The 72,089-nt window shown below is 39.5% G+C and overlaps 2 pseudogenes across 1 annotated transcript; both read right to left on the reverse strand.

Moving 5' to 3' along the window:
* Nucleotides 1–18,736: 18,736 nt before the first annotated feature.
* On the reverse strand, nucleotides 18,737–30,505 carry LOC143270164 (uncharacterized; annotated as a pseudogene). The gene is made up of 4 exons (XR_013047143.1): nucleotides 30,273–30,505; nucleotides 27,962–28,088; nucleotides 27,698–27,758; nucleotides 18,737–23,132 (listed from the first exon to the last, which is right to left on the reverse strand). The product of XR_013047143.1 is annotated as an uncharacterized LOC143270164 (transcript).
* A 31,486-nt stretch (nucleotides 30,506–61,991) lies between these two features.
* LOC121826043 (uncharacterized) lies at nucleotides 61,992–63,287 on the reverse strand (annotated as a pseudogene).
* Between the last annotated feature and the right edge of the window lie 8,802 nt (nucleotides 63,288–72,089).

The raw sequence follows: 72,089 nt of genomic DNA on the forward strand, positions 1-72,089 counted from the left end.
CTTAGAGCCTGGACCTCTCCTTGGCCTGGAATTCTTCATGCCCTGAAGCTCCAGAGAGTCACCTGAAGAAATGCCTACTGCCTGTGCTCACTCTGCCACCAGTCAAAACATTCAACAGGACCTGCTTTGGAGCTATACCAATGCCTCCTGCTGGCTGAAAAGTGCTACTTAACACCCCCCAAAACCACTGTAAGTTAGATAGGCAAACCAGCATCTTATTTCAAGTTAAAGTACTTAATAATTTTACACCTTAAGACTGACTAACAAATTTTGAGTAATTCTTGTAATATGGCCAACAACATTACCTCACAAGAACCTAAAAACCTTTTTGCCTATATGATGAATGACATTTTCCTGGAATTATATGACCTTCCTAAGGCATATCTGGCCTCTACCATTTTGGCCTTCATCATAATAATTCACACAGTGTTCAAACACTGGTTTAAAAATAAGAACAATGATGAGTCATTATTGGGACTGATACAGGCTTTAAAAGATAGCAATGAAGTCTTACAAATAAAATTCTCTCTCTGAAATCTGCTAATCAGAATTTACAGGCTTTCAAAGATAGCAATGAAGGCTTACAGAAAAGCATTCTTTCTCTGGAATCTGCTAACCAGGATTTACAGGCTTTAAAAGATAGCAATGAAGTCTTACAAATAAAATTCTCTCTCTGGAATCTGCTAATCAGAATTTACAGGCTTTCAAAGACAGCAATGAAGGCTCACCTAAAAAGATTCTCTCTCTGGAATCTGAAAACCAGGTTTTAAAAAAAACAGGCTTGTACCTAAAATTGATTTTATTGATAATAAATATGAGTATTTAATGGTTAGAACACTAACTGTCAGAGTGAAATTGTGGGTACTTACAGACTGTATAAGGAAGAAAGATTATCATTAATTGATAAGATAAGGTCCATGGAATCATGTGTTTCTGAAGAACATAAAAAATTCCATGATTCCATGAGAAATCTAGAATCCCTTGCAAGAGAGGAGGTTCACTCCCTACAACAGAACCTAGGTACTCGACTGCAAGCCCTGGAAGAAACGCTCAGTAAACATGACAAGGGACCTAATAAGCAGAAGGGTAAGACCATACAGGTTGTAACATCTCCAAATAGCTCTCAAACAATGGGTTATCCTGTCATCATCCATGAAAGCCAGCAGATGATACACACTCTGACCCATATATGACATATACATTACAACCAATTTCAACAAGGGACTATGAAAATATATAGGAAGCAGTAGTTACGAATGGGATACAATCCACATATGTAAAACACATGTTAAATTTGTGGTCTACCTCACATAGAATCATTCCAGATGACTGGCATCAGGTAATTTCAGCTGTTTTAGAATATAGCCAGCAGTTACAGTGGAAAACCTGGTTGAGAGAAGAGTCAAGAAATTTAGAACAAGGTAAACTCAGAGGTTTTATGATCTCCCAAGATCAAATACTTGGCAAGGCATGTTTCGCTGACAGGAATGTAGAAACCAGCTATGATGAGCATACAATATCCCTATGCAATACAGCAGCTCTAAACGCTTCGGAAAAAATTACATAACCTGGAAAACCAACTGAGGTATACACAAAGATATTTCAAGGAGAGCAGGAAACCTTCACTAATTTTCTATAAAGGCTGAACGCAACTATAACAAAAGCTGTGTAAGATAAAAAATTAAGAAAAGTATTAACTGAGTCCCTGGCGTTCAACAATGCTAATGCACAATTCAAAAGAATACTTACACCATTAAAGTACAGATCAGCTCCTTTGGAAGTATGGATTCAGTATACTAATGGTGTTGAGTCTCTTAACTACAGTAATGAGGCTTGGATAGGAGAGACAAATCCCAGAGGTGAAAGAAGGCCCTGTGGTACCAAATGTTTTAAATGTGGTACACCAGGTCATATAAGTAAAAACTGTACATGGGGTGCTCCTAGAGGTAATACTACTTCTAGAAATACCCCAAACAGGAGACCCCAACCTCCTGGATCATGTAGAAGATGTGGCAAAGGCCAACATTGGACCAGTGAGTTCACATCAAAAATAGATATACAAGGCAACCCTTTCCCCATCCCCCCAGGGTCCTCTTGCAGGCCCCCAAATCAAACGTGGTATAAACGTCCAGCTACTGTGGAAGAAATTCCTCTCCAGGACAACTGAATAAACCAAGGCCTAATGTAAAAACTGATACTGCAATGGATGATAAAACAGCTCTGATAGATGAATCACAATTTCCAAAGAACACAATAAAACAAACTTTTGTCAGACTTCCATAAATGATCCAAGGCCAAAGCTTAGAATTTGAATTAATGGCCTGGTTCTGGAGGGCCGGGTAGACACAGGTGCAGATGTGATTATAGTTACACCAAAACCCTGGCATCCCAATTGGCCTCTTCAAGAGGTAGATGTCCAACTTCTAGGGATTGGAACCCTACCTCAGATAAAACAGAGTTTGAGATGGGTTGAATGCATAGGGCCAGAAGAACAGAGAGGAAGGCTAAAGTCATATGTAGCAAATGTAGCAGTAAATCTTCAGGGCCGACATCTGTTACAACAGTGGAATACCCAGTTTAAAATTCCTACACTCTCAGAAAAGGAATACACATCAATGCATGTTTCTAGGAATAATATCATAACATGCTATAAAAAACAGTCATCAACCATTCAGGGTGTACACAAACAAAGCACAACTGCTGTTGAACTCTCACAAGTACCAACTGCCTTACCTTTAAAATGGCTAACTAATAAACCCTTCTGGGTTGGACAATGACCTTTGACAAAAGAGAAGCTACAAGCTTTAGAACAGCTGGTTCAAGAGCAGTTAAATGCTCAAAACATTGAAGAATCTACCAGCCCTTGGAATTCTTCTGTATTTGTTATATAAAAGAGTCTACTAATTGGAGAATGCTGAGATATCTGAAAGCTATTCACAAAGTAATTCAGCCAATGGGCTCCCTACAGACTGGGATGCCCTTGCCCTCTTTGCTACCCAAAGAATGGCCTGTAATAGTTATTGACTTAAAAGACTGTTTCTTGACCATACCCTTATAAGAAAATGAAAGAGAAAAATTTGCGTTCACAGTACCTAATTATACTGTGATATCAATGGAAGGTCCTCCCACAGGGAATGTTAAACAGCCCTACCTTGTGCCAGTACTCTGTGCAAAAAACATTTGAGATGATTCGTGTAAAGTTTCCACAATCCATAATTTATCACTACATGGATGATATCCTATTAGCCAATCCAAAGTTAGTCACATTAGAAAGCATGTTTGAAGAAGTTAAAAAAGTTTTGTCTCAATGGGGACTGCAAATTGCTCCTGAAAAAAATACAAATGGGAGATTCTATTAATTACTTAGGATATAAGATAGAGCTACAAAAAATTATGCCCCAAAAGGTACAACAAAGCAGAGATTGATTGAAGACTCTTAATGATTTTCTAAAGTTGTTAGGAAGCATTTCCCACTTACTGGATATCATGGGAATACCCAAAGATGGACTAAAAAATTTGGTTAATACTCTAGAAGGAGACAAAGAATTAAATAGTCCAAGAGAATTATCAGCTGAAGCTGAGAAGTAATTGGGTCTAGACAATTCCAGAAGCACATGTAGATCATATTGGATCCAGAAGTTAAATGCATTCTTGTCATATTCTCCTCCAGATATTTCCCCACAGGTATTTTGATGGAGAGGGAAGATATTATTGTAGCTAGAGTTTTCCTGCCTTGCGCACAGTCAGGACAAATCTTTGTCACCCACCAGTCCCACAGCCGCTCAGACCAAACCAAGTAAACACAGAGACTTATATTGCTTACAAACTGTATGGCCGTGGCAGGCTTCTTGCTATCTGTTCTTATAGCTTAAATTAATCCACCTCCATAAATCTATACCTTGCCACGTGGCTGGTGGCTTACCGGTGTCTTTACATGTTGCTGGTCATGGTGGCAGCTGGCAGTGTCTCTCTGCCTCAGCCTTCTGCTTCCCAGAATTCTCCTCTCTCCTTGTCCCACCAACTTCCTGCCTGGCCACTGGCCAATTAGTGTTTTATTTATTGACCAATCAGAACAATTTGACATACAGACCATCCCACAGCATATTATATTGGAATGGATATTCTTACCACATAAACCAAATAAGAAATTAAAGACTTATATAGAAAAGATCTCTGATTTCATTCAAAGAGGTAAATTAAAACTTTGCCAGTTGACAGGAATGCATCTTGCAGAAGTTGGTGTACCTTTAACTAATGAGGAAATTTCATCACTATGGAAACATAATGAATACTGGCAGAGAGACTGCAGTAACTTTTCGGGAGAGATTAATAACCATCATCCCAAAAGCAAGAGAATAGAATTCATAAAGAAGACTGAATGGGTCCTTGTTCACATTGTATGACAAAAGTCAATTTTTGGAGTCCTCACATTCTATACTGACCCAAATAAATTGGGGAAAGCAGGATACTAATCGGAGACTTAGGTAAAGTGGTACAAAGTCCATACAACTCTGTATAAAAGGCAGAACTATATGCCATTCTTATGGTACTGAAGGACTTCACAGAACCCCTCAATATAGTCACTGACTCTCAATATGCAGAGACAGTTTTACATATTGAAACTGTTGAATTTATTACTGATAATGCAGAATTAACTTCATTATTCATACAATTGCAGGAAATCATCAGAAAAAGGGAACATTCTATATATATATAACACATATCAGATCCCATACAGGTCTGCCAGGACCTCTAGCACAAGGTAATGATGAGATTGATCAGTTACTAATAGGTAATGTGCTAGAAGCCTCAGAATTTCATAAGAAACACCATATAAATAGCGAAGGTTTAATGAAGGATTTCTCCATCACTTGACAACAAGCTAAGGATATTGTGGGAAAAAAAATGTCCTACCTGTTCCTTCAATAACCAGGCTCCATTACCTGCAGGGAGCAATCCAAAAGGTATACAAAGAAATAAAATTTGGCAGATGGATGTGTTTCATTTTGCAGAATTTGGAACATTAAAGTATGTACACCATACCATTGATACCTATTCAGGATTGCAGTGGGCAACTCCTATGAGTTCTGAAAAGTTTGTGATTACACACCTATTAGAAGTTATGGCCATCATGGGAATACCTGTACAAATTAAGACAGACAATGCCCCAGCCAATGTCTCCAATAAAATGAGACAGTTCTTTGCTTATCACAATATAAAGCATGTTACAGGTATATCACACAATCCCACAGGCCAAGCAGTCATAGAAAGATCCAATCAAACTTTAAAGGATATGATAAATAAACAGCAACTGGTAGCAATGACTTCTAGAAATAGATTGCATAGTGCTTTATTAACCTTGAATTTTCTCAATGCTGATGAGAAAGGAACAACTGTGGTGGTATTGTGTTCCCTAAAATATTGTGTACCTTAATAAACTTATCTGGAGTCAGAGAACAGAAAAGCCACTAGTTAGGCAGTGATAGCACATGCCTTTAATCCTAGCATTCCATAGGCAGAAATCCATCTGGGATCTCTGAGTTCAAGGCCACATTGGAAACAGCCAGGCATGGTGACTCACGCCTTTAATCCCAGGAAGCAAGCCTTTAGTCCTAGGGAGTGATGGTAGAAAGCAGAAAGGTATATAAGGCATGAGGACCAGAAACTAGAAGCATTTGGCTGGTTAAGCATTTGGCTGGTTAAGCATTCAAGCTTTGAAGCAGCAGTTCAACTGAGAGCCATTGGGATGAGGACACAGAAGCTTCCAGTGTGAGGAAACAGGACCAGCTGAGGAACTGGCAAGGTGAGATAGCTGTGGCTTGTTCTGTCTCTCTGATCTACCAGCATTGACCCCAATAACCGGCCTCGGGTTTGATTTTATTAATAAGAACCTTTAAGATTCACGCTACATCTGGCGCCCAACGTTCGTGTTACGAATTCATGAAAAAGCTGTTTGCCTGTGGCCTTGTGAGCCCCAGCTCAGGCCCAAGCTACACTTGGCTGGTTGTGGTGGCACAGGCTGGTAGGATTTGCTGAAGGAGACAGAGGCAGTAGGATTCTGAGTTTGAGGCCAGCCTAGGAGGCTTGGGAGAAGCTTTGGCCCGTACTGAGCCACAAACAGTGGTGGGACCATGGAAGCAGTGGCTACTGCTTCATGTTGCCAGCTCCTCCTCATCGTGTTGGTGACTGCGGTGATGCTACTACCTGGGATGAAGGGTTTAGTGCTGCTGGTTCAGAGAAGAATTGCCAGGACCATCGTGTTACAAGACAGCATCGGCAAAGGTCACTTTGGAAAAGTTTGGCAAGACAAATGGTGAGGAGAAATTGTTGTGAAGATTTTCTGTTCTAGGGAAGAATGTTCATGGTTCCGAGAGATAGACATTTATCAGACTGTGATTGCTCCAAACCACAGAGGAGGCAAAAAAAAAAAAGTCTGCATGGAACCATGACCACACCTAACAGCAACTTTGAAATCTTCAAAAGGACTATGGTAAAGCCATTAAGCTGATTAACACAGAAAGATCTGCTTTGGACTACAAACTGCTTAGGACAATTTTGAGATGGCTAGCTGAGATGATCCAGCCTGACATACTACTTGAACAAAGACTTGAAACAAGCCCTGAACTTTCCTTTTATGCAAAGATTGGATAAATGATACAGGAATTGACAATTAACCCAAAAATTTTCTTTTCAAGATTCCCTAAAGATATCTTCACCCCTAGAAACAAAAAGAAAAAGAGAAAATAGGTATGAGATAGATCATCGAATCTACTCTGAGAAAAAAGATAAAGAAATAATAGGATAAATAGGTGGATCATTGAATCTACACTGAAGAAAAAGGGGAAGATATAAAAATGACAAAAGGTAGACTACTGAATCTATTATGAAAAGAAAAAAGAGAGAATATGGACATGATAAGATAAAAAGGGAGATTATGGAATCTACTTTTAAAAAGGAACTACTTGTTTTAAATAAGATAAGTAATGAAAATTTTTTGGTCTGAGTTTATCAGACGTTACTGGACTGGACATTGTTAATATATATAATGGAGTTTTTATCTGAATCTGTCAAATGTTAATGGACTAGACATCATTAATGTTATTTTTGGCTGTATATATTGTATATACTTATTGGATAGTTTTTCTTGTATTCGTTATAAGCTTTCTTTAATTTTAGACAAAAAGAGAGGAAATGTAGTGGTATTGTGTTCCCTAAAATATTGTGTACCTTAATAAACTTATCTGGAGTCAGAGAACAGAAAAGTCACTCGTTAGGCAGTGATAGCACATGCCTTTAATCCTAGCATTCCAGAGGCAGAAATCCATCTGGGATCTCTGAGTTCAAGGCCACATTGGAAACAGCCAGGCATGGTGACTCACGCCTTTAACCCCAGGAAGCAAGCCTTTAGTCCTAGGGAGTGATGGTAGAAAGCAGAAATGTATATAAGGCATGAGGACCAGAAACTAGAAGCATTTGGCTGGTTAAGCATTCAAGCTTTGAAGCAGCAGTTCAGCTGAGAGCCATTGGGATGAGGACACAGAAGCTTCCAGTGTGAGGAAACAGGACCAGCTGAGGAACTGGCAAGGTGAGATAGCTGTGGCTTGTTCTGTCTCTCTGATCTACCAGCATTGACCCCAATAACTGGCCTCGGGTTTGATTTTATTAATAAGAACTTTTAAGATTCCTGCTACAAACGACTGCTGTGGAGAGACATTGGATGACAGACAAAACTCCTGAGTTAAACCAACCGGTTTATTTTAAAGATGTGTTGACATCAGAATGGAAACTTGGATATGTTCAATGTTCGGGAAGGGGTTTTGCTTTTTCTGCAGGAGAAGAAAAGCTATGGATACCAACAAAATTAATAAAAATTTGATTTGAACAGGAGAAACCCCTTGATGAGGAGAAGTAAAAGCTCATCCACCAATGTGACATCTCTACAAGTTATAAGAAAAATTTAAGAATCAAAGATTGGGGTTGGATTCTGTTTTTGTCTTTCCAGGATATTGGAAATACCCATCTTCCAGAAATCATAAGGCCTTGGATATCTGGATGTTTACAGCAGAAAGAAATAATCTATTGGTATGAATCTAAACAAGGTAAAATCTCACTGTCTAACATCTATATCTCTATCAATAAAGAAAAGTTGTGGTTTCAATTCAATTATAAACCAAGCTGGCTTTGGAGATGGAATTGGCTCACTCCTTCTCTAAACCCAAGAATATTGCTAAAAGAAAAGGTTGACAGATTCTCAGTCCCATCTCAGAAGAGCCCTCTGGTGTGGGTCAGAAGTAAACCAATAAAAAGGGACCATTGTCTTCACAATTCTAATTCTTTTACTCTTGATTTCTCAGAATCCTTTCTTCCATGTCATCTCATCTTTAAATACAAACTTTCCATTTTGATAAAAAATGTTTTTCCAGTAGCAATCTCTGAAGTCTCCAGAAGGAAGATGGGACCCCAACAACAACAACTCTACCCAATCTAGATGATGCCATGGTGATCATCATCATACTATATTTCTTGCCAAAATTTCACACAATCTTATCGATTGCACTGAGACTTGCTGTGGCATCCACAGTTAGTCTAACTGAGATTTAACTATCCAAGCTTTCTCACAGTACCCAACAGAGATATCATCACCCCCTAAACAGCAGGAAGCAATTCTAGGAAAATGACGCCCCTTCTCCCTAAGGTTTCATATTTCTCAGGGTTATGGATGATGGTTATAGGGTTGGGGGTGAAAAAAAATAGTATCCTCAGTATTCTCCTTAAGAAAAAAAAGTCTCAAAAAAGGGAAAAGAAGAAATTGAATGGATAGTTATAAGATATTATGGTAGATTAATGTATATACTAGTAAACAAATTTAGTAAAATAGCAGCCTTAGATAATTTGCACTGTAATTTTTACTGTAATGAATTCTTATATGTTCATAAAAATGTAGAATATTTTTATATTCCTGTTTAAGATAATTTGTATATTGATACAAATGCAGAACTATATGTTATAATGTACATATATTTCTACTCTGATTTGAAATATTTGTATATTGATACAAATGTAAATTTATATCTGTCATCCTGTATGTATGTTCCTCTTCTGTTTATGATATTCTGTATATTGATATATATTTAAGATTATTGTCATATAGCATATTGCACTATACATTCCTCCCTCTGTTATACATATCTTGTGCATTGTCACAATTTTTAAGTCATTGTCCTTTACTGTATATTTGCTTATAAACCATTTACCTTGTTTACATGAAGCCTTAGTCCTTAGGTTATTTAGATAGATAAGACTTATAGATTTATAGTCACCTATGCTTGTCATCTCTATAGTTATGTTAGTTAAGTTATCCAGATTTACGATACTTAGGTCAGATGGACAGGTAATCTTCAAACACTTCATAGACCTAGAGAAGATGGCACTTAAATAACTTAGAATTCTGTTGATGTGAGACACAATTGCTCCTGGCAGCACCAATCTGATCCCGAGAGAACAATGGGCTTCTAAGACATTTCTGTAGCTAGAATTATCCTGCCTTGCCCACAGTCAGGACAAATCTTTGTCACCCACCAGTCCCACAGCTGCTCAGACCCAACTAAGTAAACACAGAGACTTATATTGCTTACAAACTGTATGGCCGTGGCAGGCTTCTTGCTAACTGTTCTTATAGCTTAAATTAATCCATTTCCACAAATCTATACCTTGCCACATGGCTTGTGGCTTACCGGCATCTTCACATGCTGCTTGTTCTGGTGGGTGGCTGGCAGACTCCTTCTGCCTTCCTGTTATTTTATTTCTCCTCTCTGTTAGTCCCACCTATACTTCCTGCCTAGCCAAGGGCCAATCAGTGTTTTATTTATTGACCAATCAGAGCAACTTGACATACATACCATCCCCCAGCACAGGCAAGTGCAGATCATCTCAGACACCTGCACTCAGGCCCATGGACCTAATCATCCTCTATGTGGACCTGCTGGGTAAAGCCACGAGGAACCCAAGAACAGGCTCCTACATGACACACAGAACATTTCCATTTGGACGTTTGTCTTCTTGGCACAAAATGGCCTATTGGGCAAAGAACTGCTCTTGCCTCAACTGCCCATAATATGAGTGCTGTCCTTCTGAACAAGCAGGATACAAAAAAGAGTGATGTCTGAACTCTGCCAATACAGGGTAAGATGGTCTTTCAGATTACCTGCTTCTGAAAATTGTCTGTCAGATACTCTAGGCCTGTTGCCAATTTGATTATGCCAACAAGGCTGAGAAACATTAGGTGACTGTCCAGGCTGCCAGCTGTCTCTGTCTACTCTTGCAAGATTCCCGAAAGTTGCTCGCATTCATCTTCCATTTCTCATGTACCATTATATTCCTTCTCAGGTCTTTGATGACAATGAAGACTAGCAATTATAGTGACAACTTAGTATATATATAATATCTTAGATAGAATATATTAAGTATTATATTTGGGTTCTTTAGGATAGGACACCTTTGGAATGATCTTTGTAACACGCCATTTACCTATGCTCTAGACTTCTCTGGATTTTAGTATGTGTTTCTTGCTTGATATTGTTCACATTGGTTGTAGTTCCATCTTATTTAAGACATTATCCCTCATTACTCCTTGACAATATTTGATAATTATTCCTTTGTATATAGTCTTGTATTAAGTTAGAACTTTCTTATTTAGACAAAAGAAGGATATGTAGGGGGTAGCCATTCCAGCTTTGATCTGGAAGTTCCAACCCCCACTGAGGCTTTGGTAGATGTCACACCTACAAAGCAGGGCTGAGAGATGACCCTGAAGACCTGAGATCCAGATGGGCCAGCTATCTTAGATCCTGAACCCTGGTCACTTGAGGTAGACCAAGCAGAGTTCTCCAGAGAACACCTCTGTACTGTGCCACACCTTTCCCAGACCCTGTTACCAATCCCTTCACTTGTAAGTTATCCCACAAAATAAAACTGCCTTTTAACTATGTGGAGTGGCCTTAATAATTTCACCAATAGATTATTTGGCAGTTTTTCATCAAAAATTAATTTTCTTGACTCTACCAACTTGCAAGCAGACAATAGACTCTGATTCTTACACAGGTCCCTATGCATTTACAACACCACAACAACAGCAAGGGCTGTAAGAGGACATTCATTCCCTTGTCTCATTCTCCTTCCCACTGACCTGCATTCTTGTGTTCTCAGCACTGAGGGTCACAGGCAGTTTTAGGTGTTCAACGCAACTCTCAATGACAAGGCATGTCTGGCCTAATGGACTGGGTTGTTTGGTGTCAACTTGATACAGGCTGAAATCACCTGGGAACCAGGAACCTATATTGAAAAAGAATCCCTCTGCATGAACAGGTATTAAGCTGGATTGTAAGGCATTTTCTTAATTAGTGATTGATAGGGAAGAGCCAGTTCATTCAGTGGGGCTATTTCAAATCTAGTGTTACTGGGTTCTACATGAAAGTATCCTGTGCAGGTCATGGAGAGCAATAGAATTAGGAGCACACTTTCTTGGCCTCTGTATCAGTCTCTGCCCTGTTAAGCCAGATAAACCGTTTCCTCCCCAATATGTATTTTTTTCATGGTGTCTCATCACAGCAAATAAACCAAAACTAAGACACCTACCTGACAACTTGCTCCCCCATCTTTTTTCATCTATGGTTTCCCCTCAGTGGAACCAAGGACATTTGTCCATCATATGATCAAAAAAGACTTTAAGATCTTTTTTCTTCACCCTAGTTCCTTGTGTCTTGAGTGCCTCTTTTAGGCCAGAAAGGAATAAATCTTGTGATAAAGTTGCCTGTCCCATGGCTCGTCACTTTCTTACCTGTGTTGCCTATGCTCTCCTCCAGGATCGCATCCTGAAATGGGCGATTTCAGGGGGATCCAACAACTTCAGCAAGGTCTTGGTCTTTCCTCCAGGAGATGAGGATTCTGGACCCTCAAGAGGTGGTTTCATTCATGTTGGGTGCCAGTTGCCCTGGCCAGCAGTGCTTCAATGGGAATTCAACCACCCTAAGGATGGAATGATAGGGGCAGGACACACAAAGGAATACACCAAGACAAGATTCTGATCAAGGTGCAACTTTATTTTTCTCCAGGAGGGTTTGTGTAGTTCCTGCAGTGTCGGGGGAGAAACAAGCAATTATCAGCATAGGGTGGGACAAGCTAACAGGATGTTTGTGTAGGATGTTTATGCAGGATGTTGACAGGGTGAAAAGGTCAAGGGCTCTGACTCAATGTCCTGTCGCTAGGCAACCTGACTTTAAGATATTCTAGTTGACTGTCTATTCAGGGGTCTGTATATTTCCATTAACTAGAGGTTCTGTCCTTGTCCCTGACAGAAGGTCATGGGGAGCAATAGAATAAGGAGCACCCCTCCATGGCCTCTGCATCAGTCTCTGCCCTGTTTGAGTTCCTGTCCTGACTCCCTTTGATGATATGGAAGTGTAAGCCAGATAAACCGTTTCTTCCCCAATATGTATTTTTTCATGGTGTCTCATCACAGCAAATAAACCAAAACTAAGACACCTACCTGACAACTTGATCTAAAACAAAATAAATAACCATTTGTGGAAAATCAAAAGAAGTTCTTAATGAATGAGTCACATCAGAAATGTAGAAAACACAAATTAGAGACCTATGTACAAAAAATGAAATAAAAAAAGAAGTAATGTGGTGTGTTGAATGAGAATGGCCTCCTTTAGACCATATGTCCACAAGCTTAGACATCAGGGAGTGATGCTACTAAGGAGGAATTAGGGGGTGAGGTGTTTTTGGAGTAGGTGTGGTCTTGGTGGAGTAAGTCTATCACTGGGAATGAGCTTTGAACTTTCAAGGGCCACAGCCAGGCCCACTGCTTTTCTCTTTTCCTGCTGTATGTGGATCTGGAGGTAGAAGTATCAGCTACCATGGCTGCCTGGGTGCTGCCACACTCCCCACCATGATGATAATAAAATAATCATCTGAAACTGTAATGAAATGCTTTCCTTTAAAATACTTGCCTTAGTCATGCTGTCTCTTCACAGGAAGAGAACACTGACTGAGACAGAAACTGGTGCCAGGGAACAGGGTACAGCTGTGACAGGCCAGACCATGCTGCTTGTTGGTGAATTGTGGACTTTGGCACTTTGGATTAAGAAAGTGGCTGAATGTTTTAATGGAGGGATAGTGGGCCATATTAGAAAGAGCTTGGAGGCAGTGGTCCAGAGACAAATGTAGACAATGATGGTCCTACTCAAGGGGTATTAGAGGAGAATATTATTAAGTGCAATAGAGACTATTTCAGTGCTATTATGACAAAGAATGTGGCCACTTTGGGCCTTGCTTTCTGAAGGAGGCTAAATAGAAGAGGTTTAGATTAATGGCATTGGGAGAAGAGATTTCAAGACAGACTAGCATTCACTCTACACAGTGGTTATTTGTGGTCACTATTATGGAGATTTACAATGAAAGGGAGCAATCTTTGACTACATGTCAATTTGACTCTGATACCTACTGAATCATCTCCAGTGCCCAAACACATATGCTGTGGGCCGCAGAAATATATCATAAGAACTCAGCTGGTTTTGGCAAAGTCACTACCTGGAGGGATCATGGAATTCCTCCAGAGGAAGCCAAATCCCAAGGACTTTTTGGTGCTACTTGGCTTGTTATATATCAGCTGTATTTTGTTATAAAAATCATGTGTGCCTTCATAGTTTTTCCAATTGACTTTCCCCTAAGAAGGACTAACAGTGTAGGCTGATCACTCTCTGGACATACACATTCCAGGTATTTGGAGAACAGCCTCAGGAAAGGCTTTCTCTGGAATCAGATTATCTCTCTTGGCCACTTTCAAGGACTACAGGGAACACCACCCAGGTGGGTGCCCATTGTTAGTCCAAGGTGGACAACAATGATAACAGCCCACATGCATGTCTCCTGACTTATGGTAATTTCCACAAGGAGACACCACCTAGGAGAGGTGGAGGTTAAGTCATAGCTTTACACAATTTAGCTCACACCCTCCCTTTATATACCAGGACTTCCAGGGCACAGGACAGAGAAGAGAAAAGAGAATGGAAGAACTAGATGGGTAAGAACTTGAGAGGAACAAACTGAGATGGGGAAGAGGTAGATTGAAGGGCTTCAAGAGAGTACTAGATGAATGAGATGTCAGAGGAGGAAGAGCCAGATGGGGAAGAACAAGATGAGGTAGAATGAGAAAAGAAGAGAGGAGATGGGAAAGGAGATGATATGGGAAGGAACAAGATGGATGAGAACCTAGAAGGGACAGAACTAGATGAAGAAATTAAGATAGAACCTAGAGGGGACAGTAGATAAATATACAGAAATCAGAACAATACAAGCTGTGTAGGGAGAGAACTATCACAGAATAATAAAGTGTATGAACTAGGAAGTTTTGTGTACATAGATTCATTTCTTTTCATCAAAGATTAATTATCAGCTGGTCATAGATTCTTCCCGGACCCTGGGAGGGGACTATTGAGGGGCTGGACCGCCTTAGTCCTTGATACACATACTTTTAATCAAGCATCAACTCTCTGAACACGCAGTTTTCAGTGTGAGCATCTGCATGCACACACACACACACAATTCTGATAATCTGTCAAGTTTATAAGTGGAGAGATGGCTCAGCAGTGAAGGCCACATATTGCTCTTGGAGAAGATATGAGTTTCATCCACAGATCTGACATGGTGATGCACAATCATGCCTACATCCTCTTGCAGAGGATCTGATGGCCTCTTCTGTCTTCTGTGCACATCAAACACTCATGGAGAACATACATACATGGATGCAAAACACCCATACAGTTGAAATAAAATAAGGAAATTCAGTAAATTAAAAACACAACCCCCCCCACTGGGCAGTGGTGGTGCATGCCTTTAATCCCAGCACTCGGGAGGCAGAGGCAGGCAGATCTCTGTGAGTTTGAGGCCAGCCTGGTCTCCAAAGCGAGTTCCAGCAAAGGCACAAAGCTACACAGAGAAACCCTGTGTCAAAAAACCAAAAAATAAAAATAAATAAAATAAATAAAAAATAAAAAAACCACAACCCCCAAATCTTTTATATGTCACCATTGATAAACAGCCAGGTAAATAGAAATGGGACAAATGCCTGTAGGTAAAACTATAAATTAGTAATTAAAAGAATTAAGGAATTAGATAAAAGGATAGAATTCCATGATTGTAGACAGGAATCCTCATTACCATGTCAGTACAGATTTGAGCTATAGATTCAACAAAAGTCCAACAAAATGTCTAACTATTAATGCTATCAACCACAGAAAAATGAAAAAAGATCACCATGAAGAACAAATGATGCACACAAGGCTGAATAAATAGCACACATAGTGACATCAACTGCCTTGAAAACTTCCCATATACCTACAATAAGAATGTACTGTATGGAAAAGAATAAAGACATTAACAGAATATCAGAAAAACTTAGAAATAGATACAATAAAAATATGGTCAGTGTTGACAAATGAGGACATGAAACCCATCTCAAAGGATTTCATATTTCCTTGGGGAAACCCACAGGACCTCACTTGTGACCATGGGAAGTCATGGAATCTCAAGGATAAGACCACCTGGATCACCATGGAAACTCTCACAAGACCTCATAGTTCCCTATTTACCGGGTGCTGCCATTTCCATCCATGCCTCCCATGACCTACTGTCTTTGCCATTCACCTGGCAGTGAGTGCTTTTCCATTTTGATTGCTGTGTAACTGTGCCACTGCACAGGCCCATGAACTGCAGTTGTTCCTTTGGCCTTCTTTAGCTGTTTGTCCGATACATAATTGTGGTTTAATGATTTTGTGGTATCTTCTTCCTCAAACTTGGCCATTCCATCTCAAGTCTAGAGGTTGACACTCTCCGTTTTAGTTTGAGATCCATTAATGGTTGATGAGCCATGCCTTATCCAAATGATTTCACCATTCTGTTGGTCCCTGCAGTTCAATAGTTGCCTCTCTTGGAGGAGGGGTGACCACTTTAGGCTCTGAACTATTTCTTCAGTGCTAACCATATCTCAGTCACTAAGAAATTCTGATATGTACCATTTCCACTGTAATAACTTTCCTTCCATGCTGAGGACTCAGACTTTGAACAGATCCAATCCATCATTGTAAGTGGGGCCAAGATCACCATAGGATAGTTGGCCTTAAGGTTGTCCATGCCTCAAAAAATGTGCAGATTTTTTTTCTGAGAGGATATTTATTGTCCTTATATAGAAAGAGTTTGCAATAGAATCCATATGGTAAATGTAGGTAGACTCTTTTTGCTTTATGAAGAATCCATAGATGCCAATTAAGCAATAAATATGATGGTATCTATCATTTGAAAATTTTTTTAAAATTTCTTTTGGTCTGACCAAATGAAAGGCATTTGTTAGTTTTTGTATTAGCTTGGATTGAATGACCAAGCTGTCTGATGAACTCTCACCTCTTTTTATTAAGCAGGTCCTTTCTATTCAAAAATTATCTTTATCAATCCTGATGGTATTCAACACTATTCTTTCTCCTGTGAAAGCAAAGGCAAAATCTCTTCCCCAATGGAACACATATCTCAGTTTCCATTCTGAGGTTAACACATCTTTAAAATATACAAACTAATTTAACTCAGAAGTTCTTTGTACTATACAGCATCTCTCTGTGCTATTGTCTGTTCTCATGGGCATATGAAAATTTGAAGTTAATAAACCACTGTGTAATCTAACTTTGGGAGTTTTGATGCTGACAGATAATGATTGGATCAAACTTGATATTGGGGCCTCCAGAATGCCTACTCAGAACATTTCCCAATGTCAAAGGGTTACCTTGTCTGTCCCTTCATGATCGAATTCAACAGTATGATGCCAGCCTTTGCCACACGTTCTGCATACTCCAGGAGCCTGAGATCTTTTTTAATTATCTCTAGAAAAAATGATGGGTATTCTATGCAGGGGCTTTACCCATGAGCCACAACATTCCCTGGATTTATTAAATATTGCACTGTATTCATGTTTATATGCTTCTGGACCCATAACTGAGTTTTGGGTCCAGAAGCTCAAAACTATCTACTAAGCCCATCTGCCACATTCCTGCCATCACCCCAAGTTCCACACATGTATGTTTCCCTTTCACAGTGAGTTTACAGTCCCTGGTGGATACTTGTGATGTAGGTGCCATATCAGAAGTTGTAACATGTGAAGTGTTGCAGAGTAATGGGAATTACAGGGAGAGTGTAGGCAGTCATGGTGTGATGGGGCTAGGTAGCACCATTGGTAATGTCCAGGCTGATCTCCCAGTACAGGAGTCCTGGTCACCATCCTGCAGGCTGAGGAAGGTGGTCCCTAAGGCTTTATCTTGCAGAGTGGAATTATGGAGACTGAATGGCTGAGCTGTTTCCTCAACAGCCCTGGGCTTGCATCAGCTGCATCTTTAGCAAGACACAACCACACACCTCTGTACTTAAATCAAAACCCAAACTTCAGTGGTCATAGATGGCTGAAGCAGGGACATGTCCCTGAGGCACCTGGCCCAATCTGGATCCAGCAAGCTATCCCTCTTTGTTCAGAGAGTTTTCTCTATGTCCCATTACCTGACCGTGATCCACAGAGCCTATACTAAATAGATTCTCTGCAGCAAGTCTGTCATTTGGCCTCTCTTGCCTCCTCCTCCAATAGCTAGCCAGGATAACCTGCTGTACCTTCAAAGCCTCCTGTAGCAGAATGGATTCTTTGGCAATATTGTAATCTGGAGGGGCCTGGGTTTTCATGAGTGGCCATCCTGAGCCAGGATGCAACCAGGGACCTCTTCACTAAAACTTGGTAATGGGTACCAGATTCAGGACAGGAGCTGACCCAACTCAGAACCTGTGTTTCAATACCCCAGATGCTGAAAATGTTTCTCATTTAAATGTTTGGAATGGAAAAAATTCAAACAATTATTTTGTTACCCTTGAAGGGATTCCAGATCATGTTTTGATATTCATCAAATCTTGGCATCCAGATTGGCCTCTTCAGGGATGGGAAATATTCAGATTTTAGGAATTTGAATTTGATCTCAGATAAAACAAAGTACAAAAGGGGTGGAATATATAGGGCCAGAATGACAAACAGGAAAATAAAGCAATATATGGACAATAAAGCCATTAATTGATGGGGATGTGATTTGTTACCACAATCAAAAACACAGATTATCTTTTAATGACTCAAGGCCCTGTGTACACACAGCACAAATAAACCAGGCACTGTCCACTGTCTGAAATTCAGGTCAGCAAATACTTTATCTATTTGGCTCTAGATAGAAAGCCACAATGCCTTCCTTGTCCTTAGATTCTCCATTGGCACATCTTGGGGAATTCTAGAGTCTGGAGATGCCTTGCCATGCCCAATAACACATAAAGTCAACTTGGAGTATAATATCAATTTATGAAATGCCCAAACTTGACCTGTTACCTCCACACATGCACATTCACACAAAGAACACACACAAAATGATACAACTGAAGGCTAGAGACATGATTGTGGTGGTAATGATACTTGTGGACATACATGTTTTATATCTGAGAACCATCCCTGGGAACCACATGGTTGAAGGAGAAAATGGATTCAGGTAAGTTGTTCTCTGATTCCCACACATGCATGCCCTCACCCCACATTAATGAATACATGCAGACTTAAAAGTTTTATGAGTATACATGAGATACATGGGATTAAATCCTGCTAATGGTCCATTTATTGTCTTTCACCTCTGTTGAGTGACTTCACCTCCTTATGCCTGTTATTCAGACAGACATAAGTGCACCACACTTGTTACTATAGTTACAATAACCAGTTGAAACCATACCCAGAATTGGTCTGGCCACGACTGTCTTCCTTCTCTCTTTCAGTTTCCCATGTGAGAATTGGAAGGATTTTGCAATACTTTGCCACCTGGGAAGTTTTTCAGTTTTGTGTAATCTCAGCCCAGTGTGCTCTACAACCGAGCAAGACGGAAGCCTCTTTTGCATCATTCTCCTTGTCCTTGTCCAGGGACTCCTGGGCTCAGCTCTGGCCCTGGCATGCTCACTCACCCTCTAATGAGGCCAATGAAGATGCAACTAAGCCATGACCATGGACTCAGCAGTGTATATCTCTCTCTTCATAAGCAATGCCTCACACTGCATTTGTGGCCCTAGCTTACATGCGACTCTCAGGATATTTCGACTCCAAAGAGGATTGAATCCTGGGCCTTTTCTCATGCTTCCATGCTGAAATGCTGGCATTTCATTTCAAGCAAGGTTCTGGGATATAATCCAACCCCAGAAACATTCTGCTCTCATCATGCACCTCTGGCTACTATCTGTGAGCCCCCAAACACACAGTTAGTCCACTCTGTGCTCTGGCTAGCTCACTCTCTAGTCCAACATTGTTCTCCAGGTACTTAGGAAGCCAAGCCAAGGGGCAAGGTTCAAGGACTAACGTGTGAGTTCTAGGCCAGTCTAGACAACTGAGATAGACATCTATCTCAAAACACATACACACAGTTTATTTTAACAAAAGTTGGTGTTTGCAGTTTTGGTTTGGTTTTGAGGCAGGTTCTCAGTGTAGACCTCTATATGAAACACTCAGCTACATCAATGTTTTCATATCAGATGAATAGATCATTGAATAGAATACTTGCTCAGCACACACAAGACCTCTGCATAAACAGGGCATGGTAGTAAAACCTGTCATTCCAGTAACTTGAGGTGGAAGCAGAAATGTCTGAAGTTCAAGGTCAGCCTGAACCTCATCAGCCTGTTTAAAAAAAAAAATCAACAATTAAGAAAAAAATATTAGTGCTCAGTGTTCATCATGGCATGGCTCATCAGGTAAAAGTGATTGCAACCAAGACTGATGGACCTGGTCTGGTCCTCAGAATAGAAGTGGTAGAAAGGAAGAACTGGGTCACACAGGCTGACATCTGATTTCAAACTGTACTATTCATGTGAACTCAAAAAAGATAACAAAAATAAATAATTCTTAAAAGAAATAAAAGGGGATGAGAAATTGTTTAGCAGTTTAGCACTTGGTGTGGACTGCACAGTGACCATTGCTTTTTTGGCAAAGTTCCAGCATTTCCACATTGCCGATCTTAATTCTCCAGCATCAATTTTATTTCAATTTTAATAATTCTCACTATACATTATGGAGTTTCTTTATGCCTTTTACTGTGGGAAATTTATTTTGCTGGAAACACTGGAGGATGGGACATATACATAGGCAATGCAGTCTCTTTAAACAAAATTCTTGGAAATAATCCCAACCAACATGCAACCACAAAATGTGATTACTATGCCTACTCCCACACAAGAGTCCCCAATGTGTTCCCCTGATTACACCAAACATAGAGAACTTAATGATGTACTAACTAGACACACCTAGTTGCCAGGATGAAAGCAACTATGAAAGGAAACAATGGGTGCACATCCAGAAAGGCATTAAGATACTTGCTGAATTTATCACTTGTTGCCTCTGGAAAAATGCTGTAATGGGGTTGATGGCTGCCTTTATCCTGGAATCATTAAGTCTGTTTTTAACCTGCTTGAGTCTAAACTTAGATTCAGTTACAGAGCATAAACTGTGTAGTTGTTTTCAATAAATCATCAGCCACAGTGCTTCATGCTCACATCATGGCAGTCTCCTTCCTCTACTGTCCAGTATGAATATTTTCATGACTGTGAAGATTACTCTTCTTTGCAAATACTTTACCACATTGGTCACATTAATAGGGTTTCTCCACAGTATGAATTTTTTCATGACTTAGAAGGCTACTCTTCTGTAAAAAGGCTTTACTACATTGATTACATTCATACGGTCTCTGCAGTATGAATTCTTTCATGATTTTGAAGACTAATCTTCTGTGCAAAGGCTTTACTACATTGGTCACATTTATATGGTTTTCTCTCCAGTATGAATTCTTTCATCAACTAGAAGGCTTCTCTTCTGTACAAAGGATTTACCACACTGATTACATTCATAAGGTTACTCTCCGGTATGAATTCTTTCATGACTGTGAAGAATACTCTTCAATGCAAAGGCTTTACAACATCGATTGCATTCATAGGGTTTTTATCCAGTATGAATTATTTCATGGGTGAGAAGATAACTCTTTTTTGCAAAGGCTTTACCACATTGATTATATTCATAGGGTTTCTCTGCAGTATGAATTCTTTCATGGCTGAGAAGATAACGTTTCATTGCAAAGGCTTTACCACATTGAATACATTCATGGGCTTTCTCTCCAGTATGGATGCTTTCATGGGTGAGAAGATAACTTTTTGTTGCAAAGGCTTTACCACATTGATTACACTCATAGGGTTTGTCTCCAGTATGAATTCGTTCATGAATTTGAAGACTAATCTTGTGTGCAAAGGCTTTACCACATTGATTACATTCATAGGGTTTCTCTCCAGTATGAATTCTTTCATGACTTTGAAGACTACTCTTCACTCCAAAGGCTCTACCACATTGATTACATTCATAAGGTTTCTCTCCAGTATGAATTCTTTCATGACTTTGAAGTCTACTCTTCACTCCAAAGGTTTTACCACATTGATTACATTCATAAGGTGTCTCTCCAGTATGAATTCTTTCATGACTTTGAAGTCTACTCTTTACTCCAAAGGTTTTACCACATTGATTACATTCATAGGGTTTCTCTCCAGTATGACTTCTTTCATGGTTGAGAAGAAAACTCTTCATTGCAAAGGCTTTACCACATTGATTACATTCATAGGGTTTCTCTCCAGTATGAATTCTTTCATGCATTTGAAGACTACTCTTCTGTGCAAAGGCTTTACCACATTGATTACATTCATAGGGTTTGTCTCCAGTATGAATTCTTTCATGTTTGAGAAGATAACTCTTTTTTGCAAAGGCTTTACCACATTGATTACATTCATAGGGTTTCTCTCCAGTATGAATTCGTTCATGATCATGAAGATTACTCTTCAGTCTAAAGGCTTTACCACATTGATTACATACATAGGGTTTCTCTCCAGTATGAATTCTTTCATGCATTTGAAGATTACTCTTCTGTGCAAAGGCTTTACCACATTGATTGCATTCATGGGGTTTCTCTCCAGTATGAATTCTTTCATGATTTTGAAGACAACTCTTCCGTGAAAAGGCTTTACCACATTGATCACATTCATATGGTTTTTCTCCAGTATGAATTCTTTCATGACTTTGAAGATTACTCTTTCGTGCAAAGGCTTTACCACATTGATTACACTCATAGGGTTTCTCTCCAGGATGAATTCTTTCATGACTTTGAAGATTACTCATTTGTGTAAAGGTTTTACCACACTGATTATACTCATTGAGTTTCTCTCTTGTATGAAATCTTTCATGACTGTGAACATTTCTTGACTCTGCAAAATCTTTATCACATTGATTATGTTCATATGGTTTCTCTCCAGTATGAATTCTTTCATGTCTCTGAAGATCACTGATATGTACAAAGACTTTACTACACTGATGGCATTCATAACATTTCTCTCGAGTTTGATGTCTATGTACTTGATGCTGAAGACTGTCACATGCAATGGCTTTATAACTTTGATTATATTCATAGGGTTTTCCTTTCAAATGACTTCTTTGGTATACTTTGAAAAAGTAATCAGATCTAAAGGCTTTAGCATGTTGATTACATTCATAGAGAGCCTCTTTGTTATTGGTTCTGTGGTGTGTTTGACGATGCCTGTCAAGCCTAAAGCCTATAGCAGATGACTCACATTTATTATTTTCTCCTCCCACATGAGCTTTTTCACATCTTTGAAGAGAACTTGAAGAAATCAGAGAACATTGATTGCATTCATCACATTTTGTTATACTGTGAGCCACACTACATGTGCACAGTGAATCAGAAGAGGGAGATGAATTTCCATATTCCTGGTAAAGTTTGTCTGCGATGAGAGTTTCTTGATGAATTCTCACTGACGTTGGAAAACCAATTAAGTGTAAACTTGTATCACCAGCATCATGTCTTCTCATAGTGGGGACTACCATATATCTTCCAGTTGTTCTGAGAGAGACAGAAGAACAATGCTTCTTTCCATGTCCCTTATGCTCACATGGATAGTGTCCAGAGCGACAGATGACACACCTGCTAAAGGAAGATGACAAATAAAAGGTTTTCGCATTGCATTCACATAGTCAAATGTTTTGTGTGTCATACAGATGTGGTATAGAGATTCATGTTTCTACACCAAGACAACCTCCTGGTCTGTCATCAAGTGCTCCTCTCACTAAACTATGCTAAATCACGCAATACAAGTATATGAGCAACACTAGCTTTAATACCAAAGCTTTGCTTATAAAAGGTCTTGGCCATACACTAATGCCCTCATCAATGATATGATAATTGGAAGGCATGATGGTAATTGGATGGACAGTTCAACAACATGCCTCTCACATGGCTATGATTGAAACTGTGACATCTACTATGGCTTTGTTTTCTTGTCTTGTCCTTAAAGGAATGCTTTGCAAACAGTGATCAGCTACCTGACATTGGAGTGAATGGTGCTGTGACAATTTAATAATCATCATAAAGTTGTGCCAATTCACACAGTTGCTTTTCATTAAAGTTCAGGACCCATTAACATTTTTTCAAACTGTTTGAAATTTCCTGCTCAGGCAGCCCCATTGTAGAAAGCCCGACATCCATGGCTCTTCCCCCAGCGATGTCTGGGACCATGCCTTCCAGCTATTTAAGACCCAGTCCATACATCTGCCATGGGTGCTCTCGTGATCTGACTCCAGCTTTCCTAAGAGCCACCTAGGAGTGTTCTGCTTTGCGCTGCCCTGTTTAATAAATCTGGATTAATTAATTCACTTTGATTTGGCTCATTGCATTGGTGACAGAGGAACTCACCAACCAGAGATCCAATACTTATCTTTGGTGCACTGGCCAGGGTGAGTAGTCCTTCCACAACCATGTGTTGTGGCTGTGGATGGCCATTCACTCCTTCTCCCCACTCCACCTTTGCCACAATGAATGAACAGCTCAGTAAGCCTCCCATCCCAAACAAAATTGTCTTTGAGGTCCAGGACCTCTTCCAACTTCCAGACTGCCTGCTGAGCCACTGCAGTGTCAGGCTACTCCAGCCTGTTTCAGAGAGCAATAGTCGCTCCCCTTGGAATTCCCCTGTGTGAGAGAGACTTCATCAGAGTCCACCCCACACACAGCTCCCAGATGCAATTTGTGTACCTGCCCTCACAACCACATCCCCAGCAAATGTCTTGTGAAAGGGTACTTGCTGAGTCCAATTTCTGTCCCCAGAAACTCTGGGCTTGTCTCCTCCAAATTGGGGCTGCAAGAATATTGCTCCCATTCGTCTCTCTTTCCCTGTTACTCTGCATCTGGTTCCCAGTGTACAGTTTGGGCACACTGTGATTCTAATGCTCCCATTCCTCTCACTCCCCTGTTCTGTTTGACTGTCTGCCTGCCTCACTCCTTCCTCTTATATGATCTGGTCACACTGGGATTATCCCCATAAAACATCCATTGTCTTTGTTCCTGTCTGTTCTCACACCCTGAACTACAGCATGAATGTCTGCAGCCTGTTTGTCTGACTGTTTGCTCCCTCATTCTTTCCTTCCTCCACCAGAGATTTTGCCACCACCACACCACCATAACCACCACCACCTCTAACTTCCACCACCTTCACCACCACCGCCACCACCTCGCTGCAGCCCAGGGGGTTTCCTGTTCCCATACTCCCCACCCCTAAAACTGGACCTGCCCACTCTACCCTTAAACCTGTTCTCCTTCAGTACAACACTCTGCTACACCATCTTCCCTCCTAAAAATCTCTTTTTCCAAAATTCTCAAATTGCTGCTCTGACTTACTCAACTTGGCAGCATGTGCTGCTTCTCTCTTTTTCAGTTTCCCTCTGCAGTGCCTTCTCTGGGATCTGGGTATCAGGCTGCCCAAACTGCTGGGAGCCTCATTAAAGAAATTGTTTCAGTTAATGATCCTGTTTACTTTATTTGTGTGGGGGAAATATGTGAATGATGTGGACACATGTGTGTTTCTGACTAGTTTTGAATACCTGAGTTTACGTGTCCTGAATGTTTCTTGCTAATTGGGCATGTTTTAAAATCTGTAAGGCTTGTGACTCCACATGGAAACTTTTCTAAATAACATCACCAGCTGCCATGTGATTGAGTTTAAAGAAATACTTCACCACCATCTTTGGTAAGGGTAACCACTTGGACTGGCACCACCAAGAAGACATTAGGATTCCAATTTAATTTGGGTTAGGATATATTTCTGTTTGATAATTTCTGTCCTGTCCTAAAAACAAGGTTTATTAAACAGGAGTTAAAACAATGCTTGTTTTGATCATTGATATTAAAATACAAATTGTTTGCAAGGTTAAAACTTGGTTTTGCCTGATATATCTTAGGATCACCACTAAAAACTACAGACTGAATCTTCTGGCTTTTACTAACATTGGTAAGCTGTAACTAATTGGGTAAACTGTATGTTTAGACTTAACCAACATATGCCCTCAAAGTTAAACCTAAACAACATTTGTCTAATTTAGGTATACCTAACAGATTTTGTTCCCCCCTTCTCAAACACTCTGAGATCTGGGAATATGGCATTTAATAGAAAAGCTTTTTATGAGAGACATGCCAACTCCTGGAAGCATCCTGTATCTTCTCCAAGAAGATGGATGGCCACAGAAGAACTTCCACCTGGAGGCTTGCCTCTTATGTAACAAAGCCAGCCAACAATGAAAAGCTGCTTTACACCACTAACTGCTGCTGAGATCATGTCCAGACTATGAATAAGGGGGGCAATGGGGGAACGATTGTGCAACTCTTGCAAGACAGGTAGGCTGATTTCCCCAAATCTCTACTCCAGAAAGAATCTGTTGGATCCTCTGTGCTTGGCCTCTGAACAAGTGCTACCTCTGGGACTTGTGGCCCAGTGACCACAGAGAGACTTGGGACTGCCTGGGTAACTGGAAAGCTGGCTCACTCCTGCTCATTTACTTATCCTTCTCAGATCTCATGGTGTTTGATGACTAGGGTACTAAGAGATTTGCCAGTTTAACAACACAACCAACCCCAAACCTAAAAGCACCTTAGTAGCTCATTAGTAAGTTTCCTCTTAAAAATAAAGACAGGTGTGCCTCATTCACAGACTCCATGGTACAGGATAAACTAGTTTCAGATATAACTTCAGAGGTTCAAAGTTTTAGGTTTGATAAATGCAGTTCTGACAAACTGATAAAAAAAATGACAAACAGTTTACAGGGTTCCTTAAATTTTTGTGAATTTTACTGGTCCAGCTTTTAGAGCTAGGTTAGCATTAGAGAGGATATAGAACCCTGCAGGCATGTTCAGTTCCTTCCTCCTTCACTCATACAACCTCCGTTCTTCAGTGAATTTAGACTTAAAAATATTCATGCCTTTTAACCCAAAGCCATAGCTTTGTACTATGACACCAAGATGTAAATCTGTCCCAGTAGTTTTACAGACAGCTGAATGCTCATGGGAAAAGGGCTCTGCTACTTATAAAGAAGTCTGACTTAATGGAAATTAATTTCTGTTTCCAAAGCCTATTTTTGACACCACAAATTTTGGAGCATATTCTGTAGGTTCACTCCTCCTTTCTGGACCAAGGCCAAACCCACAGGGCGCCCTACAGATAGACCAGCTTGAGCAACAGCTCTGAGAATGCCAACCACCAAACAAGGATGTCAAATGGACAAACACTAACAGGTGGATTTCACCCACATGCCTGCACATAAAAAGGCTCCATGTCTCTTAACTCTTATTGACAAATTTCAGGATGGATAATCTCTAAACATTCTGAAAAACAGCAGATGTTATGGCTCGAGTAATCCTGGAAAACATCATCCCTAGATTTAGCATGCTATCTCCCCAAGTCCCTGGGACTTCACTGCTGGTACCACCTCTACAGGCACAAGTCGGCACCAACCCAGCAACTCAAACCTTGTTTTCCAAGATGTCCCAATTAAGGACATATCTGCACTCATGCCTCCCTCATTCACCCTTGACTCTTCTGTACAACCAGGACACTTCTCAGTTTCATTCTTTCTGGAAGTCTTCCTATTACCAATGGCTATCCCTGTTCATAAGGCCAGTGATAAAAAGCTACTCTTTTCTCTCCTAGCAAACCCTCATTCCCCACCTCCTCAAAACAGATGCATGAGGTTTCCTGGATGGCAGCTATCCAAATGCTTCTCCACTCATATCCCTGCTGAGCATGGGGCCACCTGACTCCCAACTCCCCCCTACCCATATGGTCCCATTCTAGCAGGAAGTACACAGACTTGAACCTGCACCCACATATACCCAAAATTTGGGATGTTTAGAATTCCAACTGAGGGGGCCTCATTCCAGAAAGCCCACCATTGGTGGCTCCTCCCTGAAAGAGGCCTGGGACCATGCCCATGCCTACTGGCTATTTAAGACCTGGTCCATAGAGCTGCCATGTGTGCTCTCCTCTTCTGTCTCATGCCTTATTGAGAGACCCTGGAGTGCTCTGCTTTGCTATGCTCTGTTTATTAAATCTGAACTTATTAATTTGGTTTGATTTGACTTATTGCATCAGCGATGGCAGAACCCAGCAACCAGGAATCCAGTACTTATCACAGACATACTTATATCAGCTTACACTTGAAAATTACCTGCTATGTCTTGTAGAATTTGGATAATGTTCTTCAATATTGTGGTCTTCCCATTTGTACCCTAAAATACAGTACCAGAAAATGTGATATATTACTGGAAATTAGGAACAATTGAAATTACTGTCTTCCATGAACCTTAGAACAGTGCCTGATATATTCACCCAAATTTTTCTTCTTTAACATTCAAAATTATAGGAGAGCACCAATCTCCAAGAAAGGCTTCTTCCCTTAAGTTAAAAACTGACAGAAAGCTCACATTCTTACCTACAATAGTGAGGTTCCAGTAGGTTTCTAGCATCACATCTTTGTAGAGACTCTTCTGGGAAGGATCCAGCAAAGCCCACTCTTCATGAGTGAAGTTCACATGCACATCCTCATAGGTCACTGCATCCTAAAGTGTCCCATATATGTACAATAGAAATGGTGAGACTGACTGCATTGCAAATGTACACATCATTGAGAATATATTTACATAATTCTATGTGCTTGATACATTCTATGACATGGGTCAGTAAATATCAAATGCAGTCACCAACTCATTTTAAAAAGGAAACATCAAGAGAGAATGACACCTCCATTCCAGTGTCTCAGAATAGAATATGGCACAGCATGAGAAATGCCTAGGAATATATACAGAGAGACATGCAAACAGAGTAACACTATCTAGTATACATCAACAGAATTTTATCAAAATTATTAACTTCAAGAAAGGATAGACAATAAGGGTGGGTGGTGCACAACTCTAATCCTAATGCTCAGGAGGCAGAGACAGGTGAAATTTGTGATTTCCAAGCCTGCCTGGTTTATGGAGAAATTGCCAGGATAGCCAAAGGTACATAGTGAGACCCTGTCTCTAATGGAAAAAAAAAAAAAAACAAGAAGCACTTAGGCCTTACTCAAAATTTCTCTACATAACCTGTCTTACTCACTTTTCCCTTACTGTGAAGCACTACGACCAAGGCAACTCTTTTTGTTTGTTTTTGTTTTTCCAGACAGCGTTTCTCTATGTAACAGACCTGGCTGTCCTAGGAACTCACTCTGTAGACCAGGCAGACCTCAGACTCACAGATCTGTCTGCCTCTTCATCTCAAGTGCTGGGATTAATAGCAAGCAACACTACCACTGATTTAAACATTTTAACAAATTATACCCAAAAGACTTCAGTCCAGCAAACATGGAGAGTCACAAATCTGTCTGATCACAGCCCAGACCAGACTCAATTGGGAGAAAATGGGGCCAAGCAACATCTTTTGTTTGGGGACTGAGGAGAGAGTGAAAGAACTAGATGAGAACAACTGGCTTCAACTGTTACAATCAGTTGGTGAAACTGGTCGATGGATTCAGCTGTCTCTGGTTGGGGGTCATGGAATTCTTTCCCTGTTCCCTAGCTGTATGGGGCCTACCTGCCTAGGACACAGGGACCATCTCCTCCTCCATAAGTGCAAACCTAATTAAAGACTCTTTTTAAGGATAGGGTGTAACAGTGCCCATTTAACCATGGAGATGTGTGGACCCCACTGAGAACTGTGCCTAATGGACGATGTGCTTCCTTAACAGGGAGCAGGAATAACCTTGAGTAGAAAGCAACCAAGTGTTTATTAAGTCACTATTATATTATGACAATGCAGAACTGGAGCTACAGATACAGCAGAAGTTCAATTAAAGTCTAACAATTTAAGATACAAACTAAATTGCATGAGAAACAAAAATAACAAGAGAAAATATCATCATGAATGAAAAATTGATCAACACATGACTGAATCAATAGTACATAAACACTGTGACACCATCTGACTTCCAACTTTGAATGAAATTGCAATAAAGACTGCAATGAACGGAGTGGTGGTGACGGCACACACCTTTAAACGAAGCACTTGGTTGTTTGAGGCCAGCCTGATAATACAGAGTGAGTTCCAGGACAGCCTGGGCTACACAGAGAAACCTATCTCAGGGAAAATAAAGAAAAAAAAAGACTGTACTGTCTGGGAAAGTATAAAGAGATCAACAGAACATGAAATCAATCTTAGAAATAAAACACAATAAATATAGAGTCAATTTTGCCAAACGAAGCCAGGAATCATAGTAAGTTCAGCCTTAATGACACAGAAAAATGAATTTCCCTGGCATCTACATACAAATGCGTTAATGACACAGACTTTACACCTGCACAGAATTAACTGCAGACGCATCCCACATCTGAATATTCAGTGCCAAGTGCAGAACTTTTAAAAGACACTAGAGTGACCAGAGCTCTGCAAGTTAGCAAATCTGCCTTCTCTGGCCACAGTTTTTACTGAAAGAAATGAAAAAAATGATCAGCATGATCCCCATGCTTTGCATGGTGACTAGGATATTTCCGCACAAAGACTCACACTACCCCATGCTCTATGAAGGTGCAAACCCCAGCGCTAAATCACTCAAAGGTCCTGCTTCTGCCTGGGAGTTGCAGGGACCTCAGGGGAGGAAAGGGAATCACTCCAGACACCGTGTCCTGCAGCATATACACAGCCCTGGGGAACACCCCACACTGGCTCGGGCGGCTTCTCCCCACGTGGGACGGGGGCACCTCACTCACCATGGCGGATTCCGTGCTCGCACACTCTCCTCATGAATCCCAGCCACCAGTCACAGCCCAGCACACAGAACAGGAGATCCACCTTTAACCACTGAGCCACAAATCATCCTGCAGGGCGGACCGGAAGTGCCCTCCCCATTCTGATTGGCAGTGCATCTGGAGGTCCTGATTGGTTACTGAGGCCTGAGTGATCTGACCAGCTTCCCTTAGGGACAGTGCTGTGAAGTGAGGGAGCCCAATGATTGGCAGCCCTGGCTTTCACCTCAGGCACAGAACACCCCCAGATCTGCAGAGATTGACATTCATGCAGAACTTGGGGCTGGACTGCTAAGTCTTCCCTGAACTATTCCTTTCCTCAGGAGGACTCATTTCTAGGGAATTAGGTTTTGCTATGAACTGAGAAAGGACAAAGGAAACCTGCCACTTTCTGAACGAACAATACCTCAGGGGTACAGTAGAAAACGTGCTATGATTTCTTTTGGAAAAAAAATATATATATATATATATATATATATATATATATATATATATGATTAAAAAAACAACTATACACTAATATGCACACTCTTGAACAGTTATTCTGTAGAAAAGGCCCATCAATATAAATTCAGGATTTAGAGAAGTAAACTCTATGAAATTAGAGTAAGCTTTTTCCCTATATGTATATTTAGTAGAGAGCCTCAATACTCTAATGACTAATTCATATATAATTTATATATTTATTTAAATAATAATAAATATATAAATTTTTATATACTTATATAATATTGCCCATTTGACATAGGAGTCTACTGTGGTGATATTGTGTCCCCCAATATATTGTGCACCCTAATAAACTTATCTGGGGTCAGAAAACAGAACACCCACTAGATAGACATAGAGACCAGAAAATGATACCACACACCCCTTTGAACCTAGCATTCCAGAGGCAGAGGTCCATCCAGATCTCTGTGAGTTCAAAGCCACACTGGAAGGAGCCAGGCATCTTGACACATGCCTTTAATCCCAGGAAGTAGTGGCAGGAAGTACAAAGGTATATAAGGCATGAAGACCAGGAACTAGAGTCTTTTTAAGCTTTTAGCTTTCAGCAGCAGTTCAGCTGAGATCCATTCCCATGAGGACTCAGAAGCTTTCATTCTTAGGAAACAAGATCAGCAGAGGAATTGGCAAGGTGAGGATGGATGTAGCTTGTTCTGTTTCTCTGATCTTTCAGCAGTCACCCCAATAATTAGCTCCCTCTTTGTTTTTAGGAATATGACCTTTTAATATTCGTATTACAGTCTACTGATTTGTTTTTTCTTACCTCGGCATCATTAGTAAAAATAAGTAAAGCAAATTAAGTATACTTTTTTTTTTTTTGATTTTTCGAGACAGGGTTTCTCTGTGTAGCTTTGCGCCTTTCCTGGAACTCACTTGGTAGCCCAGGCTGGCCTCGTACTCACAGAGATCCGCCTGCTTCTGCCTCCCGAGTGCTTGGATTAAAGGTGTGCCCCACCACCGCCCGGCTAAGTATACTTATTTTTACATCGCTCTTCTATTGTTTCTTTTTCTTTATGAGGGTCTCACTCTGCAGCCCTGACTGGACAGGAACTTGATCTGCTGACCAGATTAGCCTAAGAATCATAAAGAAAAGTTTGCCTCTGCTGTAGAGTGCTAAGATTAAAGGTCTGCTCCACTCTGCATGACTTCTAGTAATTCTGCACAGTTACTAATGAAATAAACAGCAGCTGTTAAGATTCAGCCTCAGATCCTGTCAGTCTGCTTCCCTCACCAACTCCACACCTCCACTTTTAGACCTGAACCTCGACAGAGCTGGACTCTGGCAATAAAGTCCTGGGCAAAGAGGTTATATAAAAGGGAGAATGAGAATTTTCTCCTGGACACATCTTGGCCCCAAAGACCAAATGGTTTCTAGACCATTAGACTTCCATGCCAGCCATGGATCTTTGGGACTTCTCCTTTCTCAGGATCTGACTGAAACTCAGATCTCTTCTCCTGTTCCTTTAGTTAATGCTTAAATGAATGCTTAAATTCATGGTATATGAACTAATGGAGCAAATTTCATAATTTTGAACTGTATCATTGGGTGTGCTTGAATGAGAAAAAGAATAAAAAGAAAAGGACATGAGTGCTCCTAAGGATGGTGGAGGAGAAAGTTTATTGCAGTTGTGTGGGATAGCATAGTCTGAGGCAGGGATATCTGAGGGAGTCCAGAGTGTTTAAGACCAGACCGAGCTGGGTCATGTGGAGAGAGTGGGAGGGAAGGGAAGAGATGGGAACCAGGTGGACCAGTCAGGAGGCCAAACATACAAAAGAGACAGGTGAACAAAATATCTAAATTACATATGGAAGAGCCTCTGGGGGAAGAAGAGCCCAGCCTCTGGGCAGAAGAGTTCAGGGTAGGGGGTTCAGTATGCCAGCCATACCTTGAAACAGATAGAGACTGAAGGATTCTGGGAGAAACTGGTGACCAAATCCAGATTTGCTATGATAAACAGTCACCTCAGCTATTTGTCACAAGCTTGAAACTTAACATCCCAGCCTTTTGTTGATAGAAAATCAGGCAGCAGTGAGAGCAGCCTGCAGCATTTGATTCCTTAGAAATCTGCTGGAAGAGACACATATCAGCAACAGAAGATAAAGCTGAGGAGGTTAGGGGGAAATTTGTTTCTTAGGTGTCCATTGAAACCTTTAGGTCCACAGTCCTTGTCACTCTGGGAGGGGAGTCCCAAGACCAGAGAAAGGGGAAGATTCCACCTTCAGGAATAGTCAGGTGGGGAAGCAGGCCATTGATTGACAAGAGTATATGTCTGGAGTCCATTTGACATGTGAGGGGTGGATGGAAATAGATGACCTGAAGCTTATAAGATTTATTAAATTTATATAGAGAGGCACAAGTTGTAGATATGTTAGCATTACTACTATCTGTAATATGTATTAATATCCACATTGTAGGAAGCACAGTAAACTCATGCCCTTATGTCATGGTAAAAACTTGGGGACCCAAAATGATTCAAGGTTAAAAGCATGAATACTCTTTAAGGTGATCTCAGAGAGGACAGGAACATTCTGTGGAGCAGAAGGGCAATAGCTCACTTGATCTTGATTTTAAATATGAAAAAAAAGAAGGGTCTCTTCTCTCTATCCAGAAGTCTGGATGTATGTAGATTATTCTGGTGTTTTAGCTCAATAAGAAGAACTTTTAAGTCTGTACCTCAAAAACAACCAAATGGAATTTAAAATCTCAAGCTTGTGACTCTAACAACAGAAGCAAAGCTTTCCCAGGGCTCAACCAGCGTTATTCCATGAAAGGAGCTCAGACCTGCCTCAAGTTGATGTACTATTTTTTGTTTAAGACCATGGGTGTCTTGTCCCTTTCTCAATTAAAACAGAGGACAAGTGGATGGGAAAAGGGGGATATTGGGGGTAGGGGGAGGTAATGGGAGGAGGGCATGGAGGAAAAACTATAGTTAATATGTAAAATAAATTTTACAAGTTTTATACATCTAAAGGCAATATAATGGTTCCATATAAGCATACATTTGTGGAATTATCAAGTCACATAATTAATACATATAGCTACTTAAAAAATGAGAGAGGACTAGTGTGAATAAAAAAGAAAGTTGCAGAAGGATTCTGAATGTAGAAAGGATATAGTAGGAGGAAACATTTGGAATGAGGTACTGGAGTCTGAAGTCGACTTAACAGAAAGTTGGAATGGATGAAACCTTCGTTGTTTGGGAACAGGAATGGAAAGGAGACAAAAAGTGGGAAAAAGGCTCAATGTGTTGCTTCCCCTCAGTTTCCTTGCTATAAAATAATAAATAAATAAATAAATAAATAAATAAATAAATAAATAAATGAATAATAAAAAAAACCTTATTGAAGCATGACAGTAATACTGAACCAGTGGCACCTCCATCTCATGAAAACACTAGCAGGAGAAACCTGCATAGGAGGAAAGCCAGGAGCAGCTCTGACTGTTACTGGAAAAGGGCGGCACCTCTGACATTTCTTAGTGCTAATGTGTCCTCTGTTCATTATTATATATTCTTTCAAACGTGAGAAGCAACAGCAAATCTCCAAATTATTTTAGATTAGAATGTATTTTTATACAAAGCTAAATTCCTAGGGTTACAAAGTTATACTCAAACTAGAAGAGTTAACTTAGAGATCTATGTCTAAAATTATAAAACCTTAATCTTATGAAAGCTACAAGCTTGTTGTAAACTGTTAAAGATAATTAAGACATGTAAATTAATGACCAATCACCATATGGGGATGAAATCCTTTAAAGTGCTCAAAGATAACTTGTAGTCATACCGAGTACAAATAAGATTCATTTTAAAAACAAGTTTTGCCCTTCTATATATGTTCTCATCTTAAGCCTCAAACAATTAACTAAAAAAAGTGGGCTTAAAATCAGGTATAGTGAATAGCTGTTGCTTGATGAAATTATGCATCTATCCAATAACTCACTAGGAAAATAAGAAATTATATCTAATAAATAGATCCTTTAAAAAAAGAAATTTTATACTGTTTTATTATCAAATGTTTTTTTGAAATTTACATTTTTGTACAAAATAACAAAAAATGAGTGATAACAAACAACATGAACAAACATGGACACATTTTTTAAAACAGGAGTAAATTGAAATCAAGAAAGTTTTTACAATATTTCTTCTTGTGTGGAGCATTTACCCACCAACCCCACAGCTCCCCAGAGTTTTCTTGAGTGTGGACAGTAGGAAATATTAGATAGAAGGATTTATTGTGGAGATAAACAGACAGAAAATAAAGGATAGCTTCTAGAGGGCCTGGAACCTTTTCCAACAGGTCCTGACTTTCTCTGCCCTAGGTTTTTTATAGAGACACAAAGGGGTGGAGCAAAAGATCTCCTCCTCCAGCACAGCCAAGTGCAGACCATGTCAGACACCTGCACTCAGGGCTATGGTCCTAATCATCCTTAATGCAGACATGCTGGGTAAAGCCACAAGGAACCCGGAAACGGGCTCCCCAATTCTTGATAATATGGTGGCCAAAAAATGAAACCATAATTGTATGTTTCCAAATCTCCTGGGAGGCCACTGGGGAGTTATATCAAAAATTCAATCAATAAAATTAGATTATTGTAGTGGGTAGCCATTCCAGCTTTGATCTGGAAGCTCCAACGAACATTGAGGTTTAGGTAATTGGCCTGCCTACAAGGCGGTGCTGAGAGAGGACACTGAAGACATGAGATCCAGATAGGACAGCTCTCTTGGTTCCTGGACCATGGTTGCTGTGGGTAGACCTAGCTGAGTTTTCCTGAGAGGTTAGGAAAAACGCTAACTAAAGGAGTTTAATTTAAGGTTCTTGTTAAAAAAAAAAAGAAAAGAAAAGAAAAAGAAAAAGACAATTACTTGCTTTAAATACTTTACATTGGATTGGATTGTTTTATATTATATACAAATTATATATATTGAAATTGATATTGTTAGAAAATGCTATATGTATATTTATTTTGTGCTCATACCATTCATTTGACAATGTAGTGGAATTTTCTGATTCTTAAATGTTATTATTACAAACAATTAGGATATACAGAAATGAAAGTTAGTAGTTAGACATTATAATAGAAGTTGTAGTCATATTAGGTATGTTTTAAAAATTGAGGAGATATATTTTAGATAGACAGGTCATCTTCAAACCCTTCAGAGATCTACAATATGGCATTTAAAATGTTTTAATAACTTAGAAAATTTTTTTTGTTGTTATGACTATGAGACATGTTGGCTCCTAGCAGTACTAATCTACTTCAGAGAAAATATGGGCATTGCAGAAACTGCATATGGAGTTAACTTTCATTGTGACAAAGTTAGCCACTGGACAACATAGTATCCTCAAATCAACAGGACAAAATGGACAGACAGGAAATGAAACAAAGGACTACCGATTCTTGCCAAAACAAGTGTGGTTATGGCTTTATCAAAAGGCACCTTCTTTGGCCAGGCAATATGGCACCATCCCTGAAGTGGCCTTTGCAATCCAGAAAAGGTACAGTGCCCTTTTCTTCAAAAGCAGCTGAACATGCAGTGGGATGATGGCTTCTGTTGTGCAATGGAACAGGAGCTGAAACAGTTATTCTTGAAGAGTAACTAAGCTCACACCTCTCAATAGAAGACTGGCATTTAATAGAGGGATGTGAAGAACAGGATGCTGAGATGAAGCCACATATACACAGACAAGAAGAATGGACAGCTAAATTCAAAAAACATCAACAATTTCCAGAATTTAAAATCCTGAATCATGACAGGACACTAGTGGAATTCAGGTGTTTCTGGTACATGGACTGCTCTCACCCAATGTGAGGTCGAACTATTGACCTTGTGTACATCCTACTTCACAAATGAGTCTGTCAGATATGCTATGCCTATAGGCTGAAGATGCTGACCCAACACTGTGGAGAAACCTTGGGTGACTGTCCAGAAGGCTGGCTGTTTCTGTCAACTCACAAGTTTTTTGAAAGTTGCTTGCATGCACTTGCTGTTTTTATTTTTGTTAGGTAATATCATTTTCCATCTTGGATCTCTGAGGGAGCTGAAGATTAGTTAGTTATAGTTGAAGACTAGTTAGGATAGAAAGTGAATTAGGTACATTTTGGACTTACCAAAATAGGATAGATAATGGAATTATTTTCTCTGAATTTGTCAAATACATATTGGCTAGGCATTGTTTAGGTATTTATTATTTGCATATATTGTATATAGTTATTGTACTTTTTTTATATAGTTATTCTTATATTAGTTATAACCTTTTTCCATTTTTCTTTTTATTAAAATATAAAAGGAGAAATGTGGTGATACTTTACTTGTACTGAAATGTGATTTTAATTGTATGTTAATAAATAAAGTTGCCCAGGGGTCAGAGCTATTAGACCCATAGCAAAAGCTGGGCGTTGGTGGTGCATGCCTTTAATCCCAGCACTTGGTAGGCAGAGCTAGGTAGATCTCTGTGTGTTCAAGGATACAGCCAGCATTGGAGACACATGCCTTTAATCTCAATACCAACCATAGAAGACCTGGAAGTATGTACAGACAGGCAGTGACGAGGCAGTCATGTGGTTGGGTTTACAACCAATGAGAAGGCAGAACAGAAAGACTATACAAAGACAAACACACAGGAAGTAGGTCTTCTAGGGAGAGGTCTCTTGGCTAAAGAGGCTAACTGCAGCAGGCGGGTAAGGCTACTAGCTTTGATCTCTTGGCTTTATTCTTTGCATTCATTGGTTCTGTGTTTCTTATTTAATAAGACAGTTGGTTACATCTACAGGGTGCGGAAAGAAACAAGCAAAATATGATAAAGATCTATCAGTGGGAGAAAATGTCTCTGAAGGAGCTACTGAAAAGTTCTGTTGTAAATGTTTTTTTTTTTTTTTTTTTTCACTGACTGGCTAAGGCAAACATAAGGCCCAAGGAAATTTGTGATCAGAAATGCCAGCCTCAATGCCGCCTAATGAGGCAGGTGCGGTTCTGATTTGGAGCCAGTGTCAAATGAAGGAGAGACACCTGTTGGCCAGCTTAGGAAAGACCAGAAACCTCCCAATGTCCCATAGTTGAAAATGTAAAATGCTTGTTCACATTCTCCCATTGCAAAAGCAAAAAACTTTGTTCAAACCTCCCAGGCAAGAATTTGTAAGCAAGTCTGGTAAAAGAGATCCAGTTGACTCTCAGACCCGAAAGAACTATGGGAAATGAATTTAAAAAGCTAGCTTGCAATAAGGGAAATGTTTTCTGGGAAAGGTAGATTTTCCGAAAAAGACAGCGACATTGCTCTGAAACATTTTTGTCAGCTCAAAAATACGTTCATGGTAAACTTTCTTTTAAGAATAAGGAGGAGGAAAATCGTCTAAGAGTTTGTCAGTTCCAATGAAAAATTGAAAGGATATGGAACTAGGTGCTTCGAAGTTTGGGGCTCCATTAGTAAAATGTCTTATTAACCCTAATAGCTGTGCAAATTTTTTACGGTAGTTGGATGACAAAATGCTACCTTTAAGAGCAAACAAGCCACTTTAAAATGCTTAAAGCAAGGGAAAGCAGTTTATACACTGAATGTTGTCTTAGATATGAAGAAACTTTGCCTTTTTTACAAACTGCCTGCAATGAGTAATTCCTTTGCAAATCTAATGAGGAGACAAGGAGACAGGCATTCAAAAAGAAACAACTGCTTTATAGATGGGAACAAACTCCAGAAAATCTAGCTGTCTTACAAAAGAGTTGCTTCACCCAAAAGTTCCATATAAGAAATCAATGCTAAATGTCACATTTGCTAATATCAGGAGTTAAAGCTAATGAAGTGAAAATATTAAATCCTGAAAATGCTTTTTCTCAAAGTAAGCTAATAAAGAAAATGTTTCATGAAAGAACATCTATTCTTGATTCCTTTGAATAGTAACAGTTTTGGAAATATTGGAAGTAACAATAAGAAAGTCAAAATGTTTCAACAAATTCAAGACACTATTCACAAAAGAAAGCTGCCATGCTTTGTGGGCCATATTAGAGCTCACTCCAGTCTTCTTGGTCCTTTAGCTGAGGGTAATGTAATGGCTGAGCACTATCCCAAGTGGAAATGACTCAACAGTCACATGCTCTTCATTAAAATAGCAAAAACTTAAGAAAGCAATTCAACCTTACCAAAGAAGCAGCTCATCAAATAGTTAAATGATGAGGGGTATGTCCAAAATATTTTCCTGTCCCTCACTTAGGGGTAAACCCTCGAGGTCTTCTTACCAATCATCTATGGCAAATAGATGTTATGCATATTGCAGAATTTGGCAAATTAAGATATGTACATGTGACCATTGACAATTAATCAGGATTTCTAATGGCTAGTGCACAACCTGGGGAAGCTACAAAACATGTAATTATGCACTGCTTCAAGTATTCTTTATATATGGGTATATGAAAAATTATTAAAACTGATAATGGTTCTGGATATAGTAATAAGGCATTTCAACAATTTTTTTATATTTTATTTTATTTTTGTGTGTATTGGTGTTTTTGCCATGGGTGTCAGGGGTCCCCTGAAACTGGAGTTAAAGACAGGTGAAAGCTGCCATGTGGGTGCTGAGAATTGAACTCGGGTCCTCTGGAAGAAGAGTCAGCACTCTTAACTCCTGAGCCATCTCTCCAGCCCATATTTCAACAATTTTGTACCCAATGGGAAATCATGCATAAAACAGGTATTCCTTATATTCCTCAGGGACAAGGTGTTTTGGAAAGGGCTCATTAGCAGTCTTAAAGTACAACTTCTAAATATAAAAATAAAAAAGGAAGAAGTTTACCCTCAATTTCCACATAATGCTTTAAATCATGCTCTTTTTGTTCTGAACTTTTTGAATATGGATATCTATGAACAGTCTGCCGCATTTAGATTTTGGCATCCAAGCGACTTTTGCTCAAGTGAGATGGAAAGATCCCTGCCCAGGATTATGGAAGGGTCCTGATCCTGTTTCAATATGTGGTCAGGACATGTTTGTGTTTTTTCACAAGAGGAGAATGAAGCTCGGTGGTTACCGGAGCAGAGCGTCTGGTAAGGAGCGTGGAACTAAGGAAAGTCAGCTCCAATGACATTCCTATAAAGGAACCAAAATGAAAGTGACTCGATTTGTGTTTCTGAGGTTTTGTCACTGGTTAATGCAAACAGTGAGGAAATAGAGTTCTGAGCTGTACCGATTTTGGCTTTATTAGCTCCTTTAGCAAAATACTTTATATAACCTAAAGTTGTGCAGTCTTTTGCAAAGACCTTTACAGCAGCTAAATATGGTAATTTCACCCTCAGCGTAAAGTGAAATTATTCTGTAGAACAAACCAAAAGTACTGCTGTAAAAGAAACGTTTGTCTGAATTGAAGCACTTAGGGGAGCTATTATGAATTTGGGTGAAGGGACAGCCTCTAGTTAAAAACCATCTACCACTGACACTGCATCTCTGCCGGTTCCGGAATGGCTGAGAAAACTGGCAACTTTGGGGTGTGGCTTCTTCCCAAGAATGTTACAGTCGCCTAGCAATAAGTATCACAACTCTATCTATAATGTCAACACTCACTGAATACCAGAGTTGTATATCAAAACTGACTATAAACTCCAAACTTTAGATATGATGTACATACTTCCTGTCTAGTTAAGAGAATCTTTCTAATAGAGATAGTGATAATAATTAAAAGTAAGAAGTAGAAAAAGATGAAAATAAGATATGTGAGTTTGGAGAAATTATTCTCATGTTAGATTTCTGTGTTAAGAAATCTTCGGGTGTTTGCTAAATTAGATATATGCTAATGGTAGCCCTATATAAGTTTGTAAAATAGATCTATAGCGTTCCTTTAAGAATATAAGCTTGCATGAAGTATCTAAGGTAGTTTTAAGACATGTAGTAATAAACTTGTAAGATATCATTTGTAAATGTAATTTTAAATAAGAAATAAGGTGGAATGAATATAAGAAGTATATAAGAAGTAATAAGAAATGTATTTGCTAAAGTAGTTCTATAGTTTCCTTAAAAAGTATAAATAAGTAGATGTTAATATGTTATATGTGAGTTTGTAAAAATGTGTAAATGTTGAGTGTGAGTTTATGCTTAAGCACATGTTATATGTGACTTTGTAAAAGTGTAAATATTGAGTGTGTATCTATGCTTAATGTATATGATAAAAGAACCTGAGACACAGAAGGTAGTGTCTAGTAGACTGCAAAGTAGGCAGTCTCAATGGTTTCAAAAGCTCCAGAAGCTGCTAAGAAGCTAAGAATGGTGGACGCCAGAACCAGCAGAAGGCATCTGGAGCTGATATCTGTGGAATATCAATGCAACACAGAAAAACCTGAGCTAACATCAAAAACGGTGCAGTTTAGAATACAACTTTACCTAAAAAGGTCTCTGTCTGTGAGAGCAAAAGTTGTAGAGACTCTTGTTTGAACTAAAATTGTTAACTGCAAAAAGTTTTGGTCATAAATGTCTCTTGATATTTGGAAGTGAAATCCTGATATCAGAATTTATTTCTTGTTTGAACTTTTGGAAGTTAAAATGAGATAAAACTACAAAAAGATTTTAGTTATGGATTTCTTCATATTTGGAAGGCTAGGACCAGAATTTATCATTTGAATTTTGGGACTTAAGAGATGAAATGAACAACAGAGATTTCATTGCAATGGGACAATTTTGAGTTTATTTATAGTAATGACCAAAGAACTGTTTTCTGGTATTGGGATAAAAATGGAACTGTTTAAATGAAGAAATTTATTGTTTTTATCTTGACTCAATATGCAGTTTTGTGTATGCATATATGCTGGTGATCCATGAATTGTTCTGTGTTTAAAATACAATTGTTTTGTGGAAATGTTTAGGTAAAAATGGAATGACTTATGGAACTGGTTTTGTGTTGTAAATGGAAAAATTTGGGTTTTCTAACTAAGCTTGTGATTTTGCATAAAAAGTTATAAAGAAAAGGGAGAGTTAATATTCCTTAGTCTACTTAATTAAAAAAATTGTTTGAATGGATTAATGTCATGTTTTGTTAGTAAGAAATGCAAGTGGGGTATACTAAGACTATTTTTTTTTTTTTTTTGATTTTTCGAGACAGGGTTTCTCTGTGTAGCTTTGCGCCTTTTCCTGGAACTCACTTGGTAGTAGTCCAGGCTGGCCTCGAACTCACAGAGATCCGCCTGCCTCTGCCTCCCGAGTGCTGGGATTAAAGGCGTGCGCCACCACCGCCCAGCCTAAGACTATTTTTAAAGTGGAAAGAGTTTTATGAAACTGCTTTTGGATGTGTTGCTAAAAGTTTTCAAAGTGTTAATGGTTAGATTAAGAATACTGCATTTCATTATGGGTTTATATAAATTGTGTAAGTTTGAGTTCCTCTAACTAGGTTTGAGATTTTGTTTAAAAAATATAAAGAAAAGAAGGAGTTATGAGTGAATTAAGTTTGAATGTATGTTTGCAGAAATTATGATTAGCCTATTGATATTAATGCACCCTGGTTTTGTGGAGTTAAGGAAATATTTAAGTTTGATGTGAATACACTGAATTTTTCTTATGTTCTGTTAGCAAGAAAATTCAAATGATTAAGAGGTAAATTTGTAAGACTAAAAAAATTATTAAGTATATATAGCACCATATATGCTAATTCAAATGATTCTGTTAAGAGTTTGCTTTGTGTTGTAAGATTGGGAGATTGTGACTATGTATAGCATTATTTATGTTAACCTGTTAATGGTAATGATGAAGCTAAGAGATTCTTTAAGTTTGTAATTGCCTTAAGAGTTTTTGGTTTAGAAAGGGCTTGAGGTAGCTAAGAGTGCTGTAGTCAACTTGGACCTAATTCAAAAAGAGAAATGCCATCTTTATCATCCTCTACTCCATACTGGGAGATGTAACAGCTTGGAGATTGCTATAATCCATTAATAATTAGTTATTTATTATATATTCAGAAAGGGGGACCTGTGGGAGCCCTTTTTTGGGTTCCTTGTAGCTTTACCCAGCATGCCCACATAGAGGATGATTAGGACCAGAGGCCTCAGTGCAGGTGTCTGATATGGTCTGCACTTGGCTGTGCCTGGGGGGAGGCCTTTTGCTCCACCCCCTTGGCATCCCTATAAATACCCTGGGGAAGAGATAGTCAGGACCCATTGGAAAAGGTTCCAGGCCCTCTCAAGGCTATCCTTTATTTTCTATTTATCTCCACAATATTCTGCACAATATAAAACCTATCTACTATTTCCTGCTGCTCACACTGAAGAAAACCCTGGGGAGCTGTAGGGTTGGTGGGTAAACACAAACCAACCTGGGGGGCCTCTTCCAGTCCCCAAAATCAAACATGCTACAAACCTTTGCAGCCACTGTGGAAGAAATTCCTCTCCAGGACCACTGAATACACCAATGCCTAATGTAAAAATCAATGCTGCAATGCATGATAAAAACACCTCTGATAGATGAATCACAATTTCCAAAGAACAAAATAAAACAAATATTTTGGATGACTTTCATAATTGAACACAGACCAAAGCTTACAATTCAAATTAATGGCCTGGAGGGCATGGTAGACACAGGTATGGATGTGATTTTAATTACACCAAAACCATGGCATACGAATTGGCCTCTTAAAGAGGTAGATGTCTTACTTCTAGGGATTGGAACCCTACCTCAGATAAAACAGAATTCGAGATGGGTTGAATGCATAGGGCCAGAAGGACAGAGAGGAAGGCTGAAGACATATGTAGCAAATGTAGCAGTAAATCCTTGGGACCGAGATCTGTTACAACAGTGGAATACCCAGATTAAAATTCCTACAATCTCAGAAAAGGAATACAGATCAACACATGTTTCTAGGAATAACATCATAACATGCTATAAAAAAGTTACCAACTATTCAATCTGTATACAACCAGAGCACAAATGCTGTTGAACTCCCAGAAGTACCAACTGCCTTACCTTTAAAATGGCTAACTAATAAACCTGTTTCGGTTGGACAATGGCCTTTGACAAGAGAAGTTACAAGCTTTAGAACAGCTGGTTCAAGAGCAGTTAAATACTCAACACATTGAAGAATCTACCAGCCCGTGGAACTCTTCTGTATTTGTTATTTAAAAAAAAAGTCTTGTAATTGGAGAATGCTGACAGATCAGAGAGGTATTAATAAAGTAATTCAGCCAATGCACTCCCTACAGACTGGAATGCCATTGCCCTCTCTGCTACACAAAGAATGACATATAATAGTTATTGACTTAAAAGACTGTTTCTTTACCATACCCTTAAAAGAAAATGAAGGAGAAAAATTTGCCTTCACAGTACCTAATTATACTGTGATATCAATGGAACTCCTACCACAGGGAATGTTAAACAGCCCTGCCTTGTGCCAATACTTGGTGCAAAAACCAGTAGAGATAATTCATGTAAAGTTTCCACAATCCATAATTTATACTAGTAGGATATGAATGATATCCTATTAGCCAATCCAAATTTAGACACATTAGAAAGCATTTTTGAAGAAGTAAAAAAAAAGTTTTGCTTCACTGGGAACTGCAAATTGCTCCTGAAAAAAATACAAAGAGGAGATTTCTACTAGTTACTTAGTATGTATGATAGACCTACAAAAAAAAAAAATAGTCCCCAAAAGGTACAACAAAGGAGAGATCGATTGAAGACTCTTAAGGATTTTCAAAAGTTGTTAGGAAGCATTTCCAAGTTACTGGGTATCGTGGGAATACCCAAAGATGGACTACAAAATTTGACTAATACTCTAGAAGGGGACAAAGAATTAAATAGTCCAACAGAATTATCAGCTGAAGCTGAGAAGGAATTGGCTCTAGTAGAAAAGACAATTCCAGAAGCACATATGGATCATGTGGATCCAGAACTTAAATGCATTCTTGTCATATTCCCCATCCAGACATTCCCCCACAGGTATTTTGATGCAGAGGGAAGATATTATATTGGAATGGATATTCCTACCACATAAACCAAATAAGAAATTAAAGACTTATGAGCTTTTAGGTTTCAAGGGCCAAAGCTAGGCCCACTCCTTTTCTCTTTTCCTGCTGTATGTGTATCTGGATGTAGAAGACTTATGTAGAAAAGATCCCTGATTTGATTCAAAAAGGTAAATTGAGACTTCACCAGTTGACAGGAATGCACCCAGCAGAAATTGGAGTACCTTTAACTAATGAGGAAATTTCATCACTATGAAAGATAATGAATACTGGCAGAGAGCCTGCAGTAACCTTTTGGGAGAGATTAATAACCATTATCCCAAAAGCAAGAGAATAAAGACTGAATGGGTCCTTTTTCTTACTCTTGATTTCTCAGAATCCTTTCTTACATGTCATGTCATCTTTAAATCCAAACTTTCATTTTGATAAAAACTAAGTTTTTCCAATAGCAATCTCTGAAGTCTCCAGAAGGAAGATGGGGCCCCAACAAGAACTCTACTCAATCCAGAATGATGCCATGGTAATCATCATCATACTACACTCTTGCCAAAATTTCAGACAATCTTACCCATTACTCTGAGACTTGCTGTGGAATCTAGAGTTATTCAGAGATTTAACTATGTTTTAGCTTTCTTATATTACCCAAAAGAGATACCATTACCCCCTAAACCGCAGGAAGGAATTCTAAGAAAATGATGCCCCTTCTCCCTAAGGTTTCATATTTCTCAGGGTTATGGATGGTGGTTATAGGGTTGGGGGTGGAAGAAAATATTGAACTCAGTATTCTCCTTAAGAAAATAAAAAGTGTCTCAAAAAAAGGGGGAAAGAAGGAATAGAATGGATAGGAAGAAGATATTATGGTAGATTATTGTATATGCTAGAAAACAAATTTAATAAAATAGCAGCCTTAGATAATTTGCACTGCAATTTGCACTGTTTTGGATTTTTTTTTTTTTTAAGGTCATACTCTTTTATTTTTTATTTTATTTTTTTTTTATTTTCCATCACAGGCAATTTATTTTGTTCTATTCATTCACAGTTAATACAGAAAATACTTGGAAACATTTCCATATAATGTTTGACACAGAAATCATCAAATAGAAGTATACAATGTTGACAGGAGGCAGTACATTTATAATTTATAACCCCAAATGTATTTATAAGTTAGAAATGGAAAGATCTACAAATGAAATTATGAAGGTTCACCAAAGTCATTTAATCTGTCAGTTTCTCATTCATTTTTATGTCTTAATAATATTCTATTGTATGAATAAGCCACATTTTATTTCTCTCCAGTATTTGATAGCTATTTGAGTTGTTTTAACTTTTTTACTATTAGCAACACACTGCTGTAAACCTTCATGTACATGTTTCATAGGTGCACATTTTCAGTAGTTTGAGGATATATTCCTAAGGGTAGAATTGTTGAGTAACAGAGTAACAATGTTTTGCATTTTGACCAACCACCAAACTGTTTTGCCAAAATGGCACACCATTTTACAATCTCACCAAATCCTTGTTTTTAAGGCTCTGATTTTTGTACAAAAGCATTCAATCATTCTGTCAGACCAAACCAGGAAAATAGATAGGAATATTGTAATAGATAGGAATAAACCAGAAAAAAAAGAAGAAAAAAAAAAGTGGTGGAGAAAAAGGTGAACACTGCAAGAATACTCAAAAGGGCTGAGAGTTGCAAACGCCAAGAATGGCTTTGCATAGTAAATGGAATAGAACAGCTCTGAACTATAGCTTACTTTTCCTGGTTTGGATTTTTAAATGTGGATACTAATGTAAACTATTTTTATATTCCTGTTTAAGGTAATTTGTATATTGATACAAATACAAAATTATATTTGTTATAATGTACATATATTTCTACTCTTATTGAAATATTTATGTATTGATACAAATATAATTTTATATCTGTCATACTGTATGTATGTTCTACTTCTTTATCGGATATTCTGTATATTGATATCTATTTAAGGTTATTGTCATACAGCATATTGCACTATACATTCCTACCTCTGTTATACATATCTTGTGTATTGTCACAATTTTGAAGTCATCGTCCTTTACTATACATTTGCTTATAGACCTTTTCCCTTGTTTACATGAAGCCTTAGTCCTTAGGGTATATAAGTGGATAAGACTTAGAGATTTATAGTCACCTATGCTTGTCCTCTCTATAGTTATGTTAGTTAGGTTATCCAGATTTAGAGATACATATGTCGGATGGACAGGTAATCTTCAAACACTTCATAGACCTACAGTAGATGGCATTTAAATAACAGAATTCTGTTGACATGAGACACAATTGCTCCTGGCAGAAATAATTTGATCCCAAGAGAACATCAGGCTTCGAAGACAATTCCATTTGGAAGTTTGTGTTCTTGGTACTAAATGGCCTAATGAGCAAAGAACTACCCTTGCCTCAACTGCTGACAATATAAGTGCTGTCCTTCTTAGTTCTATATGAAAGAAGCATTGGCAAGTCATAGAGAGCAATAGAATAAGGAGCACCCCTCCATGGCTTCTGGATCAGCTCTTTCCTCCAGGTCTCTGCCCTGTTCGAGTTCCTGTCCTGACTACCTTTGATGACATGGAAGTGTAAGCCAGATAAACTGTTATCTCCCCAATATGTATTTTTTTCATGGTGTCTCATCACAGCAAAGAAACCAAACTAAGACACCTACCTGACAACTTGCTCTAAAAAGAAATAAATAACCATTTGTGGAAAATCAAAAGAAGTTCTTAATGACTGAGAGACATCAGAAATGTAAGAAACACAAACTGGTGACCTATGTACAAAAAAATGCAATAAAAAAGAGAGGTACTGTGGTGTGTTGAATGAGAATGGCCTCCCTTAGCCCATGTGTCTGAAAGCTTAGTCATCAGGGAGTGATGCTACTAAGGAGGAATTAGGGGGTGAGATGTTGTTGGAGTAGGTGTGGTCTTGGTGGAGTAAGTCTATCACCGGAGGTGAGCTTTTAGGTTTCAAGGGCCAAAGCTACGCCCACTCCTTTTCTCTTTTCCTGCTGTATGTGTATCTGGATGTAGAAGTATCAGCTACCATGGCTGCCTGGGTGCTGCCACACTCCCCACCATGATGATAATAGAACAAACATCTGAAACTCTAATGAAATGCTTTCCTTTAAAATACTTGCCTTAGTCATGCTGTCTCTTCACAGGAAGGGAACACTGACTGAGACAGAAACTGGTGCAGGGAACAGGGTACAGCTGTGACAGGCCAGACCATGCTGCTTGTTGGTAGACTGTGGACTTTGGCACTTTGGATTAAGAAAGTGGCTAAATGTTTTAAGGGAGGGATAGTGGGCCATATTAGAAAGAGCTTGGAGGCAGTGGTGCAGAGACAGAGATAGACAATGATGGTCCTCTCAAGAGAAGTTAATGGAGAATATCAGTAAGTGCCATTCCAGTGGTATTATGACAAAGAATGTGGCCACTTTGGGCCCTGCTTTCTGAAGGAGGCTAAATAGAAGAGGTTTAGATTAATGGCATTGGGAGACGAGATTTCAAGACAGACTAGTATTTATTCTACACAGTGGTTATTTGTGGTCACTCTCGTGGAGATTTACAATGAAAGGGAGAAATCTTTGCCTACATGACAATCTGATACCTACTGAATCATCTCCAGCGCCCAAACACCCAATATTAATCAAACCTCAACTCTCTGAGCACTCAGTTTTCACGGTGAGATTCTGCACACACACACACAAACACACACACACACACAATTCTGATAATCTGTCAAGTTTAGGAGTGGACAAATGGCTCAGCAGTGAAGGCCACATATTGCTCTTGGAGAAGACGTGAGTTTCTTCCCCAGATCTAACATGGTGATGCACAATCATGCCCACAACTTCTTGCAGAGGATCTGATGCCCTCTTCTGTCTTCTGTGCACACCAAACACTCGTGGAGAACATGCATACATGGATGCAAAACACCCATACAGTTGAAATAAAATAAGTAAATTCAGCAAATTAAAAACACTAACCCCAAATCTCTTTTATGTCACCATGGATAAACAGTCAGGCAAACATAGAAATGTGAAAAATACCTGTAGGTAAAACTATAAATTAGTAATTAAATGAATCAAGGAAGTAGATAAAAGGATAGAATTCCATGACTGTAGACAGAAAGCTTCATTACTATGTCAGTACAGATTTGAGCTATAGATTCATCAAAAGTCCAATAAAATGTCTACCTGTAAATCATATCAACAACAGAAAAAATTAAAAAAGATCACCATAAAGAATAAATGATCTACACAAGACTGAATAAATACACATATACAAACTAATTCAACTCAGAAGTTCTTTGTACTATAAAGTATCTCTCTGTACCTATTGTCTGTTCTCATGGGCATGTAAATCTGAAGTTAATAAACCACTGTGTAATCTAACTTTGGGGGTTCTGATACTGACAGATAATGATTGGATCAAATTTGATATTGGGGCCTCCAAAAGGCCCACTCAGAACATTTCCCAATGTCATAGGGTTACCTTGTCTGCCCCTTCATGATCTGAATTCAGCAGTACAATGAAAGCCTTTGCCACACTTTCTGTATACTCCAGAAGGCTGTCATTTTTAAATTATCTCTAGAAAAAATGATGGGCATTCTATGCAGAATGATCTATCCACAACATTCCCTGCCTTTGTTAAATATTGCACTGTACTCATGTTCATTGCCATAACTGACTTTTGGTCCAGAAGCTCAAAACTATCTACTAAGTCCATCTACCCCCCTCCTGCCATCACCCCATGTTCCACACTGGTTATTTTCCCCTTTCACAGTGAGCTAACACGCCCTGGTGTATACTTGTGATATTGGTGGCATATCAGAAGTTGTAACATGTGAAGTGTTCCAGAGTCTGGGAGTCACAGGGAGAGTGTAGGGAGTCATGGTGAGATGGGACTAGCTGAGCAACATTGGTAAAGTCCAGGCTGATCTCCCAATACAGGAATCCTGGTCATCATCCTGCAGGCTGAGGAAGGTGGTCCCTAAGGCTTTTGCTGTGGGCCACAGGAACATCCTAAGAACTCAGCTGGTTATGGCAAATTCACTACCTGGAGGAATCTGGGAATTCCTCCAGAGGAAGCCAAATCCCAAAGAGTTTTTGGTGTTACTTGGCTTGTTATATATCAGCTGTATTCTGTTATGAAAATCATGTGTGCCTTTATAGTTTTCCCAATTGATTTTCCCCTAAGAAGGACTAACAGAAGGCTTTCTCTGGAATCAGATTATCTCCCTTAGCCACTTTCAAGGACTACAGGAAACACCACCCAGGTGGGTGCCCATTGTTAGTCCCAGGTGGATTAACAATGATAAGAGCACACATTGCAAGTCTACTGATTTATGATAAATTTCACAAGGAGACAATACCTAGGAGTGGTGGATGTTAAGTAATAGCTTTACACAATTTAGCTCACACCCTCCCTTCATATACTGGGACTTCCAGGGCACAGGGGAGAAGAGAAAAGAGAATGGAAGAACTAGATGGGTAAGAACTTGAGAGGAACAAACTGAGATGGGGAAGAACTAGATTGAAGGGCTAGAAGAGAGAACAAGAGGAACAAGATGGAAGATGAGGAAAAGCCAGATGGGGAAGAACAAGATGTGGAAGAGACAGATGAGAGAGGAGATGGGAGAGGAGCTGATAGGGGAAAGAACTAGATAGATGAGAACCTAGAAGGGACAGAACTAGATGAAGGAATTAAGATAGAACCTAGAAGGGACCATAGATAAATATAGAGAAATCAGGCAGGAAAGGAGCTAAACATGAGAGCAGAATAGAAGCTGTGTAGAGAGAGAATTATCACAGACTAATAAAGTGTATGAACTAAGTAGTTTCGTGTACATAGATTCATTTCTTCTCATCAAAGAGTAATTATGAGCTTGTTGTAGATTCTTCATGGGCCCTAGGAGGGGACTATCGAAAGGCTGAACCCCCTTAGGCCACGATACCTGGTGCCATGAACAGACTTAACTGTTTAGGTACTCAGGGGACTGATAGGAAGTAAGTTATGGGGCACATCGAGGGAGAGAGGTATTGCTTCACAGAGGTACGATTTTTGGAGACCTCTGGAGTATCAGCTACAATGAGTCCTCACCGAAGAATGCTGCAGATCCCAGGGACACCAACAACCCCCCCCCCCCCGCTTTGGAGCGGTTAGTAGCTCTGAATAACTGCCCCCCCCTCAAATAGTCAAAATGAGTCTGAACAGAAACAGCTTCTGATAGAAGTTACAGGACACAGGATTAAGACAAAAGGCATTTCAGTCAACTACAGTCAGTTTACAAGCCCAGATAAGGAAACAGCCTATCTTAATCCCATAAGGCCTCCTAAAAATGTATGGAAAGATTTAGGAGACCCCTAAAAGCTGCCAACCTTATGAAATCGATTTACCATCAGACTATGACCAGCAGCAGAGATTCTAACCCCTCCCTTTTAGGGAGAAACCTGTGGTTACTTCATCCAGGGTTTTACAAGGAGGTAACACAATATTCTCACACTACCAGACCTACTGAGAGCATAAACCAGAGCTAATAAAGTTCACTATGGTCTCCATAATAGCAGCAGCAGCAGCCTGCTACAGTCTTTTTTGCTAAATCTATTGGAATCTAATGGCTAACTTGAGCCCTAAACTTCTCACTCCAGCAGCCAACTAGGAGCTCATTCCAGTTGACTTCATTTAAATAATAATGCATGCCTCACAGCCAGAGCTGGTTTAAAAACTAAGGGCAACTCCCAGCTCTCCTAAAAAAAAGTGTCTCTTTCTCTCTCTTTCCTCTTTCTGGGTTGACTATTAAGTTCTTGATAATTTACAAAGATCTTGGCCAAGTACAAGAACTTCAGTTAACCTATTTCAAAAAAAACAGGTCCTGGTTAGGGGACGCCCTGCTACAACCTGTATGGATTCATCAGACCCCGGAAGGCATTTGGAGCTTGGAATCCTAAACATCTGCCTGCTTCTCTCTGAACCTAACTATCTGCTATCTGCATTTCAGCTCACTTGGGCCTTTGAGTCCTCTCCATCCTTCTCCTCACCTTGCCATTCCTGGTGGCTATCCCGCTTGATACAGACTGGACAAACCGGCTGCAACTGCTAAAAAAAAAATTCCTTCTCCTCTGTTTTAGTTTGGGCCTTTCACTGTCCTTATCTCATTTCATGATATACCTTAAAGGATTTATTAAATTGTTACTCTCCTAATATACTATATTTTTGAATGAGAGTTCCTGTTTCAATATTAAAATAACTTCAGTACAAACTTAATATTTTTAAGGCTTAACTGACGGGTATAAAACCAAAGTTCTAAGCTTATAAGAGCAACTAACTTGTAAATTGTTAAGAATATGTTTACTTTACTTTAATTAAAGAGAATTAAGAAATAAAACTTATTGATTGATTGGCCGACCTAAACTGTAAACTATTAAGGAAAAGTTGTACTTAAGCTATACCTATTAGAGATAATTATTTGGATAGAAATTAAAACTTGATCATCATAAATGATCAGATTCTCTAATGTATACTAAATCATATTTATATGCCTGCTAAGTGTGCTAAATTTCATATAATCAATTCATTACTTAGCCCCCTAACATTTAAAAAGTTTATGCTTTGAACAAGACTGCCATACCCCTTATTGCCAGGGTTTTGAACAAACTATGCTTTAAGATATTTTAGATTATATTTCCATTTACCAGGTTTAAAGATAATTTGCCTTACTTTCCAATTTCAAGTAAAAGATAGCACACCTAACAGATTTCAAAATGACCCTTTACTGCTCTTTTATTAAAAGAAATTCACTTTACATTGGCTATTCTCAATAATCAATCACTTATTTCTCCTGACAAATTTAATACATAGATGCTTTTGGATATAAAGTTTTTATAGGGATATAAAGATCTAGATATAGAAAATGTTTAGGAAAGTTAAAAAGTAACTTATGATATATGAATTGACAGTTTTTAGGGTAGATCAATGTAATACATAAACATCTAGATATGTTATTAATGATGCATAAATCTCAGTAGTAACCTAGAGATACTGAGGATGTATGCCTAAGTTAGATCTGTGGATAAATTTTTTATTGAGCTATATAAGCTTTAGGAATGGACTTATATGCCATAACACAAGAGTCTTTGTGGACCTCCCCAGAGGCGACAAAGTATAAAAATTGTCCCAGTAAAGGTTGATCTTGACTTTACTAAAGAAATTAAGATTATTGTACAACCCTCTACAAAAACAATTCAGATTCATGCAGGGTAGCACCTAAGGGATCTGCTGGTGTGGATTCCAGTGATATGGCCTTCTGGGTTCAGGAAATTAAATATTCTAAACCAACTAAACACTTAAAATACAGGGAATGAAAAGCTGCATGACTCAGTGGTCATGGTTACCCAGGAGAGTGACAACAGCTTTCTAGTCAAGGTTGGCTTCCTGAAGATCCTGCACAGGTATAAGATCACCTTCACTCTGCCTCCAGGCACAGGCTGAGCAAAGACATCCATGAGGCCCCGGTCCACAGCCTGCACCTCAAGCTCCTCAGTCCTCATTTTATCCATACAGATGAACTTTCAGAACTAACTGTCAATTATAGCTCCCTCACAGTCCCCCAACCTAATGATATATATATATATATACACACACATATATATATGTGTGTGTGTATGTATATATGTATATACATATATCTTGTAATACATTTATTATACAGATGATATTATAGTTATATCAAGCCATGAAATTTATGAGTCTATATATTGGTAGATAACTCTACAGGACATACTAGTACCTTTTCTTATGTCTGTCCAACAATTACAAATTCTCTCCCTATGGAAGCTCACCACGAGGCTTACATCCTTATGATTTCTGGTTATAAAATAAAAAATAATACACCATTTATTTTACAGCTTTTCAATTTTAAGAATGCCTAGAGCTCATATATAGACAACGGCCTTACATACACTTCCAGAGCTCTTAAGAATCGGTGGTTGATTTTTCATATCTCCCACTACAGGCATTCCTTATTCCCCCCAGACCAAAACACAAAGTTACACCTAAGCCTCTGTGATCTTCTCACTGGTATTTGAAAAGGTCCTGATGTTTTCATAATGTCAGGAGGAGGATATGCCTACATGTCTTCACAGGACATTGACCTGCCTTTATGTATCCTGAATTGCCTGGTCACACCATATACTAGGCCACTGCAGGACAAAGGTACTCTAAAGCTGCCATTCTGAATACTGGCTGTTATTTACCTCTAGATTCTTAAATATTGAGTGCTGAATATAAATAAATTGATACAATTCCAGGTCCTTTTGATGAACTGTTCATCAATGATATAAAACTTATATGATTAGAAGTAATAATTCTGTTCTAAATACATTTTATTAATTTTTGTCAAAAAAGGTAAATGAGACTTGAGAGATATATAAATGACACATTTCAGATTTCATTCTCTGGCTATCTTGATGTTTTGTTGAGGCTCCAAGGATTTGTAATTTTGCTCTGACAAAATTAAGCACTGTTATATTGCTAACATATCTAAGTTTTTATCCATTAAGAAGGCTCTCACAAGCTTCAGAGATCAAAATTTGCCAACGCTCACTCTAGGAACTGCTAGGATCCTTATTAAAAAAAAATTGTTTCTGTTAATGATGCTGGTTACTTTTTATGGGTGGTGGAATTGTGTGAATGGTGTGGCCACACATATGTGATTCTGATTAGTTTTGAATGCCTGAGTTTACGTGTACTTAATGTGTCTTGCTAATTGGGTATGTTTTAAAATCTGTAAGGCTTGTGACTCCAGATGGAAACTGTTCTGGAGAACATCGCCAGTCACCATTTTGATTGAGGTTAAAGAAATACTTCACCACCATCTTTAATAAGGGTAACCACTTGGAGGCCCCAACAAGGAGACATTAGGTCTCCAATAATTTGGTTTAGGATATATTTCTGCTTAATAATTTCTGTCCTGTCCTAAAAACAAGGTTTATTAAACAGGATTTAAAACAATGCTTGTTTTGTGCTGTGGGCCGCAGGAATATATCATAAGAACTCAGCTGGTTATGGCAAAATCACTACCTGGAGGGATCAGGGAATTCCTCCAGTGGAAGCCAAATCCCAAGGAGTTTTTGGTGTTACTTGGCTTGTTATATATCAGCTGTATTCTGTTATGAAAATCATGTGTGCCTTCATAGTTTTCCCAATTGATTTTTCCATAAGAAGGGCTAACAGTGTGGACTGATCACTCTCTAGACATACACATTCCAGGAATTTGGAGAACAGCCTCAGGAAAGGCTTTCTCTGGAACCAGTTATCTCCCTTAGCCACTTTCAAGGACTACAGGAAACACCACCCAGGTGGACGCCCAACTGCCAAGGACTAACAATGATAACAGCCCACCTGAAAGTCTCCTGACTTAAATTCCACAAGTAGACGCCACCCAGGGGGGCGCCCAACTTCCAAGGACTAACAAGTCATAGCAGCCCATGTACAAGTCTCCTGACTTACAGTAAATTCACAAGAGGACGCCGCCTAGGCCAGGTGGACACTAAGTAATAGTTTTACACAATTTAGCTTAGGTCCTCCTTTCTTACAGCCTTACTAACTTTAGACCTCTAACTACTTACCTAACCACTTCTAGGAATATTTAGATTTTTAACATTCTTTACCAAACACATTTTAGACTACAATTGTGCACATAAGATCCCTCTTAGATATTACCCCAATTTAGCCTTTAGTCAGTTCACTAGTCACTTCCCTTTGAGTTGCAAATGGTAATTAACAACTATTGCCCCTCATTGTAATTCTTATCACCCCTCCATTTGATCCTGATAATGGACAATCACTGCCTGAGGAAGTTCAGGCTGGGTGTCCTGGGTGGAGGGGAGGATTGTGATTTTTGGGGGATATATAACTGTAAAGCCAGGGATGGGGAAGAAGAATTAAAGCGAATGGACCAAAGAACTCTGCGTGCGTAGACTGATTCTCAGCTGGTTGATAGATCCTTCCGCGGACCCTGGAAAGGAGACTATTAGGGGCTGGACCCCAATAGTCCCCAACAACTGGTGCCCGAACCAGGGGACCAAGAGGAAGTAGGTACTGAAGCATATCCAGGGAGAGAGGTATCGCTTCACAGAGAGCTGCCCAGTTAGAGGCTCAATTCTTCGGGAGGTACGATTTTGGAGACCTCCGAAGTATCAGCTATAACCAGTCCTCACGGAAGGGTGCTGCAGACCCCGGGGGCACCGACCCCCCCCCCCCCCCCGCCGTTTTGGAGCGGTGAGTAGCCTTGATTAACACCTTCCCTTTAGCATCCCCTCCTCTAAGAGTCTTTCTCGCACTATGGGCCAGAACAAGTCCAAAGAGAAACAGCTTTTTGTAGGTGTGATTAAACATATGCTTAAGATGAAAGGTATTGATGTTAGCACTAGTCAACTTTCTGAATTCCTTAGGTTCGTGCAGAAAGTAAGTCCCTGGTTTCCAGACCATGGAACCTTGGATTCTGACACGTGGGAAATCGTAGGGAAAGAAATTAAGATTTGGCGCGAAGAGCATGGAGAACAACAGATGCCATCCACAGCGTTCTCCATGTGGAAAACTCTGAAACAAGCTCTGGCCACTGATCAAGAACTTAAGCCCAAATTGGAACCAGAGCAAACTATTGCCCCATCTTCGACTCCCACAGCTCCTCCCCTTAAGGGAAAGAAACAGAACAATCTCCCCTCTTTAAGAGAGCTTAGTGAGAATAATTCAGAGGAGATTTCTGATAATTCTAACAATGATGAATCAACCTCTGAGGAGGAAAATAGAAGGGGAAAAGAAGCAAGGCACTGTCGAAAGCCTGACAGCATTCAGCTGCAGTGCCTAAATATACACTCCACTCGGCCCCCTTCAAGAAGTAAAAAGAAAAAGAAAGAAGGACCGGTGGGTTTTGCTGGGGCGGTTCGACAGGCCCGCCTTCAAGGGGAAACACTAGGATGTTTCCCTGTGATTGATCCAAGTACAGAGGGTGAAGCCCAATGGGAACCCCTATCCTATAAATTGCTAAAAGAAATAAAACAGGCAACAGCTGCTTATGGCCCAACTTCTCCATATACGCTAACCTTGGTGGAAAGTCTAACCTCCCAATGGCTAACTCCCCAGGATTGGTTCCAAGTAGCTAAGGCCTGTTTAGCAGGAGGCACCTACTTGTTATGGAAAACTGAATATGAAGAATTAGCTAAGCAGGAGACAGCAAAAACCCTGGCAAGGAGAGGCTTGGTCTATGAAATGTTCATGGCCACAGGGAGATACGCTGATACAACTGAACAATTAAAATTATCACAGGATGCCTTAAGGGCAATTACTACAGCAGCCATAACAGCGTGGAAACGTCTACCCTCTGCTGACGCTAATACCACAGGGCTCGCAAATATAGCACAGAATCCAGAGGAGCCATATGCAGAATTTGTGGCCAGGCTTACGGAAGCTGTGGAAAGAGTAGTTCCTAGTTCTGAAGCAAGAGATATAATTTTGAAACAATTGGCTTATGAAAATGCCTCTACCACTTGCCAATCTCTACTGAGACAAGTAAAGAAAACAGGGAGCATTTCTGACTACATCAGAGCATGCATGGATATCGGTCCCTCTTACTTTCAAGGGGTGGCAATGGCAGCCGCACTGCAGGGATGTACAACCACTCAATTCCTAAATAATCAACAACTAGGACAGTTTAATCAAAGGAACATGGGGCTTAGATGCTTCTCATGTAGACAAATAGGACATATCAGTAAACATTGTCCCATTCAAGGAGGGATTAATACTAACCCTGACTCTGGAAGTAATAACATAAACCCAGACACTCTTGCAGTGACTGGAAATATGGCCCAAAGCAGGCCTCCTGGAGTGTGCCCTCGCTGTCAGAAGGGATTTCATTGGAAGAGGGAATGTAAGTCCCGTTACCATAAAGATGGCACTCCCTTGAATAGTGCTAGCAATACCCTGATTAATACAGGCCCTTTCCCAAATCAGGGAAACGGGGTGATGGGGCAGCTCCGGCCCCAGAAAATAATGGGAGCGATAAACAACCCTTTCTTGAATGGAGATCAATTGAAAAACTACAAAAGGCCACCCCAGGGAGCGCAGGATTGGACTTGTACTCCACCACCTTCACAATACTAACTCCTGACTCCCCAACAGTATGCCTTAGTACAGGAGTCTATGGACCTCCCCCAGAAGGGACGCTGGGGCTAATCATAGGCCGTAGTTCCTCAGCTGTACAAGGTATAAGAGTTGTCCCAGGAGTGGTCGATCCTGACTTTAATGGAGAAATTAAGATTATTGTACAACTCAGATCCGCCCAGGACAGCAAATAGCGCAAATATTGCTACTCCCACATCACCTTACGGGAAGCACAGCTTCTGCAGCGCCTAGAGGAGCTGCCGGTCTTGGTTCTAGTGATATGGCCTTCTGGATACAGGAAATTAAAAACTCCAGACCAACCAAGACTCTCAAGGTACAGGGAAAAAAGATTATGGGTCTTTTAGACATGGGCGCGGATATTTCTTGCATTTCTGGAAAAGACTGGCCAAATACCTGGGGAACAACTATTACCCCTTCATCTTTAGTAGGCCTTGGCCAGGCTAATAATGTTACCAGAAGCTCAGAAATATTGAGATGGTCAGATGGAGAAAATTATGGCATATTCCGTCCATACGTCATCCCCTCCATACCTATCACGTTATGGGGAAAGGACGTATTACAACAGATGGGTGTGTTATTAATTTCTGCTAATGAAATAGTCTCAGCTCAAATGCTGCAGATGGGTTATAACCCCGAAAAGGGCTCGGGTAAACAGGCCCAAGGTAGAATTGAGCCCATTATTCCAAAAATAAAAAATGATAGACACGGCCTAGGGTATCAAAATTTACCCTAGGGGCCACTGTTCATTTAACAGCCGACCCCATTAAATGGAGGTCTAACTCCCCCATCTGGGTTGAACAGTGGCCCTTGAGTGCTGAGAAAATTGAAGCGGCTACCTGTCTGGTTAAGGAGCAGCTTGAAAAGGGGCATTTAGAACCGTCTACCAGCCCATGGAACACCCCAATATTTGTTATTAAGAAAAAATCAGGCAAATGGCGGCTGTTACAAGATCTTAGAAAGTTGAATGAAATCATGGAGCCGATGGGGACTTTACAGCCTGGCTTACCATCCCCTATGGCCATCCCTAAAAATCAAAATATAATTGTTATAGATTTACAGGATTGTTTTTTTACTATACCTCTTCATCCGGAAGATTGTCAACGTTTTGCTTTTAGCTTACCCTCTCCAAATTTCCATAGACCCTATCAGAGGTATCAGTGGAAAACCTTACCCCAAGGAAGCAAAACTAGTCCAACCTTGTGTCAAAAATTTGTGGATACAGCACTTTTGCAAGTTCGTAAAATGTATTCTGATGTTTATCTTGTTCACTATATGGATGATATATTGATTTCATATGCTGACAGAGCATATTTGCAGGAGGCATTACAGTTTTTGATTCAACAATTGACTTTATATGGGCTCCAAGTGGCCCCTGAAAAAATCCAAATTCAGCCTCCTTTTTCATACTTGGGACGTGTTATTCATACAGACTTTGTCTCTCCACAACCGTTCCAATTAAGAATGAACTGTTTAAAAACACTAAATGATTTTCAAAAATTGCTTGGAGATATTTCCTGGGTACGCAGTTATTTGGATATACCCACGATAGTGTTTAAAACCCTATTTGACATCCTTCATGGTGACCCTAACCCAAGATCACCACGAACATTAACACCAGAGACTAAAACCTCCCTGGCTCTACTGGAAAGGGAACTTAATTCTAAAAGACTCCTTCGTGTAGATTATAATAAACCATGGAGTCTGATTATTTTGCCTACTGCTTATACACCCACTGCCTGCCTATGGCAAGGAGGGCCTCTAGAATGGCTACATTTACCTGTGACTCATAAAAAGATTGTGACACCCTACACTTCCCTGGTTGCCTTTCTATTAACTAAGGGAAGGAAAAGAAGTAAAGAATTGTTTGGACAAGATGTTCATGCAATAATCCTTCCTTATACAGCTGAACAACACAATATCCTGTCCTATGAGTCTATAGATTGGCAAATAGCTCAAATAGGATATACTGGCACCTTTTCCTATGAACTGCCTGACCATTACCTGTTAAAGTTCATATGTTTGCATCCTGTAATTTTCCCCTGTAGAACTAAATCAGATCCATTACCTCCCCCAGCAGCGCTAGTATTCACTGATGCCTCTGCCTCAGGCCTAGCTGCACTAATCATTGATGGTCTTAAAGAGTCCTTTCCTACACAGGAAACCTCTGCTCAGAGAGTGGAACTGATAGCAGTAATAACTGCCTTTGAGAGACTCAAGGACAGGACCTTTAATTTATATACAGATTCTCAATACATAGTTAGATTATTTCCACATATAGAGACTGCCCCCCTTCCTTCCAATCGCTCTACAATTTTAAACTTGCTTTCAAAGTTACAAGAGTTAATTCAGTCTAGAACCCATCCTTTTTTATTGGTCATGTTCGTGCACAAACAATGCTTCCAGGTCCCATTCATGAAGGGAACCATATGGCTGACTCCCTAACAAGAATGATAGCCTACTCCACAGAGGCAGCTCAGAGAAGTCATGCCTTACACCATCAAAATGCCACGGCGCTCCGCTTCCAATTTCAAATTCCCCACGAAGCTGCCAGATACATTGTGTGCAATTGTAAAGTCTGTCCTACTACTACAAATTCTCTCCCTCTGGGAGTTAATCCACGAGGCCTACGACCTTGTGATTTATGGCAAATGGATGTAACTCATGTCCCCTCCTTTAGAAAATTAGCATTTGTCCACGTATGCGTGGACACCTATTCTCATGTCATCTGTGCTACAGCTCGCTCTGGGGAAGCGTTTAAAGATGTTATCCAACATCTATTTTACTGCTTTTCAGTTTTAGGAATGCCTAGAGCCTTAAAAACAGACAATGGCCCTGCATATACCTCAAAAGCCTTCAAGAACTGGTGCCTGACCTTTCATATCTCCCATTCTACAGGCATTCCTTATAACCCCCAGGGTCAAGCCATCGTAGAGAGAGCTCACCATACTTTAAAAACCCAAATATCCAAGTTACAAAATGGAGATCTCAAATATTCATCCCCACATCATATTTTAAATCATGCCCTGTTTGTACTTAACAATATGAATATTCATGAGGACAATACAACCCCCTTTCTTAGACACTTCTCCACAGAGGTCACACCTAAGCCTCTAGTCAAATGGAAGGACCTCTTAACCGGCAACTGGAGAGGACCTGATGTTTTAATAACGTCAGGAAGAGGATATGCTTGCGTGTTTCCACAGGACGATGATTCCCCTTTGTGGATCCCAGATCGCTTGATTAGACCTCATGGCCAGCTCACACCAGAACAAAGATGCTCCAAAGCCAAGAGTAGCAAGAAAGAGGAAACTCCCTCCAGCACAGCTCAACCCCCACCCATCACAGACAGCACTGAACATCGCCACTGATGGGGATGATACCGCCATCGATGGAGATGGTGAATACCCGCAGCCAGCTCCAGACGCCTTGGCCTTCATGATCAATGGTCTCCAGATTCACCAGCCACATCCCTGCCCCCCAAAGCGACGTGCTGCCTCTACACGTAGCAGCCCAATTCCTTCTTGGGGGCAGATCAAACATCTGACATCTGAGGCTACTCAGGTTCTTAGGAATCAGGGTAAAGCCTTAACTCCTGAAAACCATTTTCTGGCAATGCTGGCAGTGATCACCCTACAGGTATTTTTATTATTCCCTTGCACTCTTGCTCAGGATACTTATTGGGCTTATGTCCCAGAACCCCCTCTCTTCCACCCGGCAACATGGGGTTCTGAGGAAATAAAGGTTGTATCTAACGACTCCTCCCTTATTGGGGGGGGGGAGAAGGATCTAGTTTCATACACCCTTGACTAGCCAAACACTTTAGCTTCAAAGGACACTCAGATAACCTTCCCTTATGTTTTTTTCTACACACCTCAAACCCCATTTCGGGATGTCTGCCCTTAAGGCACAGGACTCTTAGGGCTAGCCAAACCCCCCATGATACTTGGTCATTAAATATCATTTCCCCCACAGATGGGTATGTCTCTACCAGACTTACTCCTGATTACACAACACCTCCTAGGAAATTCCCAGTGTGTGACCCTGATCTATTCTTTGGGACCTGAACCCATATGAAACTGGACTCCAGGCATGTAACTCTTGTAGAAAACACAATTCAGTTTCCAGCACCCACATGGCAGCTTACATCTAAAATTACCACATTGATTACATCCATATGGTACTGTCCAGTATAAATTCTTTCATGACTTAGAAAACTACTCTTCTGTACAAAGGCTTTGCTATATTGATTACATTCATAGGGTTTCTCTCCTGTATGAATTCTTTCATGACTTTGAAGAGTATTCTTCTGTGCAAAGGCTTTACCACATTGGTCACATTTATACGGTTTCTCTCCAGTATGAATTCTTTCATGATTGTGAAGACGACTCTTCAATGCAAAGGCTTTACCACATTGATTACACTTATAGGGTTTCTCTCCAGTATGCAGTCTTTCATGGGTGAGAAGATATCTCTTCTGTGTAAAAACTTTACCACATTGATTACATTCATAGGGTTTCTCTCCAGTATGAATTCTTTCATGACATTGAAGAGAAATCTTATGTGCAAAGGTATTACCACATTGATTACATTTATATGGTTTCTCTCCAGTATGAATTCTTTCATGACCTAGAAGGTTATTCCTATGTACAAAGGCTTTACCACATTGACTACATTCATAGGGTTTCTCCACAGTATGAATTCTTTCATGTTTGTGAAGACTACTCTTCAATGCAAAGGCTTTACCACATAAATTACATTCATAGGGTTTCTCTCCAGTATGAATTCTTTCATGATTGTGAAGATAAATCTTCAATGCAAAGGCTTTACCACAATGATGACATTCATATGGTTTCTCTCCAGTAAAATTCTTTCATGACTTTGAAGATTACTCTTTTGTGCAAATGTTTTACCACATTCATTACACTCATAGAGTTTCTTTCCAGTATGAATTCGTTCATGACTGTGAAGACTATTCTTTATTGTAAAGGCTTTAACACGTTGATTATATAAATAGGGTTTCTCTCTTGTATGAAATCTTTCATGACTGTTAAGATTTCTTGTCTCTGCAAAGGCTTTATTACATTGATTATATTCATATGGTTTCTCTCCAGTATGAATTCTTTCATGTCTGTGATGATCACTCATCTGTACAAAGTCTTTACTACATTGATTAAATTCACAGCATTTCTCTAGAGTTTGAAATCTCTGTACTTGATGCGGAAGACTGTCACATGCAAAGGCTTTATTCCTTTGATTATACTCATAGGGTTTTCCTTCCAAATGAGTGTTTTGGTGTTCTTCTAAAGAGCAATCAGATATAAAGGGTTTATCATGTTGATTACATTCATTACATTCTCTTCCTTATCGGTTCTTTGGTGTGATTGATGATGCCTGTCAAGCCTAAAGCATTTAGTAGATGACTCACATTTATTATTTTCTCTTCCCACATGAGACTTTTCATATCTTTGAAGAAAACTTGAAGAACTCAGGGTCTGACCAGACTGATTGCATTTATAACATTTTCTTATACTGTAAGCCACACTACATATGCACAGTGAACCAGTAGAGTGAGATGAATTTCCATATTCCTGGTACTCATTAGGTTTTTCTCCAAAGAGAATTTGTTGGTGAATTCCCACTGAAGTTGGAAAACCAAGTAATTGTAAACTTATATCACTGTCATCATGTCTTCTCATAGTGGGGACTACCACATATCTTCCATTTGATCTGAGAATGCCAGAAGTACAATGCTTCTTTCCATACCCCTTTTGCTCACATGGATTGTATCCAGAGTGACAGATGACACACCTGGGAAAGGAAGATAAAAAAAAATAAAGGGTTTTCACATTGCATTCCCATAGTCGAATATTTTGTGTGTTATACAGATGCAGAATAGAGATTCGTGTTTCTACACCAAGACAACCTCCTGCAATCTCATACAGTGCTTCTCTCACTAAACTGTGCTAAATCACCCACTACAAGTATATGAGCAATGCTAGCTTTAATACCAAAGGTTTGCTTACAAAAAGTCTTGGCCATACACTAATGCCCTCATCAATGATATGATAATTGGAAGGCATTATGGTAATTGGTTGGACAGTTCAACAACATGCCTCTTACATGGCTATGATTGAAACTGTGACATCTGTTGTGGCATTGTTTCCTTGTCTTGTCCTCAAAGGAATGCTTTGAAAACAGTTATCAGCTACCTGATATTGGAGTATATGGTGTTGTGACAATTTAATAATCCTCACAAAGCTATGCCTATTTCCACAGTTGCTTTACATTAAAATTTCAGGACACATTAACATTTTTTCAAACTGTTTGAAATCTCCTGCTCAGGCAGCTCCATTGCAGAAAGCCCACCATCCGTGGTTCCTCCCCCAGAGATGTCTAGGACCATGCCTACTAGCTATTTAAGACCCAGTCCATACATCTGCCATGGGTGCTCTCATGATATGTCTTCTGCTTTCTTGAGAGCCACCTGAGAGTGCTCTCCTTTGCGCCTCCCTGTTTATTAAATCTGGGTTTATTAATTCAGTTTGCTTTGGCTTATTGCATCAGTGACAGAGGAACCCAGCAACCGGGGATTGTATACTTATCTTTGGTGCACTGGGCGGAGTGAGTAGTCCTTCCACAAATATGTGGTGTGGCTGTGGAAGGACATTCATTATCTCTCCCCATTCCACTTTTACCACACAGAATGAACAGCTCAGTAAGCCTCCCATTCCCAAACAAAAATGTCTTAAAAAGTCCGGGACAGGAAGACAGGCATGGCAGAGGCAACAAGCAGAGGCAGGAAGGCCCGCAGCAATGGTGGCAGAGACATACATGACCAGCGGAAGCCAGCAGAGACATACAGGCCAGGTGGCAGCCCGCAGAGACAGACAGGCCCCGCAGCAGCAACAGGCAGAGGCAGGTAAGCCTGGCTGTGGTGGCAGCCAGCAGGGTCATACAGGCCCTGTGTCAGCCAGCAGAGATAGACAGGCCCAGGGGCAGCAACAGGCAGAGGCAGGTAAGCCTGGTGGTGGCAGTGGCTGGCAGAGACATACAGGCCCGGTGGCAGCCAGCAGAGACATACAGGCCAGGCGGCAGCCCGCAGAGACAGACGGGCCCCGCGGCAGCACCAGGCAGAGGCAGGTAAGCCTGGCGGTGGCAGCAGCCAGCAGGGTCATACAGGCCCTGTACAGCCAGCAGAGATAGACAGGCCCAGCGGCAGCAACAGTCAGAGGCAGATAAGCCTGGCTGTGGCGGCAGCCAGCAGGGTCATACAGGCCCTGTGGCAGCCAGCAGAGATAGACAGGCCCAGCGGCAGCAACAGGCAGAGGCAGGTAAGCCTGGTGGTGGCAGCGGCTGGCAGAGACATACAGGCACGGTGGCAGCCAGCAGAGACATACAGGCCAGGCGGCAGCCCACAGAGACAGACAGGCCCCGCGGCAGCTCCAGGCAGAGGCAGGTAAGCCTGGCGGTGGCAGCAGCCAGCAGGGTCATACAGGCCCTGTACAGCCAGCAGAGATAGACAGGCCCAGCAGCAGCAACAGTCAGAGGCAGATAAGCCTGGCTGTGGCAGCAAGCAGAGACATACAGGCCCGGCGGCAGACCGCAGAGTTAGACAGGCCCGGCGGCACAGGCTGACAGGGACACACAGGCCTGGCAGCAGCCAGCAAAGACATACAGACCCGACGGCAGCCTGCAGAGACAGACAGGCCTGGCAGCGGCAACAGGCAGAGGCAGGTAGGCCCGCAGCGGCGGTGGCAGGGGGACATACAGGCCCAGCGGCACAGACAAGCAGACGCAGGCAGGCCCGAAGTGGCAGCCGGCAGAGGTAGACTGGCCCAGCAGAGGCAGTCAGGCCAAGAGTGGAGGCAGGCAGGCACAGCAGGTGGCGGCCAAAACACAATTGCAATAAAGACCAGAAACTGAGCTATTACCTGCTGAAGAGATAGTGAAAACAAATTCTTAATCAAAAGCTTGGAACAGAGACGCATCTAACCCCAACACCCGTGGAAAAAGCTATCTCTGTGGGACGGAACCAGAATGAATCTGAACACTCCCTCTGAGGTCAACCCAGGGCCCAGCTGCTGATCCTGAAAAACCAAACAACTTGGAGGTGTTGGTGAGACTACACCACTCAGCTGAAATCCATCCGGGACAGGATTCACATCCCTACAGTTTGAAGTCTGAAGAAACAAGATCAGCTGAGGAGTTAATGAATGAACAAAACATGATCTGGGAACACAGAAGAAGGTGCTGCCCAGCCACCAAACCAGATCACCAGAATCATAAGTATATAATTCACCGACTGAGATCATCTGCTCCTGAAAAAACAACCCAATACCACCAATTTAACCAAGAACTCCTACTAAACCAAGACTAAAAATTACAACGAGAGGCACTCTCAGACACAGACACTACCTGCACCGCACAGAGGAAGAGATGAGTAGAAGCCAGTGCAAAAATACAGGCAACAACATAAAGACCTATATGGCAACATCAGAACCTAGTGATTCTACACCTGCAAGACCTGAACATACCAAGACAGAATAAAGAGAAGAAATTAACCCAAAAAATGAATTAAAGAAGATGATAGAGGCCCTTAAAGAAGAAAAACAACATCCCCTTAAAGAGGAAATAAAAAATTCCCTTAAAGAGGAAATAAAAACTTGCCTTAAAGAGAAAATGAAAAACTCCATTAAAGAGGAAATAAAAAACTCCCTTAAAGAAATGGAAGAAAAAAACGAACAAAAAATGGGAAGAAATCAAAGAAAACCAAGAAAAAGCAATTAAACAGATGAAAGAAACATTCCAAGATCTGAAAAATGAATTTGAGACAATAAAGAAAACACATGCTGAGGGAATGCTAGAAACAGAAACCCTGACTAAATGAGCAGGAACTACAGAAACAAGCATAACCAACAGATTGCAAGAGATGGAACAGAGAATCTCTGACACTGAAGACACAATAGAGAAAATAGATTCGTCAGTCAAAGAAAACACTAAAGACAAAAAAGTCACAACACAAAACATCCAAGAAATTTGCGACACCATGAAAAGACCAAACCTAAGAATAATAGGGATAGAAGAAGGAGAAGAATACCAACTCAAAGGCACAGAAAATATATTCAACAAAATCATAGAAGAAAACTTTCCTAACCTAAAGAAAGAAATACCTATGAAGATACAAGAAGCTTACAGAACACCAAATAGGCTGGATCAAAAAAAAAAGTCCCCTTGCCACATAATAATCAAAACACTAAACAAATAGAACAAAGAAAAAATATTAAGAGCCGCAAAGGAAAAAGACCAAGTAACATATAAAGGCAAACCCATCAGAATAACACCAGACTTCTCAATAGAGACTATGAAAGCTAGAAGATCATGGACAAATCTTATGCAGACACTAAGAGACCATGGATGCCAACACAGACTATTATACCCAGCAAAACTCTCAATCACCATAGGCAGAGTAAACAAAATATTCCAGGATAAAACCAGATTTAATCAATACCTGTTCACAAACCCAGCCCTACAGAAAGCACTAGAAGGGAAAATCCAACCCAAAGAAGCTAAACACATCCATGAAAAATCAAGCAATAGATAATCCCACACCAACATACACCAAAGAAGGACAACACAACACAACCACAAAAAATAACAGGAATTAACAATCACTGGGTCATTAATATACATCAATATCAATGGTCTCAACTCACCTATAAAAAGACACAGGCTAACAGAATGGATAAGAAAACAGGACCCATCCATCTGCTGCATACAAGAAACACACCTTAACTTCAAGGACAGACACTACCTCCGAGTAAAGGGCTGGGGAAAGGCTTTCCAAGCAGATAGACCTAAGAAACAAGCTGGTATAGCTGTCCTAATGTCTAATAAAATAGACTTCAAACTAAAATCAATCAAAGGAGATCAGGATGGACATTACATATTTATCACGGGAAAAATCCACCAAGATGAAGTCTCAATTCTAAACATTTATGCTCCAAATACAAAAGCACCCACATTCATAAAAGAAACACTACTAAAGTTTAAAATGCACATCAGACCCCACACATTAGTAGTGGGAGATTTTAACACACCACTCTCACCAAAAGACAGATCTACCAGACTGAAACTTAACAAAGAAATAAAGGACCTAACAGATGTTATGACTCAAATGGACTTAATAGATATCTACAGAACATTCCATCCTAACACAAATGAATATACCTTCTTCTCAGCACCTCATGGAACCTTCTCAAAAATTGACCACATGCTTGGCCACAAAACAAATCTCAACAGATACAAAAAAATTGGAATAACCTCCTGTATCTTATCAGACCACCATGCCTTTAAGTTAGACCTCAACAACAACAAAAATGAGAGAAAACCCACAAACTCATGGAAACTGAATAATGCCCACCTGAAACATCAATGGGTCAAGGAAGAAATAAATAAAGAAATTAAAGATTTCCTAGAATTCAATGAAAATGAAAGTACAACATACCCAAACTTATGGGACACTATGAAAGTAGTGCTAAGAGGAAAATTCATAGCTCTAAGTGCACACATACAGAAGATGGAGCAATCCCATACCAATGAATTAACAGCACAACTGAAAGCTCTAGAACAAAAAGAAACAAACTCACCCAGGAGAAATAGACGCCAGGAAATAATCAAATTGAGGGCTGAAATCAATGAAATAGAAAACAAGAGAACAATACAAAAAAATCAATGAAAGGAAGAGTTGGTTCTTTGAAAAAATCAACAAGATAGACAAACCCCTAGCCAAATTAACTAAAACGCAAAGAGAGAGCACCTAAATTCACAAAATCAGAAATGAAAAGGGAGACATAACAACAGACAATGAGGAAATCCAGAGAATCATCAGATCATACTTAGAATGGATTTTTATACAAAGATAAATTCCTAAGGTTACAAAGTTATATACAAACTAAGAAGAGTTAACTTAGAGATCTATGTATAAAATTGTAAAACCTTAATCTTATAAAAGCTCTAAGCTTGTTGTAAACTGTTAAAGATAATTAAGACATGTAAATTAATGACCATTCACCATATGAGGATCAAATCCTTTAAAGTGCTCAATGTAAGTTTGTAGTCGTACCAAGTACAAATATGATTCATTTTAAAAACATGATTGGCCCTTCTGAATATGTTCTCAACTTAAGCCTAAAACAATTAACTAAAAAAAAATTGGCTTAAAATCAGGTATACTTAATAGCTGTTTGCTTGATCAAATTATGCATCTATCCAATAACTCACTAAGAAAATCAGAAATTATATCTAATAAATAGATCCTTAAGAAAAAGAAATTTTATAGTGTTTTATTTTCAAATGTTTTTTTGATATTTACATTTTTGTACAAAATAACAAAAAATGAGTGATAAAAAACAACATGAACAAACATGGATGCATTTTTAAAAACAGGAGTAAATTGAAATCAAGAAAGTTTTTAAAATATTTCTTCTTGTGTGGGGCATTTACCCAACAACCCCACAGCTCCCCAGGGTTTTCTTAAGTATGAGCATCAGGAAATATTACATAGAAGAATTTATTGCAGAGATAAACAGATAGAAAATAAAGGATAGCCTCAAGAGGGCCTGCAAACTTTTCCATGGGCCCTGACTATCTCTGCCCCAGGGTATTTATAGAGACACCAAGGGGTGGAGCAAAAGACCTCTTCCCCCAGCACAGCCAAGTGCAGACCATCTCAGACACCTGCACTCAGACCCGTGGTCCTAATCGTCCTCTATGCGGACATGCTGGGTTATGCCATGAGGAACCCAAAAAAGGGCTCCACAGGTCCCCCTTTCTTAATATATAAAAATAATTATTAATGGCTGACAGCAATCTCCATAGCCATTACACCTCCCAGTATGGGAGTAGAGGATGATATAGATGGCATTTCTCTTTTGAATTAGGTCCAAGTTGACTACAGCAGTCTTAGCTGCCTCAAGCCCTTTCTAAACCAAAAACTCTTAAGGCAACTACAAACTTAAAGAATCCCTTAGCTTCATCATTACCATTAACAGGTTAACATAAATATTGCTATACATAGTCACAAATCTCCCAGTCTTACAACTCAAAGCAAACTCTTAACAGAACCATTTGAATTAGCATATACGGTGCTATATATTGTTAACAATTTTCTCAGTCTTACAATTTTAACTCTTTTTTTTTTTTGAATCAATGAGCTTTATTAGAATTGCTTACAGGATTATGGGTAAGCAGATGCTTACCGGAGCATAACGGACTCAAACAGTTGTTATCTCAAAACTCAAAAACCATCATGTAATGAAGCTCATTAATATCTACAAGTTAATGAGCATTCTATCTTGATGGCTAAAATCCTCTTCTAAGGGGCATGACTTCTGAGTTTCTTCATTTGAGTTATGAACACTGAATGCTGTTAACAACTTTAACTCTTAATCATTTGAATTTTCTTGCTGACAGAACATAGGAAAAACTTCTGATGTATTCACATCGAACTTCAATATTTCCTTAACTCCACAAAACCAGGGGGCATTAATATCAATAGGTTAAATATAATTTCTGCAAACATAATGCAACCTTAATTCACTCATAACTCCTCCTTTTCTTTATAATTTTTTAAACAAAATCTCAACCCTAGTTAGAGGAACCAAAACTTACACAATTCCTATAAACACATATGAAAATGCAGTATTCTCAATCTAACCATTAACACTTTGAAAACTTTTAGCAAAACATCCAAAAGCAGTTTCTTAATAAAACTCTTGACACTTTAAAAGTGTTCTCTTAGTATACCCCATTTGCATTTCTTACTAACCAAACATGACACTAATCCACTCAATTTTTTAAATTAGACTAAGGAATATTAACTCTCCCTTTTTTTTACAATTTTTAAAGCAAAATCTCAAGCCTAGTTAGAAAACCCAAATTTTAATGTTTAAACAGTTCCATTCGTAACACAAAACCAGTTCCATAAGTCATTCCATTTTTACATAAACAGTTCCACAAAACAATTGCATTTTAAACACAGAACAATACATGAATCACCAGCATATATGCATTACATCTTGAATCTAGGTAGAAACAATAAATTTCTTCATTTAAACAGTTCCATTTTTAACCCAATTCCAGAAAACAGTTCCTAGGTCATTACTATAAGCAAACTAAAAATTGTCCCATTGCAATTAAATCTCTATTGTTCATTTCATTTCTTAAGTCCCAAAATTCAAATGATAAATTCAGCCACTAGCCTTCCAAATATGAAGAAATCCATAACCAAAATCTTTCTGCAGTTAACAATTTTAGTTCAAACAAGCATCTCTGCAACTTTTATTGTCAAGCCAGAGAACTTTTTAGTTATAGTAATATTTTAAACTGCACCATTTTTGCTGTTCGCTCAGGTTTTTCTGTGTTGCGTTGATTTTCCACAAATCTCAGCTGCGGATGCCTTGTGCTGGTTGTGGCATTCACCAATCTTAGCTTCTTAGCGGCTTCTGGAGCTTTTGAAACCATTCATTTAGACTAAGAGTTCCTACTTTGCAGTCTACTAGAACACTATTTTCTGTGTCTCAGATTCTTTTGCCATATACATTAAGTATAGATTCACACTCAATATTTACACTTTCACAAACTCACATATAACATGTGCTTAAGCATAAACTCACACTCAACATTTACACATTTTTACAAAATCACATATAACATATTAACATCTACTTATTTATACTCTTTAAGGAAAGTATAGAACTACTTTAGCAAATACATTTCTTATTAGTTCTTATATACTTCTTATATTCATTCCATCTTATTTCTTATTTAAACTTACATTTACAACTAGTATCTTTACTTCTTACAAGCTTATTACTACATGTCTTAAGACTACCTTAGATACTTCTTGCAAGCTTATATTCTTAAAGGAACTCTATAGATCTATTTTACAAACTTATATAGGGCTACCATTAGCATATATCTAATTTAGCAAACACCCAAAGATTTCTTAACACAGAGATCTAACAAGTCAGAATAATTTCTACAAACTCACATATCTTAATTTCATCTTTTTCTACTTCTTACTCTTAATTATTATCACTATCTCTATTAGAAGGATTCTCTTAACTAGACAGGAAGTATGTACA

This window comes from Peromyscus maniculatus, chromosome 22 (genome assembly GCF_049852395.1).
Source record: "Peromyscus maniculatus bairdii isolate BWxNUB_F1_BW_parent chromosome 22, HU_Pman_BW_mat_3.1, whole genome shotgun sequence".
Taxonomy (NCBI): domain Eukaryota; kingdom Metazoa; phylum Chordata; class Mammalia; order Rodentia; family Cricetidae; genus Peromyscus; species Peromyscus maniculatus.